We start from the raw sequence: 71,916 nt of genomic DNA, 5'->3' as shown, positions 1-71,916 counted from the left end.
TGATTGTAGAATGATCCAACCAATCATATAATCTTATAAAAATGAAGGGAGAGCATGGATGATCGACCAACTCCCTGTCGCCTGTCGTCGATGATGAGCACCTGCAAAACAACATCCTCACAGATCAAAGTTGTGTCCAGCAGAGACCCTCTAATGCTTAAGTCAGAAAAAAAATTGATGAACAGTAGATTTGAATATCGAGAGTAGCAGAGCTCTGATTCAGAAGTGTCTTACCTATACTGTTCACTTACCCTCTTTTTATAGATGATTCTGATGTAACCGTTGAGTATGTGATCCCACTTTTTACAGCACTAAATTATCGGACCATTATTGTGGAGTTAGTGGATCGTTGATTCTCACTAATTATCATGACACGTAATTGATAACCATTTACAATGATTAGGATGTATTGGATAGATAGGTCGACTATGTCGGTCAGTAGTGGTAAGTCGGTAAAAAATCCGAATGACCATCAGCTGGTAATTCTGATATGCTGACAGTCTTCAATCAGAAGTTGATGTCATTTGTTGCTGGTCGATAGTAGTTGATTGATCGATTGTGGATCGGCACAATGTACTCAGTCGATCGATGTAGAGTTAGTTAACTTGAGTTGGGGGTCGATTGACTTACCCCAACAGTTGCCCTCCACTTCTAAGTCCAAGGTGATCCGACGTGTGTATTACCACGTGATTTGTCACGTTGGACAAAGGCAGTCATCTCATGTCATATCGAACCCCGATTTGACTGCTAGTTTCTTCGAGATATGAGCGTAGGCTATTTTGTCATTTCGGTGGGTACAGAACCATCATTAGACTGTCATATTGATAGGATGATTCGATATCGAATGTCAGTATCAGACGTCGTTTCGAGAAGATAATTCGACGTTGGATGATTGATTCTGACTAGTAGATCTTTACCACGTGTCTGAATGTTATTAGATCAGAGCTGTTCACGCAGATAATGATGACGTGGCTCGATCAGGAGCAGGTGCGTTGAACCGTCCGATCAATGGTCGGTTAGGATGCTGCCATGTGTTGTCATCTGATGAGACTCCGATTTGATCGCTTTCATCCTGACCGTTGAAGGATCCTATATATATAGAGTCGCTTTCAGCCAGCCTTTACTTTTTATTTTGTCTTCTCTATAGAACCTTTGTCGGAGGATTGTCCCAGCATCTGAAAACTTTTCTTCTTCTTCTTTGAATTTTAGATTAAGTCCTTTTGTCTTTCTTATGTCATCCTTTCTGATTTTCTTCATTTTCTTTAGTTCTTCTCTCTAATGGCTAGGGGTTCTTTCTCTCGGGATGATCAGTCGGAGAATTTGGTTGATGATTCTCCGTCAGGTCCGAAAGTGGAGGCTTTTTCACTTTTTGAACCGAATGTTGAGCGGCTCCAAGAGCAATATCGCATCCCAGAGTAATATCAACTTTTCACACCTGATGCCGACGGTCGGGTGAACGCCCCTCCTTCGGGCCAGGTGGCCTTTTATGTTGAAGACCTTAAGGCGGATCTTCAGTTTTCTATTTCGAAGTTCGTCCAAAATATTTTGGACTACTATGGTCTTTGTCTTGCCCAGCTGGCATCGAATTCGGTCTGACTAATGATCAGCTTTGCTTTGTTATGTCGGTTACTACCGATCGAACCTCGTCTTTCCCTCTTTCGTATCTTTTTTGTCCTCCGACCTCATCCAAAAGTCAAGGGTTGGTGGTTCTTCAACTCCCAAAAGGGCCTCTCTTTCATTATTGATCTTCCATCATCCATCCATGGATGGAAGAATCAATTCTTTTTCGCCTCTTCTTCACTTCCTTGGGGCTTTCCTTCTTGTTGTGGCGATCCAAGAACTGGCTCCAATGATAACAGTCGGGTGAAGATCGACGATTGGGAAGACTTCCATCGGTTGAAGGATATGACGGTCCTGCCGCAGAGGGAGCTTATGACTGAACAGGCTCTCTACGATGTCGACCTCAGTTCGATCACCAACTTAGGTATAGTCGGTCACTTTCATTTTTATTTTTTTTGTTTGTTTTTGAATTGTACTGACTTCATCATTTTGATTGCAGCCATGTAGCCAAGGGCGCGAGTGTCGAGCATCGACATCCATCAACACACTGTCAGAAAGAGAGCAGCATCCGAGGCTGGACCTTTCCGACCATCGAAGAAGGGTCGGGCTTCTACTTCCACACCGGCTGAGGAACCCGATTGATGTGTCTTAAATTTACCGCAAGCACACGGTGTGCAATGTAGCACATCCGACGAGTACGAGTCGATCCCATGAGGAATTAGATTTTAAATTATATTTAAATACTTGCTTAGACGAGCTTTAGAGAAATAGAGAAGAGATTGTTTGTTGAATTACGAACTACCAAAGCAGTAAACTAATTAATTATAAAGATAAATTATCTAAAAGATCTAGGGCTCTTGAATCTACTAGATCAATAAATTAGAGAGCCTTCCTATGATTTCTCTTATAATATCCCTTGATCAAGATGTAAAACATGAACAAGTATAGATCATGAAAAGATTTAACTCAACTATGATCCATCAAGTATTTTATTTTTATCTTAATTAAGAGACTCTTCTTTTTTTCTCTTCTCTTATGTTGTCTAAGCATAGGCTATGAAGGGATTCTGACCCGACTATAATCCATCAAGATTTTCATAAGAAAAGAGAAGAAATGATTTAGAAAATTTTAAGCCTTCTACCAATCATCCACTCTTGCACCGAATTAAGTATGGACTATAAAGGGATTCTGACCCAACGATAGCCCATCAAGTCTCTTGGCGAGAGAGATGAAGGAAAAAGGATTCTAAAAATTAAAAGCTCAAAAAGAAAGATTCAATAAAGCAGGCTTCTATTCATGATCTAGCTTCATCGCAAATCCTAGAGGGATTACTTAGCTAGACATAGTTAATTTGAAGTCAAAAAATAATAATAAAATAAAAATTAATTCTACTTGCTGGAATTAAACTTGCAGAAATTAAAAATTACAGAATTAAAAGATGCAAAAATTTAAACTATCCTATTATAGAAATTAAAGTTATAAAAATTAAATAGAAAGAAAATAACTAATTTATTGCTGAATAAAAATTCTGATACAAAAATTTTTAACTCCTAAGCCATTAACAAGACTTGGAGTTTGAACAGAAAATAAAATAAAATTTCTTACAGAATCAGATTTCTCTCTTTCTCTTGGCTTGGGATCAACCTCCCCCTGGCTGACTCTCCTTCTCGTGTGTTGGAAGGGCTTGGGATCAACCTCCTCTGGCTGACTCTTCTTCTCGTGTGTTGGAAGGATGGAAGAAAGTGGAAACAATGTGGCTAAAAAATTTTAAAGATGGGTATGTCTGCCTGTCACACAGACCCCCTACAAGAATTATAGAGTGGAGAGAGATACTATGAATAGAGGCATTAGGCTTTATTTATAGATGTAGGCAGGGAGGAGGATTTTATATTTTTTTGATATGGGACTAAAAAGAGAGGATAGATGAATGGTTATGATTTAATTTAAAAAGTACAGATGGATGGATGGATGGATAGGCAGTTAGTTAAATAGGAAAGATAGATGTGATTGCTTTATTTTAAAATTTTAAAAATATCTCTCTCTTCATTGCGGTTAGCGAACCAAACGAGATCCAGTCTAAGGTCCGTGTACGCTGCCTCCTCACGTTGCTCGCATCCCATCAAACTCCTGTTGCTAAATTTGAATCGCTCCTGTTTCTCGCGCCACTAAGGTTAGCTTCCGTGTACACGCCAAGTCCAAGTCCTATCTCCATGCTCACGTGCCAAAGTTCGCCCAAAGTCTCCTCTTAAGCCCATTTGAATCCAAGCTTTGTTTGTTTCACAAACCCCTCAGGCGTCCTATCTTTGATTTGAATCACATACATCCCGCCAGAACCCTCCGTGAGCCATATGAAAATTACTATAGCATTTCATGGCTCATCAACTTTCTTATGGATCAAGTGGTCCATGGTGGACCACCAACTTACGTATTAGATCGAATTATTTTTCGGCTTTGAATTTAAATCCATTTTAACTCCATTTTTAATCTCGTTTGATCCCTCTAAGCCTGCAGATCGAGCTCTTCATGTTGGTGCGGCTCTTTTCTATAAAATATATGAAGAAGTATCAATTTTAAAAGAATAAAGATAATTTGATCTATAAATTAATACTTCTACGAATAAATTTATACACTTATCACCGATGCACCACTTGCATCGATTCTTGAGCTGATTTTGGCACTGTCGGCTCTGACAATGCTCCCTAACGTGCCGTCAGCTGAAGGGGTAGCAAGTGAAGACAGAGCAGCCACGACACCATCGACAGCTCCATCGAATGAGGTTTGGGCTGAGCTGGAGGCCGCAGTCGAATCCGAACAGTCGACGGCTGCACCAGTTGATCCTCGAGCAGGGCCTTCTCAAGTGCAGTCAAGCTCCAGTTTTTTTGCATTCTCCAATGTGGGACTACCGACAGAGGATCGGGGGAAGGCACTGACGGCTTCAGCAGAGGATGCAGCATCGGAGGGTCACATGGTCCACTTCGACATCAGAGTGCCCAGAGATGAATCAGCTTTGGCCAATCCAGCATTGGCCAGGCGGCTTATCCAAAGCCACTCTTCTCCCGATTGATCGGGAGAATCGAAGAAACCAGACAGTGGCTGAGATGTTCTTATCCTTTTATTCGATGGTACTTAGGATAAGTTTCTTTTACTCTCTCTCTCTCTCTTTTTTGTCTGACCCGACTCATCCTCTGTTTGTAGTTGGTCTATGACATGTTCGACTTGGAGGCCGGTTATGCAAAGTTCGGCGGCTTTCGTCGGACATGGATGAATAAGGTGGCGGCCGCTCTCGAGCAGCTTAGGTCGATAGTCGAGCAAGAGGCAAAGCTTCAAGAGAAAGTCTCCCGCTTGTCTGACGACCTTCAATCTTCTGGAGCCAAGCTTGAGTCAGCTCATCAAAATACCTTGACTTTTGAAGCAAAGATTAAGAGTAAGAAATATTCCATCCACCAGCTTCGACGGAAAAGAGACGGATGCATTGTTGAACTCGAAGCCGAACATGGACGACATTGGGCCAGTCTGAAAAGGTTGGTACTAGCCGAAGAGGAGTTGTCTTTCGCACAAGTCGATGTAGAATTGGCGAAGACGGAAGCAGAGTCGGCGAGGGAGGCCTTGAGCTGGACAATCGAGGACTTCAAGAATTTAGAAGAATTCAAAGAGGAGATCCTTGATGGTGGGTTCGCCTCCTATTATGTCGGGTATGAAGATGGTCGAGATGTGGTCGGAAAGTTATATTCGGACCTCGACTTGAGCAGCATCATCTCTCCAGTATCGAAAGATGGAGCTGTTGAAGAAGAAACCACACCAATCGAAGCTAGAACACCGACCATGCCAGAAGTTGTCCAAATCTCCAACACTACACCGGGGCAAAGAGATAAGGACGATCATGAATCATGATCGGTGTAATCTTTTATTTTTTTTTTTGTAATCAAACACTTGTAATCAGACTTTGATCCAATTTTGTGATCTCTTTTTGGCAATGAATAGAAATTTTTTTTTCTAAATACAAAGCTCTCTTTTGTATATCTGCAATATAGAGTAATTATTTAGCTACCAAACATCAATCGATGAACCGAACGTTCGATAGTACTTGTAAGATCATCTGTTAGTCGCATATTCTTTTGACATACTTATAAGAATTAGGATAAATGATAATAAGTCGAAGACCCTGCATCCGACATTTAGTTGGATTTGTACGTCAAGTCATCTGATAATCGATGGCAAGCTGAATATCCTTCGACTGACTATAATCATGTCAGTATGATTTCAATCTGACTTTGATCGTATTAATATAACATTCCACTTAGTTAGGACTAAGTCAGCATAATAGTCTTTCGACTATGATCAGCTTTTGTAGTAGAAAACCGAAGTATGTTTGGTACCGAGACATAGTCGGTATTACGATTTTTACAGTGAAAGCCAGTATGATTGACGTCGATTTTTATAGTGAAAAATCGAGGTAGATTTTGTGTCGAAATACAGTCGGTAGTTTGGCTTTTACAATGAAAGCCAACATATGATCAATGGTTGATAGAAATCGATCGGTTCAAAATCATCTCGTAGTCGATCGAGACTCGTGATTCTGAAATTCAGTATTTCATTCCGAATAATGTATACATGAGTAATTTTATTGATGATACATCTTTAAATTATCAGTATTTCATGTTCGGAGAATAATCGACCCTTCAAGAGTTTCTAGCCGATATACGTCTGGTCTGAGTGTTTCAGCTATTCTGTAAGGTCCTTCCCAATTCAGAGATAATTTTTTTTGATCTAAAGATTTTGAGATTTCCGCTTTCTTTAGGATCAAGTCTCCTGATTGAAAGATCTTCGGCTTGACTTTTGCATTATTGAATTATCTTTTGCCAATATGCAGCCATCCAAACTTGAGCTTGCTGTTTGATTTTTGAAAGTAGATCTAAATTGGCTCTCCGACATTCAAAATTGCTCAGTTCACTATATTGCTTAACCGTCGTTGATGGTAATTCGATCTCGAGTAGGATCATTGCTTCTGTTCTATAAGCCAAATTAAATGGCGATTCTCCCATCGGTATGTGAGGAGTCATTCAGTACGCCCATAAGATCGGATATAATTCTTCCACCCAGAGATTTTTAGCTTCATTCAGTCAGATTTTGAGTCCATACAAAATCGTTCGGTTGGTTACCCCCACCTCTCTGTTTGATTATAGATGGCCGACTGATGTGAGTTTGTGCGTAATATAAAATTTCGTACAGAATTCTTTAAAGTTCTGATTATCGAATTATCGACCATTGTCTGTGATGATAATGTGTGACAATCCGAATCTGCATATGATTGATTTCTGAATGAAGTCTTCCATCTTACTTTTAATAATTTATGCCCGAGGTTCAGCTTCCACCCACTTGGTGAAGTAATCGATAGCAACCACTATGAACTTCCTCTGGTCAGATGTCTGAGAAAAAGGATCGAGTATATCGATTTCCTATTATGCGAAGGGCCATGGTGCAATAATTGACCTTAATTGACTTGTCGGTTAGTGTTGTAGATTTGTATATCTCTGACATGGTTCACACCTTCAAACAAGTTCTGCTGCATCTTTCTTCATGGTGGGCCAATAGTATCCTTGTCATAGGATCTTATAGGCTAGAGATTTGTCCTCCAAATGATTTTCACAAATTCCTTCGTGGACTTCTCTGAATGCATAATTGGCATTTGTTGGTCCCAAACACTTTAGCAAGGAAAGGGAGAATAACTTTTTGTACAGATGGCCATTCATCATGATATTTTGAGAGACCGTTCATTGAAGTTGTTTGGCTTCTGAGGGATCCGTAAGAAGAGTTCTATTAGGCAAGTACTGGACGATCGGATCCTTCCAGCTTAGTTCAACAGTGAGTTGTAACACTTCATCAACTTTGTCAATACTCGACTGTTCGAGGCATTCGATGAATGTCCGACCCAGTGAGTTGAAAGATCTCAAAGTACTTTAGGGTTGATATAAGATCCTTCACCTTCTGAAAATACTTCATCATGATAGGATCTCAGACTTCAAATTCATCCTTGACCTGTTCAGCAATCAATTGCGAGTCGGTGAAGACCTTCAGACTGTCGATGTCAAGTTCTTTAGTAAATTTTAAGCCAACTAAGAGTACTTCATATTCGGCTTGATTATTTGATGCTTTGAAGTTGAACCGAAGAGCATATTCAGTAATCACCCCTTCAAAATTTGTAAGAATGAGATCAACTCCACTACCCTGTGCATTAGATGCTCTGTCGATATGTAGCACCCAAGTCAACCTCAGATCGAGTTCGGAGGGAGTCATGGCCTGTTTTATTATGTCACTAGTTTCATCCTCAGGTTTATTGTCGGGTATTGTATATTCAATGATGAAGTCAGCCATAACTTATACCTTCATTGACGGTCATGAACGGTATTGTATATCAAATTCATCAAGCTTTACTGCTCACTTTGCCATTCGACCCGATGTATCAGGTCGATGTAAGATCGCCTTCAACAGCTGATTTGTCAAGACTACAATTTGGTGTGCCTGAAAGTACGGACAAAGCCATTGTAATGATATGATTAGAGCATAGATTATTTTCTCTACTCTTGAATATCTCACTTCGGTATTGTGAAACATCTTGCTGCTATAGTAGATCGGCTGTTGAATTCAATTTTCATTCTCTTGAACAAGCACTCGATGCTTCCATTGATGTCACCAAGTAGAGATACAAAATTTCTCTGACCTTTAATTTGTAAGCCGAGATGGAGATGCTAAGTATTTTTTCAAGTCCTCAAAGGACTGTCGGCACTCGTCTAACCATATGAAGTCATTTGATTATCTTAAGATCTTGAAGAAAGGTGAAGAAAGGCAAGCATCTTTCTGCTAACCTTAATATAAATCGACTGAGTGTGGTGATTCTTCCATTGAGTTGCTGTATCTTTTTTTTCGGGCTGGGGTGCTTCAAGTTGATGATAGCCTTTATCTTCTTGGGGTTGGCCTCGATTCCTCATTGCGACACAAGAAATTCAAAAAATTTCTCGGAAGTCACTCCGAACGCATACTTTATCGGGTTCAACTTCATCTGATGTCGTCGAAGTGTGCTGAAGGCCTCTTCCAGGTCCTGAACATACTCTGAAATTTGGAAACTTTTCACCAGCATATCATCCACATATACTTCCATGTTGTGTCTGATCTATGTCTTGAAGATTTTATTGACAAGTCACTGATAAGTGGCTCTGATATTTTTCAGACCGAAAGGCATCACTTTATAACAATATATGCCTTCATCAGTTACGAAAGCTGTGTGCTCCTCATCTTCAGGCACCATCCGAATTTGATTGTATCTAGTGAAGACATCTATGAAGCTTAAAAGTCGGTGGCCTGAAATCGCATCAATCAATTGGTCAATCTTTGATAATGGAAAGCTGTCCTTCGGACAAGCTTCGTTCAAATCTGTATAGTCGATGTAGATTCTCTATTTTTCATTGATCTTCTTCACCATCACTACGTTGGCGAGCCAATCGGGATAAGTAGCTTCTCTGATAAAGCTTACCGTAAGGAGCTTGTCGACCTCTTCGTCAATGACTTTCGATCTTTTGGGGGTAAAAGATCGTTTCTTCTGTCTCACTGGCTTGATATTTGGATTAATGTTAAGTCGGTGGGTTATTATCTCTGGAGGAATGCCTGGCATGTCGATGGCCGATCAAGCAAAAATATCGATATTTGCTCTTAGTAGGTTTATTAATTACTGTCGCTCCGGATTAGGCAGCTGCGATCTAATTTAGACCATCTTCTCAGGATCTTCTTCTTTTAATAGGATAGAAATCAATTGTTCAGCTGGTTCACCCCTCTCCTGATTCTCTCTTTGGTCCAATTTGTTGACGGATAGAGAGTCTTCAGGTTTATTATTTTGTATGGAGACTAAAAAGCAGTATCGAGCGAGCTGTTGATCTCCACGCATCTCTCTGACTTCATTTCTTGTCGAAAATTGAACTAGTAGATGATATGTTGAGACCACTGCTCTCAAAGTATTAAGATTAGATCGTCCGAGTATAGCATTATAAGCCGAAAAAATCTGGACAATCATGATGTTATAAGTACAGTGTTTTATTATGGTTCAATTTTCATGGTTAAGAGGAGAGAGATTTTTTCTTCCACAGTAACAGCATCCCCAGTGAAACCGACCAATGACATCGAGACTCTTCCGAGTCGATCAATCGATAGTCGTATTCGAAAAAAATCGAGTAAAATAAAATATTAGTCGAACTTTCATTATCTACAAGAATTTTTTTTACATCATAATTGGTAATTATTGTCGAAATAACGACAGCATCATCATGGAGAGTTTGAATTCTTCGAACATATTTTTTCGAAAAAGTTATTACATTATCGAGTCATCGCCTCTTCTCCGACTCTCCTTCAAAAGTTGTCCTCCAGTTTGGTTGTCCGAAGATCATGTTGATCATCCTTGTAGTCGGCTGATTATTGATAGTCTCCTCAATTTGTGACTGAGGTCATCGGTTAGCAGGAGATTGAGTCGGTTGATCCCTTCAAAACTTTTTGAGATAGCCTCATCGGATCAGGGCTTTTATCTCATCCCTGAGCTGGATGCACTATTCAGTATCGTGACTATGATCACGATGGAACCGATAGTACTTCTTCCTGTCTCGGCTCCTCGATGGTACTATTATCGATGGAGGGTATCGTAGATATTTTGCTTCTTCGATCTCCATCAGGATCTATGCACGAGGAGCAGAAAGAGGAGTGTAGGAGTCATACCTGCCATAACTCGGCTTCGGACTCCGTCGTCAGGGTGAAGCTCGCTTATTAAGAGGTGGCCGACTTGATTCGACTAGAGCTTCATTTTTTTTTATTTTTTTTTTTGATCTTTTTCACTTATTTGGCGTCGGTCAGAAGCAGCTTCATCCGCATGAATGTACTGTACATACGCTCTAGAAGTTTAGCATAAGTCCGAGAGAGAGTTTTGTCAAGAGACTAAGTAAATTTGGATTCTCTCAGACCCCTTTTCATGACTGATATAGCTATATCTTCATTGAGGTCTCTGACCTCAAGTGTGACCATGTTGAAGCGGACCATGAAGTCTCTCAGTGTCTTTGTCTCATCTTGCTTGATCGAGAAAAGACTGTTGGATATTTGTGGTGGCCTTTGGCTTGTGCTGAAATGGGCCACGAAGGAATATTCGAGCTGCTCGAAAGAATTGATGCTTCCCAACTGGAGTCTGGAGTACTAGGCTCGAGCAGCCTTCCAAAAAATTATCGAAAAGCCAATACATAAGAGGGCATCAGTTGCTCCCTGGATCATCATGAGAGCTTTACAGCTCTCCAAGTGGTCAATGGGGTTGGTGGAGCCGTCGTGTGACTCCACTTGCAGCATCTTGAACCGAGAAAGAATCGATTCATCAAGGATGCACTGAGAGAGAGGCTGAACAGTGTAGAAGTCATAGTCATTGGAAGACTTCCAACCTTCCACCTAAAGTCAGATGAGCTGATGATCAATTTTTTAAAATTTATATTCATAGTCATCCAGTCGTCGTTGCTGAAAAACTCTGGGGGTGGAACCCCCCGACAAGTTCGAAGGAGAGACAGAAGGTGTCTGTGGCCATTTTTCTTTCTTAATACTATATGCACGAGAAGGAGAGGAAGAACGCCACGAATGATGGGTGGCACGGTGAGAGTACCAAGAGCGTGGTTGTTCATCTCGATGGGAATGCCGAGACAATCGCTTCGGGGAGGAGGAAGGTGATCGCCGTGGAGGACGACGGCTGTGCCTGGATGGCACCGATTATGCCACCAGTTGCTCTACTGACGGCTGCTGCTGCTACTGAGTTTGTTGTTGTTAGAGATTTTTGACTGCTTCTATCAAAATATTTATCTGCTACACGAGTGCAGCGATCTAAGCATCTATGGTGATCATAGGACGTGAAGAACTAGGCTCTGCTACTGGAGGTGGGGGAGGAGCATCTTTCTAGTGGGAAGAATACCTCGCCGATCCAGTCGAGTGCTGGGCTCTTATTTTTGATATGATTAATTATGGTATTCTCCTACCTGGTATGCTAATCTGTTATGGCCAACTCCCTATCGCCTGTCGTCGGTGATGAGCACCTGCAAAACAACATCCTCACAGATCGGAGTTGTATCCGACGGAAACTCTCTGATGTTTAAGTCAGAAAGAAAATTGATGACCAGTAGATTTGAATATCGAGAGTAGCATAGCTCTGACTTAAAAGTATCTTACACGTGCTATTCACTTATCCTCCTTTTATGGATGATTCTGATGTAATCGTCGAGTATGTGGTTTCACTTTTTATGATGCTAAATTATCAGACCATTATTATGAAGTTAGTGGATCGTTGATTCTCACTAATTATCGTGACACGTAATTGATAACCATTTACAATGGTTAGGATGTATTGGATAGATAGGCCAACTATATGTCGGTCAGTAGTGGTAAGTCGGTAAAAGATCCGAATGACCATTGGTTGATAACTCTGATATGCTGACGGTCTTCGATCAGAGGTTGATCAAGTCGTTTGTTGTTGGTCGATAGTAGTCGATTATCTATCGATTGACCAATTATGGGTCAGCGCAATGTACTCAGTTGGCTGACGTAGAGTTAGAGTCAGAGTTGGTTAACTTGAGTTGGGGGTCGATTGACTTGCCCCAACAATGAGTTATACGATTCATGTCAAAATTTATGCATGGTGGTCACATCCATTTGCTTGATAACTAAGATGTTGGATTTAATTCTTTGGTGATACATCTCCAAAAACAAGATATTGGATCCTTAATATGCAGGTAGAACTTAAAAATGGGTCCAAATTGATCATAAGTTATGCATAAAATAATAATAAAAAAGACATGTCACATCATAAAGTATGATTAGAAAAATTTTTTAAAAAATCCTAGACATTGAAAAATAGAATAAATGCATTATCAAGATAATGAAATTTATCCTCACACAACCATGCATTTATTTGAGAAAAAATTATAAGAATATCCCCTCAACTTTAGTCCAATTTCATTTACATCTATGTACTTTAAAAATTATCAAACTAATCATTCTAGTTATCGATATATTTCAATCATATGGTCCATCATTTATTTCCGTCAACAAAATTTTATAAAATGATGAAAATATCTTTATTTTCATCTCCTCTCTCCTCCCTTCTTCTTTTTGTCCGATTGATCCCCTCCTCCTCTATTGCTAACATCCTCTTTCTTCCTCCTCCATCCTCTCCATTCTTCTCCTCTTGTTCCTCACCCATTTCTCTTTCATGACGGCTTCCTTCACATTCCTCCTCTTTTTTCTCTCCTTCCTTTTTTTCTCTTTGTCCTACTCCTCCAATCCATTCCTTGCGGTCGGCAACTCCTCTCCCTTCCTCTTCCTCCTCATCTACTCCTCCTCATCATTTTCTTTCTCCTCATCATTTTTTTCTTCCTCTAAACCCACCCGACTATGATCTCACCCCTTTATGATGACCCCCTCCACATCTGTCTTTTTTTACCAATAACCTATCCTTCCCCCTCCTCTTTCTCCTCACCCATGTCTCCTTCTTCATGATGCCTCCCTCCACCTCCTTCCATTTATCCATCTTCTTTCCTTTCTCATCATCCTCCTCCTCTAAACCACCCATAAACTACTCCCTTTATGGTAGCCCCTCCACCTCCGTCCATTTTCGCCGGCAACCCATCTTTCCTCTCCCCTTTCTTCCCATTCTCTTCTCCTCCTTATGCTCATTCTCTTTCTCTAACCTATTCGGCCCTTCTTCCCTCCCCTTCCTTCTTATCTACTTCTTATTCTCATCTTCTTTCTCCTCCAAGTCCACCTATAAGTTAGAGATATTTTCATCCATTGAGAGGAAAAGCTAATACTATTTATTAGTAAAATAAATAGCTAAACCACATTGAAATATATTGATAACTAGAAGGGTTAATTTGATATTTTTTAAAGTATAGGGGTATAAATAAAATTAGATTAAAGTTGAGAGGATGTTCCTATAATTTTTTATTTATTTATTTATACAATAAAGTGATAAGGTAGATCACAAGAATAATAGTAATTGTTCTGCACGTAAATTCATAAATTCAATTTAAGTTGGTTATATCATATTATATAATATGATCTATGAGGAGGTTTCCCCATTCTTGAACTTTCTTCAATCCTATATAGTTTTATCTATTGGTTGAATTCTAAAGAGATACATTTCCCTCTTGTATCTATTATGTTTGTATTTCATCCAACTTCTCTATTATATCTCTAGCTACTAAACTTGTTTTAGTGTTCAAAAAGAGATAATGCACAATCATTTGTGTTTCATCTCACATGTGTCATCCATTTCTTTATTTTTTTTAATTAAAAACCCTATTCTTCAATCCTGTATAGTAATAGAAAATGAAAGAAGACTTCCATCAAATATATAGTATATAACCTCTAGCTATGTTCATTGGATCTCAAATTTCTGACAACCTGCATCCGTCCCCTCAAATTTGTCACAGAATCTTGAGGCAAGGTTCTTCTTATTCAAATCTTCACTCTTCTACCCTCAAAAAATAAATAATAATAATTAAAAAAAAAAGAAAACTATTCTCTCTTCAATCACTACAAAGAGATTATCATAAGTGCTGGAAAAAGTTTCCTATCAAAAAGTGGTCTTTCCAAAATCTGTTCTACATAAAAGGAAACCTTTCCTACGGCAGCATAGGGACGGGTTAAAATTAACCGAAAAAACAATTTAAAAAAAGAGACGTTACACAACCCTACGGGCTCCTCCTCACTCGTCACGTGGCACCGTCCATGGTTACTAAAATGACCAAATTACCCTTTATTCCATCTATCGCATGCGATTGCTTTGACGTTGATTAATAGGACACCAACGGTCCATCATTCCAACGGTCAGAACCTAGCCACCGGAAAAGGGCATTTAAGTCTTTTTACAGGAGAAGAACGGCCGTCCATTCGTACATCAAATGAATTTATGACACGTCAGCAGGATACCTGCGGCGTCCCCTTTCTCGAATTCCCGCGGACCAAAAGCTCCCTCCTCTTTCGATCTTTCTCTCTCCTCGGTCCTTTTCTTTCCTATTCGTCGAGCTCAGACAGAAACCTCTTCGATTCCGTACGCCGGCGATCGTAATCGCGGTGGCGCCGCCGCCGGAAAAGCTCCTCGATTGCCGTCCATACCCCCTCCACCCGCCCGCTCGCCAAACATGGCGCCCAAGGGGCCCGAGGCGGAGAGCCCATCCCCAACCAACGGGTCCGTTCGGAAGCGGACGGAGGCGCTGTCCCCGTCGTCGCCACGGAAGTACCGGTCCCTGGCGGAGATTATGCGTACGGCAAAGCCCTCGCCTCCTGTCACCGGTGAGTACTATTCCGACTTCCGGTGCGAGCAGTGCCGCTCCGGCGACCGCGACGAGGAGATGCTCCTCTGCGACAGCTGCGACAAAGGGTACCATATCTTCTGCCTCCGCCCGATCGTCGTCAGGGTTCCCAGCGGTCCCTGGTTGTGCCCTAGTTGCGCTGGAGAACGGACGTTCCAAAGTATCGAAAAAGAAAATTACTTTTTTGTTCTTTTTGCGATTTTTTGATCTATGTTTTGATAAAATTTTGAGTAACGGATGAGTGAGGTGATATGATCGGTGGTTTGGGGACTGTTAGGGTTTCCGTTGATGCAGACGAAGATCGTAGGCTTTTTCCGGATTCAGAGGTGCTCGATTACTGCTGAAGAGGAGAAATGTAGGCCCTCCCAAGGTGAGCTTTGTCAAAAAAGTGTCCATTTTTCTCTGGTTTTCAGCAGATTATTTTATTGGTTTCTTTATTATGAATTTTAGTTGTATCTTAGATTATTTTATTAATTTTTCAAGTAGTTCTCTTGGAGCTGGATAATCAATTGCATGTCATTCGTTTGCTGCCTCCTTTTTTGTTTGATTTTTTTATTTTTTTAATCAAAGATCAGATATTAGACTTTCTTTTTTTTTTTTTCATAATTTGAAAATTTATTCTTCTTTCTTTATTATCCCTGTTCAGCTATTTCACACTAGCTGTACTTGTGAAATTTCTTTTAAAAGTTTGATGACATTGAAGCTTATTCTTTCTGTTTCAAGAATTTTGAGACTTCCAACAAGTTTGCAAAGAGCCTTGTGAAAACGGTGAATTTCTAATTGTGATGGGGCATGCATTGTCACTTGAAGGAGATTTCCAAGTCTTGTAACATATGTTACCATTTGAAGGGAGATGTTAATATATGTGACAAGAATGGAGAACAAGTTCTACACTAAAACGTGACACGAAGGGGATATCTAGGCCCCATAATATCTGTATTTTTAGATGATATGATGTTAGTTTGTGAGAGGAGAACACGGAATAAATGCTATATTGAAATGCCTCTGAACAAAAAAAATTCCTCAATCAGTCATCTAGAGGCTTCATGTAAGACATAGCATGTTGCCGTCTAGATTCATCTGTGGTAATCTATGAGGCAGCACAAACTTTGGGAGCTCAAAATAACCACAAAGGTCTCAATCACTTGGGGTCTTTAAGTGTGGCTCCCTAACAATCGAAAGTTTACCTTGATTCTCTTGTTAAAATAAATTTGAGTGGCAATGCATCTATGATTTACATAAACTAGAAGCATAATTGTTCAGACTATTTTGGATGAATGATGGAGTACTATATATGATTGGTAAAATGTTTGATATTATGGTATATAAAGCATATGATAGAAATTTACCTTAATTCTCTAGTTAAAATAAATTTGAGTGGCAATGCAACTATGATTTACATAAACTAGAAGCATGGTTGTTCAGACTATTTTGGACGAACGATAGATTACTATATATGATTGGTAAAATGTTTGATATTAAGGTAAATAAAGCATACGATGGAAACCTAGGAGAGAAACTTGGTTGGGTCGAAGGTTGTGAATGGTTCACAAAACGAAGTATAGAAAGCAATGTGAGAATAGGAGGCAAATGGACCGATCCATTGGAGAAAAAAAATAGTAGTGTTTTTACTTGAATGTTAAAAATCATACATTAAGAAAGCGAAAAGCACATGAAGTGAAGAGTAGAGTTCCTTCATCGTTTCTTTAGAACAGAGGAAGAAGGAAGCTAGATATAAGTGGCTGCAAAGAAAAAGAAGTATAAATGTGACTCTAAAATCAATGAAAGATCTCTTGAACACAAAGGTAGTCTGTGCAACTAAGGGCTTATTTGGATATTCCTGGCCTTAGCTCACCTAGCCCACATCTTCTAAGAGCCTGCTGAAGTCCCAGCCTAAATCCCAGCTTCTGAGCATGTTCGTTTGCAAGAAGAAAGAAAGACCCCTGGAAGACTTTTTTTCTTTCCACAGGATTCGAGCCAGGGGGTGTTGGGTGGCCATGCTCAAATGAGCATCCTAGTCCATGAGTCCAACAGGAAATTCAGCCCATGTCCCACCAGATTACCCAAGTAGGCCATAAAAAGACATTCTAATATGAATTGGTTTTAGAAGATACACTATGCTTTGCCAAACACATCTTTTTAAATATATTTTGTCTTTTCTCTATCTCTCACTTCTCTTGGAGGCTTTTTGCTAGAAGGAAGAACTCGATGGTGCAAAAATTTGCTACATTTTCTCCGTGAGGTCACTATGTGCCCATCTTTCAAGATTCCTAGCTGCGCGGAGGGACATATGAATGGGAAGATTCTATGAGATTGATGGGGCAATTACGTTCATAGTAGCAGAGAAGATCCTCTTTCAATTTGATGTAGTGTATTTCCAATTATACTCATACTAATAACTATTATCTCAAAGTTTTGACATGTGCATTTATAATTTTCCTTCAAACCCAAACCTCCCAACTCATGCATTCTGATATGGTATGTGTATATCACATTTTGGAATATCACTTGAAGTAAAGACTTTTCATTTACCTTGCAAACATTTGTGCTATTTGATCATTAGCATATCTAAAGGAATGAATGATAGGTTACTTATGTATGCTATTTTTGTCGATAATTTGTACTTTTGGTAACTGAAATTTCCATATTTTTAGTTGATAAGAGATAATGTATAACATGAATTACCAAATTTTACTTCTATAGATTTGATAGATGAATTGTCCACTAGCTTTAGGGTGGTTGACAGCATCACATGGTCGAAGAGAGAGGGGGAGCAAGCGAGCATCCAATGGAGAGAAAGAGAGAGCAAGCGCACCCTTGAATGCCCTTGAAAACTTGAACCATCGAACCAGAGGAGGGGAGGGGTTTTATAAACCTAATCTGACCGCCCTGATTTGGTGTCGGTTCAGTTTGGTATGGGCTGAACTGCCTGGTTTGGTTGGTTTGGCAAATGCTACCACTATCATGAGCAATATAGTTTGGTTTTGTTGATGCAACCCTAACACCGAGATTCCAGCAAGTTGCAGGAATGTTCTCATTTAGTACAAAATGTGTGCATGAATTATCACTAAGACCTCTTTAAAGACTACCTTCTGAGACTTGACTTCTAGTTTTACTTTTGTAAATAATATGATGACCTTTAACTCCTCTAATGCCCTCACTTTCATTTCATTTAACTTCGACATCATTACTCAGCTATGTACATGACTTTCATTCTTGAGTAAACTCTATGGGAGCATAACATATGAGGTGTATGGTTTGTTAGATTTGCTTTTGCTGTGTGATTATGTGAGCAATATAGGTCATGAATATTTTTATGCCAAAGCAGCTAATCATCTTCCACAGCTCTATCATGTTGTCTGTGTGTCAAGAATGCTTTCAAATTCCACTATATGCTTTTGAATTTGGAGGTGAACCCCAAGATCTCTCTGGCTCCTAGTTTAGCTCAAATCACCAACACCATTGATGCAAATACAATTACTCATTATTTCCAGATATACTCAGAAAATGAAAGTTATTTGCCAGCATTTCTGTTGTTTTATATTTTGTCCTAATTCTAGCTGTTTTCTTGCTTATTTACATTTTGGCTTTAGCAAAACATCACCTTTGTCCAAATTACTAAATAGATCTTCTACAATCTTGTCTATCTTGCATAAGATGCTACGGGACTATTTTCTCTAAATCTCTTCTGGTTTAGATACGAGGAAGCAGAGGAGACGTTCCATGCCATTAATTATGCATAAGAGGAGGAGAAGGATATTGCCATTTAATCCAACGGAAGATCCAGTTCGAAGAATTGAACAAATGGGTTCTCTTGCTACTGCCTTAACAACACTGCAGATGGAGTTCAGTAATGAGCTAACTTACATGCCTGGAAAGGCCCCTAGATCTGCTAATCAAGCAATTTTGGAAAAAGGTGGCATGCAGGTTGAGGAATCTTTCTTAACTTTCTGAAAATTTTCTCCTGCTTCCTATACCTTGATTTGTTCTTAGGTTATTCTACACATTATTCAAGGTCCTTCCAAGAGAAGATAAAGAAACGTTAGAGCTCTGCAGGGCCATGTACAAAAGAGGAGAATGTCCTCCACTTTTAGTTGTTTATGATTCACTTGAAGGGTACTTTCTCTTGATTTGGTTCTGATCTAGTTAAGTGGACAATTAACAATTATTTCATGGATGATAATTAGATAACAATTTGGTCAACACAGATTCACTGTACAGGCTGATGGACATCTAAAGGATATGACTTTAATTGCTGAGTACACTGGAGATGTGGATTATTTACTAAACCGGCAACATGATGATTGTGACAGCATTATGACCCTTCTTTCTGCAACAAACCCATCTGATAGTCTAGTTGTCTGTCCTGATAAATGTGGAAATATTGCTCGCTTTATCAATGGCATTAACAACCATAATCAGTAAGTTCATATTTGTCCCCTTGATCTTCATCATTGATTCTAGGTATTTGTTGGTATGGTTAAGTTAACTTCTGTGTAACAATATGCACTTCATTTCTGGCCATGTATTTCTGCCTTGCACTGTTGCTCAGGTGTCACTTCTCCATGTGAATACTTTTAGTTTCAACTGTGAATATAACTGAAAAGGAATCTCAAAGTTTGTCATACTTGAAACACCACATTTGTTGCAGGGAGAGTAAGAAGAAGCAGAATATTAAGTGTGTCAGATATGATGTAGATGGTGAATGCCGGGCCTTATTGGTTGCCTGTCGCGATATATCTTGTGGAGAAAGGCTTTATTATGATTACAATGGTTGTGAACAGGAATACCCAACTCAGCATTTTATCTGAATTTCCCTAAGAAGCTTCAGCAAAATAATCATCTAACCTGTTCTTGGAAACTGGAAAAAAATTGGGCCAGCAAGCATCATTCTTGATGTAGATAGTTATAGATTCTTTCATTAGCAAGCCTTCTTGTTTCATGTCTTGCGACTTCAAATTTTGTATAGTGCAGTTTTGACCCATTTTTTATTTGATGGTTCCAATATTTAATTGGTTATAAAGTGACTATAATTTATAACAGAGAGATCTTGAGTGACAGATTTTTGGACCTTGATGTCAATTTAATATACAATTCTGTTACATTTCTCTATGTTTCTTTGAAATTATAATGAGCTGCAACCCCCTAGTTTTTTATTTTATATCCTTCTTGTGATTATCATGTTGATGGTTTTGTAGCTATAATCTCACATGAAGTGTTCTCATGGAGCTTTAATTGACTAATATGTTAAAAATGCTAGCGGAATTTTTGTGAAATTATTTTGAGAATTGTCTTTGGTACAAGCATCAAAATTTTACTGACAGGCCAGCCGGTATCTTCTTGTGGAACATTAATTTGACCAGGCTAGGTATCTTGGGCAAAAAAATGATTGACTAATAGAACATATTTCATATCTCTTTATTGATTCATACTGCCTGTAGAGTCATATTGTATCCATCAAGTTGGACCTTTCCAAGTTGTTGGAAAAGGCTGTTCAGTGTAATTTGGTAGTTTAGCATAGATGAGCCATGTTCTTATAATCCAGTTGTCAGTTTTTAGTAATGTTCCTCTGATCTGGTGGTCACCTGCAAAGTACAACATGAGCTTAAGTGGTGCTGACATGCAGCATTACTAATTGTCAAATTTAATGTGACAGCACAGGAGGCAGGTCTAAGCCGGACGATAGTGGGATACACAAAAACTGGACAAGAACTTCTGCCATTGCATGGATACATGGGCATCCTATAAATTATGGCATTCTACCGGCTATAAATTTCAGGAGCAATTTAGTTTTGATCTGTCTAATTGGCAAAAGGTTGCCGCATTCTATATCGAGAAGAAAGTTGCATGGATGGGGAAATACATGGTTGGAAACTTGCATTGATGGATATGTGAACCTATTATCCTTCTCAATTGGTTCCTCTGATGTGTCTTCAAAGTTGTATCTTTTTTGGATAAATTAGATGATTGGTTATTCAAAAGAGCTTTTCCAACCTCTGTAAAAGATTTCAAGCTTTTCCTTTTTACAACAACAGATTACCCCGGCTCAAGCTTTGATCAAATGTGGAACATCAACTGATCACCCCAGCATGTGCGTGTGGAAGTGCACATATGTGAATTTGAAATTTCATCTTCTTCTTTCAAAAAGAATGGCCAGTCATGGGTAATTAGTTTCAATAATCAAAGCTTGGATGGTTCCAGGTACAACCAGACTGTGTCCAGCTGAAAAGCCATATTTGTAATTTGGAGGATAATGCTCACCTGATATGGCAGCTGCCACAAATATAATCGGGTAAGTTACATATAATTGAAGCAGACCCAAGAGTTCACGTCAATTATTCTTTATTTCTTAGGGTGCTTGCCCAAACTAAATTTGATGGCTTGTAGGAAATAGTTGTCAGTTTCGGATTTTCAAATTAGACGAAAGTAACCAGCAAACAACAAAATGGTTAATTTCTTGCGTCTTAATTGAACTTGTTTGGGTGCTAGAGGTGGTTTTATGGGAGGGGCAATGTAGATTAAAGTTCAGAAATGCTGATTTCAAGCATTCTTTTAATGACTATTCTTGCATTTGAAAGAGCAATTAGTCGGTTATTTGAGATGGCTTTTACAAAGTTTTATGGCAAGCAGAGTATGCAGAGCCTCACAAGGTAGCGCTATTACCAGTTAGAAGTTCTATGTGCTTAGGGAGGAAAACAAACATCATTTCTTCACCAGAATAAACTTAACAAAGTTGGTTTGGCACGTATCAGTTACTCTCTAGGCTTTCTGCTGTTGTATGAACTATAGAAGCTTTTGAATGGTCTTTTGAAAGGTTTTACTAGAGAAAATGTGTGTGGGTGTATATATTTTGGCAGATGCCTGTGTATCTAAAACAAGTTAGCCACTTATTTCGCATACTTGCCACGGTTCTATTTGATAGTCAGTGATGGTTCTTAGTCTTTTTAGAGAGAGAACTGTTATCCTTTCTAGCTAACCCTTTGTTGATTTTTAATTGTCTGAAGAGAATAACTACTAGAAGAAAAGCTCCAAACCTACTAGTTCCATACAAGGTGCAAGGGTCTCTGTTGAGTGTTTTCTATGAGAAATGGCCACATGGGAAACCTTACTCAATGAGATTGTGATTAGACATGAGATTTTATCTACTTTCAGTAGGTGCTATGAGGTTGGGCCGGTTGGCCGTGAGCTTGTCTACAATCTCAACCATTATTTGGCGATGTAAAGAATTGGTTGTTCACTTGAGTCATCCAGACATCTATGAGGTGAAGTGTGTCTCGCATGGAATTTGTTAGGTGATTTGGAACAAAGGAAAGAGTAACTTCTTTACCTGGAATATTTGTGGTAGCAGTCTGCAAGAAGAGATTGGGCAGCCAATTCATGTGGATGACTTTGAGAAGAAAATCTATTGATTTTTTGAATATTTAACAGAAACTTACAATCCTCATTCCCATTGATGATAACCTAATTAGCCGTTGTTTTCAAAGATAAATTTGAAGGAATTTATTGATGATATCTCAACAATTTTGCCTGCACCATTCATCATATGGAGGAGAATCACATGCTATTTCCAGCATTAGTCATTGTGAGAAGTATGATGCATTAACTTCAGGACTAATCCTCTGTTTAATATGAAGGATGAAATGGAGGAAGGATGGATAAGGGAGGATAGTTGAATCTTCCATCCATCCTCCTGTGCATTTGGTGAAGTATGGATGGAATCTTATAGAAAGTGGACCTTTTGACACTGCATGTTTTTGAATGAAATATGAAGGAACTAAGATGCTTCTCTCATAAATATATATTAAAGTATAAAAGATGAGTACATAAGTAATAAAGAATGGATGTTTACATTAGCAGGGTAGCATGGTGTAGGGAGAATTAAGTGAGGGGCCTGTCCCAAGTAGACTGGGCTAGGGACGTAGCAGAACAAGTATCAAAGCAGTGGAAGAAGATGATTGATCGGACAAGAACAAGATGACTCGGCAGCTACCTTTCAAAGAATCTGATATCTCACCAAAATTTTATCTCTTATTAGCGGAAATAGGTCATTAAAAGAACTTACATATAGATGTCACTTCACAGAGTGGATATAAGCCCTTACGAACAAGTAACCAACAGTATTTGAAACACGTGAACCTTATTTGGCACTGCATATCGGAAGTCCGCATATATTGCTTGCCAAAGGTGAAGAATGAGAAATTTCTTGAAGCTAAGGGTGCGACTAAGTTGTTGTTGCAAAAGTTAGACAAGTGACTGCAGATTTGAGCAACGTTGCATGTAGTCATAGTAGGAGGTGAAAGTAAGTTTGAAGAAACTCCATCTTCATTAGATTATAAGCCAACTTTGTATGCATTTATAGTTATTTCTTAAACAAGTTCCACAATAGTGTAGATATATTCATGGGCTCGATTGAAGGTCCTATCATTTTGCACTTTAAACAATACAGAGAGAAAATCTGGATCTGCAACAGCCTGTACAGCAATATGCTTCGACTTTGAATGCATTTCTGTTGTGTTTTTTTTGGGCTGTAGCATCCATCCATTGCAATCGAAGACATGGGACAAACACATTCATTAACAATGGCAACATCTGGGTGAGATTTGGACCATAGTCCCTGATGGATGGCTCTTTATGTTTGTGATTCACTACAAGGGAATGGTTTGTGGTCCTCTAAAAGCTTCACTGTACTTTGCCATCCATTGTCATCTTGTATCTTTTCCTGTTTCTTCCAAGGAATTGCCATCTTATGTCATAATCCTCTCCTCCTTTGCATGTGTTACTTTTTGGGGTTCAGTGACGCTGTATATGGATAAGTGAACTGGCTAAAGAAAGGATGAAACACGTGTTTATCCAAGTTGTCATTTTGTTCACCTGCGAATGGTTTTTCTCAGAATGAATGTCCTAGAAGCTCATTTGAACCATTTCACATCACTCTTTGCTCAAGATTTAACTCTTCCTTGTTTTTCCGAAACCTAAAGTTTCAATTTCAGTTCCAAAATTTCAAACTCAGCAAGAGATGCCTGTCCAAAATATTGGTAGCACCCTTTTTTCTAGCAGATTTTCTTGTTTTGAGGTATTTGCCATCCATGACCATCCTCTCTTTCCCCATTGCCTCAGGTCCCTCTAACCGTACTGTAACCTTCGCTTTAATCAATGTTTCACAACCTTGTACTCTTTTGAGATCCTAGAGGTACACATACAAATGTTTCTCGCCTGGAATGTTATCAACAGGTGTTGGAATTATCAGAACATCAATTAGCTCTTTTCTTCTTTTTCAGCATAGTTGAAGCGTTTGTTAACTTTGATTAGCAATACTAAATATAAGGTATGATAAGCTAGATCCAAAATGGTCTTGATCAAGATGAGTTATGAGTTAGGTCCATGAATTGTGAAAGCTGGTCCTTAAGTTTCATATCCGCTAGGATTGCACTTGCCCCTCTCAAGATGAGCAAAATAGCCACACACATAAGATGATGAGTGATTAAATTTCAGCCAGCCCCTCCCAGTGAGTTGTTAACATCATTTGCACCTCATTGCTGGTGGCAGGCCCTACCATGTACAAGGTTTGTATGTCCTGTCTTTATCAACCATATGATATGATACATGTGCCGGTCTCCATCGATCATTCAGTGCACATGCCTGGCAATTTGGATATTAGAAATGTGACAGTTGGATTGAGAAGATATCGGTTACCTGTCTTGTCTGGGTGGATACTTGTTCCAAAAATCTGAGGTCACGAACATATGTGAATTCTTCATGATTCATTAATGTTGTCTCCTGAGTTAACAAGAATTAAAGCAGCATACGTCAACTTTCATTCATGGTATTATTGCTATCTTTTTTCCTTTTTGGTAATAATATTACTGCTATGTTTTCATTGCCATCAAGTCCCGTCTTTTTCTTGTTAAATTCTTCTCTAATTTTCTTATCCATTCTTAGCTGCACTGGATTTCGACCATGTCATCGTTGGTCATATTCATACAATTCTGCAATACAACTAAGAAGCTTCATCGCCAAATACTCAACTTATGTTCTCTCGATTCTCATTTTTTCCAGCCTTTCAGCCAATCTTGATTGATGCTTGTTGTGTTGTTTTGCAGTCCTTGCTTTGGCAACTATGGCCGTGAGCCCTAGGCTTATAAATTTCATTACTGTGGTATTACCCGGAGCATCAAGGTATAGAACATTCAGGGCCGGCCCTGGGGCAGGTCAAACTGGGCGACCGCCCCAGGCCCCAGACCTAGACCTTATATTGATGTTCCAATAGGATGCAAGGAAGGCTTTCTATAATATTATAATAAAAAAAATAATTAAATAGGTTAATGATGGGTTTTATACATTGCTTAATGAATATATCTATAGAAAATTATTGCACGTAGATTAATTTTTTAATAATAATTAATATTTAAAGTATGTTAATTTTTAATAAAAAAGATTTTATTTTTTTATTTAGTCCTAGGTCTAAAAAATGTCAGGACCGGCCTTGAGAACGTTACAACTAGTTGGGACTTATGAGGCTATATATGTGGCTAGCACACATCACAAACCACCAAATCATCTTTAGCTGTAACTAGTTTCAGGTAATGTTTTTTACCTCTTTCTATTTTTCCTACTTCCGGCAATGACATAAGAGAATCCGATACTGTGCCTTTTGATGATAATGATATATTTTGGTATATTAAACTTGTGTGCTTTTTATATCCTTTTATGGTCTCCAATCCAATCCAAGTTTCTCAACTTTACACTAATCCCCAACATCGCAGTCTGGACGAGGATATGAATCATCCGAATCAACTCTTCATTGCACTCTACGTACAACGCTAAGAAAATTTGGAGATTAGATTTTATATTATATGCACCATACAATCATGTACATAAACAATCATAGCCGTTTATGGCAGTGCACCGAGATGTGACGGGATGAGCACATTTAATGAATGGGTTTCGTAATAACAAAACATTGTGATTATCTACATGCATGATCACGTGGTATACACGATGAAAGATATAATTTTTTTTAATATAAAAATAAAATATTTTAGTCGTGGTCCATCGGTATTCCAGGTGAGACAGAGATTGACGTGGCGCCGTGATATCCGCAGGCCACACGTGATCTCCCCCATCACCTGCTCGTGCACCACAAAGATCCATGTGACCTCACCCCTCCGGTGGACCCGCTATCCTGTTCCCAGTCTGGGCTCCCCAAAGCCACCCCTGACCTTTCTCAAAATTAAACTTTTACCTCGTTCCCGTCGCGCTCAATCCGTGTGAAACGTGTCATGCAACGTGTTGCCATCTCTTTTGATCGTACAACGTGTTACAGTCATCACGGTCCGTCTGTCTCCCATTGTGCTGGTCATGGACCCCGCACCCAGTGATGCGTACGTAAGCCGTTGGATGATGGGGGTCCACTCGTAGTACCTTGTACCATGTGGCTTAAAGGGTGTTTTGGTCTTTTTACCAAATACAGCTATCTTTCACTTTCGCCTCGTTTCCGGTGTTCCGGAGGAGAGGTCGGGTTTTCGCATTCCCTAGGAGTTTGCCTCCCCTACCGCTCACCGTAGGTCTGATGTTTCTCTTCCAGATAGCCAATCAAATGCTCAACGCGTTCACCACGAGGACACGACTTACCCGCCGACGCCAAGGCGGGGAGCTTAACCGGCTCCCAAATGGGCCACGACGGTTCTTCTCCTGGCGCCCGCATATATCTTCGTATGCAGACGCAAAATCTGCTGTCAGAAATTTGCATTCACCAAGCACGAACGCTAGCTTATGTGCTCGTACAGAAAATTCTCTGCGAGCATTTTCTAAGACCCCCAATAATTTCTCCCTAACATTTTCTCCCCGACCGTAGCCGATGGCTTACGTACTCCCCCCATGCGCGTGCACATGGGGAAGCGTGCAGCGACAGAGAGAACGCACGCGTAAAATCCTTCCCCCCCCCACTCTCTCTCTCTCTCTCTCTCTCTCTCTCTCTATCTGAACTAGCTCTCTCGATCCTCTCTCTGTTCTTTAACTTCACTCTCCCATCTCCTCCTCCACTCCTACCACCTATAGATCTCTTCGTCCCCTCTTAGCTAGGTTTACTCTTGATGTTGTCTCGAGTGCTCCCTTACCCTCCTCAGAGGTCATTAATGGCGTACCATAGCTGGAAGCCCAACATGGAGCTAGCACCTGTTTGCCCCCGATGTGATTCCTCCAACACCAAGTTCTGCTACTACAACAACTACAGCTTAACACAGCCTCGCTACTTTTGCAAAGGCTGCAGAAGGTATTGGACCAAAGGGGGAACCATTCGGAATGTCCCCGTCGGTGGTGGGTGCCGCAAGAACCGGCGTGGGAAATCTGCGAGATCGCAAGCAAATCATCCTACGTCCCTCAGCAATCTAATTTACGACAGTCATGGACTGCTGGATTCTGATCGTTCCGGCCATGCACAGCACGATGGCATGCGAGGGAGTTCCCATCATTCCAACAAGAGCGAGCTTCCCCCTTCTGAGGGATCCGCGATTGACCTTGCGCTACTTTACACCAAGTTTGTTAACCAGTGTCCTGTGTTGAACTCCGATCCTGCTGTTCCCGAATTGCCGGGAGAAATCATGGACGAGTCTTTCAGTGTGATGGGAGGTGCGTCGACTTCGGTGATGAACCAAATGCCTGACCAAGGATTGAATCAGCTTGGAGGCTGGGAGATCACGGAAGCTCGATTTGAGAACCAAATGTATCCAGAGGACAGCAACTTCTCCCTGGATCCGGGCAGCTCTGAGTCGGTGACATTCTCCTCGGAAGGAGTTGTTACCGGTAATGACGTCACTGCGTCAGATTGTTGGACTCCCCAACCAATGTTTCCAGGATTCCAACCACTGCTTGAGGATGATATGTTTCACCATCAAGATCTTGTGATTGGTGATTGGTACTCACTGGATCAGTTCTATAACTTTGATTACTGATTTACACCTCTTTTGTATTTCTCTCTGTTAGATATTTTGGCACATATACCAATCCATAACACGTAGCACTACGCAATATATGTTAAGCAATCTTGTTGCTGCTTCAAATAAAATGATCTGTGGTGTAGAGTAGTCGAAAGAGGCAAATAAAACAGTGATAAAATTATGTGTGCAACTTCTTCTTGATGAAAAAAATAAATTTTTGAGTCACTTTGAGGCTGTATGTTGCATATGGGTTGGGGATGTTGTCAAAGCAACCACCAATGGTGGCGACGTTATAGTCATCAATTTCCCAAGAGAAAAAAAAAAGTACCGATTTTTTTAAAAAATGGTACTGATTTTTTTTTTTCTTTCTCCCCAGAGCTGCCAAACTTCTCGTTTTTTCTTTTTGTTTTCTTTTTTTCCCCCCCATTTAGTTGGAATTCAGATCAATTACTTCGTCTTTATCTGCAAATCCATATGCAGCCACGAGAACGCAGACATGTTTGGTTTCCTGCAATTCACTGAGATGCAGCAACTTGAGTTACAAAGTAGGTTCAAATGGCAGCATTTTGACTCGCAGCCAAAGCGACTGCGGAAAAGATGCAGCATCTCACGAAACGAATCAGTAGTCTCTCGATCTTATTCGAGCTTATGACTTCTATTTCTTCGTTCTTGAACCGAGCTATCTTACCCTGCTTTCCGTTCTCAGGTTTGCCATTCCGACGCTCCGATCGGCTCGTCCAAGACCACTCTCCTCTCAGACCACCTCGGCCTTTAATTTGATACATCGACCACTAGGGCACTCCGTTTGGGCATCCTAGTGCTTGGATCAACCATCCCGGAGCTCGAATCAACTACTTCGTCACTTTGTTCCCCACACCGACAATATGGCCGGTCAGCCGTTCCAGCGGCTCCGATCAACTATTCTGGTACTCCATTCCTTCGCCAAGTATTCCGATTGGCCACTAACGAAGAAGAGAGGGAAGGAAGGAGAAATCCACCCATGTGGTTGACTCGAACATTGTATGCGTGGATCAAGGCTTGCTGACCAAAGGAGAAATAGAAGTTCGGCAAAATGGTTGAGAAGGTCTGCCTTCATGAAGACCTTCAGTTCGTTTCATTTGGGTAGGTAAAAGATGGGCTGCTCTGGTACGTTACAGGTGTTTGATAAAATGGTAGGGAAAAGATAGCAGATCCATTTTTTTTTTTTTTTTCTTTAAAGAAGATTATGTTGAGCCACACTTGCATCACACACACACACACACACACACACACTCGGGGATTTGAACTATTCCAGTTCACATTTGGCCTAGTTCTAAACGTACAAATGAACATTTGACCTAATCTGAGATATAAACATTGGTGCAATTTGGAAAGGTACTGTCAAGTTAGACTTGCATCATACACAACTATCTAGCCACTCTTATTTACACTCAAACTAGTTTAAAATGTAGACACGAGCAGATTTATTAAAGGTTGGATTGATTTGGATTTTATGCAGCTTTGGTCTCAGTCATTTATGTCCTGGCTAAATAATTCTACGCTATGGTTAAACAATTCAAGGACAAGGTTAGTCTGTTTTGTTGTATTCCAAGATTTGTAGATATGTGGAACATGTTTGTGGGGATAGGTTGCCCTAGATGGGTATCATTAGAGCTTTGGGGGCTTGAGATCGCATAGGCACTCCCCTCTTTTACTGTTATGCCATCTCACCTAATTTCGATGCTTCCTTTTTTTTTAAAAAAGTTTCTATATATTATTTTTTGTTTTTTAAATAAAGTGTGTTTCCTGGTATCAATATTTGCACCTTCGATGTAATCCTCGATTAATGGTACGATGGATGAGATAGCTTACCCAGACAAAATTGTGCAGAGACTCTGTGACATATGAGCTCTTTGGAGAATGCCACTAGCATATTTCAAGGAGAGGTATGCAGAGCCTGTTGCTAACTCGACAAGACACATGACGATGTGTCTGCAATGCATGTGATGATGTGAAAGAGGAGTATGGGCAATTCTTAGGTGCATGGCTATTTCACCAATGACTTTACGATTCGCGTTAATGAACGTTCATGCACCACTTATCCGAGCAACATTTTTTCATGCATTTTGTTTTAAGCTCCAACGTTCATGGCTATTTTGTTTTTCATGCAAATGAGTTAAATTGCTCATAAATTATTCGAGCTCGATTCGATTATTATCGAATTCGAACTCAAATAATTTCAATAATTTTTTGAATTGAACTGGAACAGCAAAATGCTCCATTCGAAAACTTACGAATATATTAAAATTTATATATATTTTTTAAAATATTATTTTTATTTATAATATATATTATTATATATATTATTAGTAAATTAAGATTCGATTTTGAATTTGAATTTGAGCTCGCATATAATTCGGTTAATATTTGAATCGAACCAAATCGATTTCAAATTTTATTTATTTTTCATCTAGTCGAATTCGAATTTCAAATATTAAAATTCGATCGAGTTCAAATCAAATTTTTTATTTATATTTTTTGAATTCAATTAAATTTAAGCTTTCAATTATTCGATTCAGCCCGATGATACAACGTTACTTCTAATCTTTTATTAGTAATGTTGTAATCTGGTTGTGCTCCTTTTTTTTCTAAGCCAGTATATTTTTTGATTGGTTCAAAATTAGTCCAAGATTTATCATGTCTGAGAATTTTAGAACAGCAATTGGATGGCGTGATGCCCTCCCACACCTTGATCCGTCCTCTCTAAGTAGAAATCTTCCATGCATCGAGACCCTACGATCTTAAAAGATTTTTTTGGTAAGCACCATCTTAAAAGTTAAGACACCATGAAACAGTATGCATCAACATTCTGTGCCGTCACGTGAAACATATTGGCTACGAGGGGCTTTCATATCCATATTTTAAGTACGATTAAAATTTAAATAAATATAGATAAAAATCACGAGATATCAGCATATTCACATTCATACTTATTTTATTTAATATAAATATAAATATAAATATTATTAAAATATAAAAATTTATATTTATATTTATTTTAAATGTTCATAAATATAATTTAGATATTAAAAATTAAAAATATTGATATAATTATAAATATAAATTAAATAATTAAATTTTATAACTACATAATTATAATAGATAATAAATTAAATTAACAGAATATTTATGGAATTATATATTTTTTAAAAAATTAAATAAATATTTTATAAAATTATAAATAAATTTAAATATTTAAATATCAATCAGATAATTAGGTATACATCTGGGTACGACGACAAATCCGGACGGCTATTAGCATGAAGGCCGACGGGCTCTCCCCCAGCCCACCTCCCTCTCATACGGGGTGCATCTTTCGCGCGAAAGCACGATTGTTTTTCTTTCGCAGCGATCGCGTTTTGCACAACTTTCAAAGCATGATCTCTGTCTCTTGATGTGTGCTGAGCCTTGAAAAGCTGTGCAAAGAGCGATCCAACGGCTGGCGTCGCGAAAAAAGATCGATCATTCTTTCGCGCGAAATATACCACCCCCTCTGTCTCTGTGTCAGTCTCTCGCCGTCGCGCCCCCCACCCCCCAACCCTTTTCTTTCCCTTGTCGACGAAGAGAATATTAGTCTCCCCGGCGTGAACGGAACTGCCGGTAACTCGAATCCTATTCTTCTCTCGGTAGGGTTTCAAGAAAGATTGCTAGCGTTTGCCCGATCTTTGGAAATTTTTTCTTCGTTTGTCTTCGCTCAATCGATCGCTCTGATCTCGGTGGAGAGGGATTCGCCTCGGAGAACGCTAATCTTGGAGGGTCTTTCACTTCTTTAGGGTCGGGAGAAAGGGTGGAGGAGCGAGAGAGGGATCGACACGATGAGGACGATGGAGACATTGCAAGATCTGATCGAGGAGGCCAAGGTTCGAACCGTCTGCTGGGCCATCTGCGTCTTTGCGATCACCTACTTCTTGTCGCGTAAGTGGTTCTCTTTGTCTTCTTCATCCCATGAAGCTTTTGTTCTTTATACGTTTTGGAACAAGGAATTCTTGGGTTGGCCGGGACTGGACCTTGATTGTCTCTAGGTTTTGCATGCTTTATAGAGCTAGCTCTGGAATTTGAAGTGAAAAAGATTGAGCTTTTGGTTCGTTTCTTTTCTTTTGTTTTTGCCCCGTCTACCTTTTTGCGAATAACACAAAGAAATCAATTTTATGCGAAGGTCCTGTCTTGATCAAAATTCGGAATTAAGTGAGTGCAATGAATTATACTATGAAATAGTGGAAATAGTTCCATGATTTGTCACGATTTGCAAATAGCATATAGCTGCATTGTCACAGGTTGGAAATAGTTCCTAGAACGCTTCTTTAACATTAGAGAATGTGTTTCTCGGGAAGTTGATATGAATGTGCATTATACAATAAAGAAAAGAAAAAGAAAAAAAAAAAAAGAAAAAAGAAAAAAGGAAAACAAAAAAAAACCTGATCTTGGGGTAATGTATGCATCAATATTTTGTTGGAGAGAGGGTAGTATCTCAAAAGGAATGGGAAAATGTAGCAAGGTAGTAGTCTTTATTTTTTGTAGCTCTTTTCTGCAAAGTAAAGTTGGGAGGCATGCAAGTTGTTTGCCAGCTAAAGGGGAAGGAAGGAGGGAGGGAAGGATGGGAAGAGAGAGAATGACCTTCAACAATAAATTAAAATGGTTTATGCCAAACTTCCTTTAGTATGTTTTATTCGAAATTCACTGCTCATGTCAGTCACTCCATCATTTTCCTGAGCAGATATTTGGTGTTATGGCTAAAAAATTTACTTCATCTTGTAGAATGAAGAATAATCTAACCTAGGTTTGGTTAGTGATGACCAATGAGGCTTGACCCCATTATGTTATGTAAAATCAAGTTTTGGGACATCCTGGTGGCTCCTTGTCCCAGATATAATGGACTTTGTCTTGCCACAGAAAGGTAGAAATTAAATCATAACATACAGAAACCATAAAAACTTTCCTAACTCCATAGTGGGGTGCCTCTCTCTCCCCCACCCCCTGTGCCCAAAAAGAAAATTGCGTGTACATGTGCACCTGCGTGTGTTCAATTCAAATCATCTCAAATTAAATAGTACTTGAAATGGATTAATAGAAGTATGGAAACTTTTGGAAAAAAGCATGCATACATTACTGATCAAATGGAAACAACCTAATACACTTTGCATATATGTTCCTTGGTAATTCAATAAATTTTGTAATCATGGAACCCACCCAAAGGGATGCACAGGTGTTTCTATTGACACAGCTGACTTGAAACACAAGTTCTAAGTACTTACTAAGGTATGCGAAGCCTAAATTCTTTCTTTCCTCATTCGAATAGTTCATCATTTGAGCAGACTGTGTGATCAGATGGGCTTGGTTGTTTCATATATTTTCTTAAATTGTGTGGCATTGTAATTACATTTAGGTTTTATCCAATGGAAATCTAACTTTACGAGGTGAGCTTTGGCTACATTTGTATGTATTCTGGCAAGCTTGCTTTATATTTTTGATCTGATTAGTTCTTATGTGGGATAAAAGTATTATATGAATGTACTAAATTAAAGCGCCATATATATAACACATTAACATGCATAGAAGTACCATATATAATATGTATACACAAGTACAAGTAGTATATGTATATGCCATGAGTTTATGTATGTTTTATAAACTTCTTTACTAAATACTTAAAACCTTTGGCATGTGAAGTTTTTGTATATTGCTGCAATGCTCCAGTTGTGTTTAAGGTCCCTAAGCCTGGTTTTCTCTAATGGTGGCAAATTTACTAGTCTGCAAACCAGATGTTGGTGCTAGGAATCAAGCTTGCAGACTCTACAGGAGACATTATCAACTTCACTAGAGGTGAGTGCATGCAGCAGGCAGGTGCGTGCATGTGCGTGGGTGTGTATGCATGCACATCTGTGCATGTGTCTGTATCTTGCAAGTGTGCTCAAATGTATATATTTTCTGCCCATAAATGCATAATGATGTGTGGCCTTGTTTATTCTATTTTATCATGACATGTGGGTGGGCACGCGCGTGGGCATGCATGCATGTGAGTGCATGTGTGCATGCACTTCTATGCATGTGTTTGTGTGTACAAATGTTTATTTTTTGTCCATAAAACAACAAAATAATAATGTGCATCCTTGTTTGTTCTATTTTATCATGGGCAGTTGCTATTAGCTAGGATAATTAAATATTCCTCTTTTCTCTTTTCACAAGTCTTTCTTTATGGAATATGCCACCGAAAAGCTGTTGGTATCAGTTTCATCATTGGCCATCATCTCTTGTATTTCACAGATACAAGTAAATCAATGTGGACAAATATCCCAATATCAATTCTTATACTTTCAGTCTTCCGCTTTCTATCTTATGAGGTGGTGATCCACTGGAGGGTGCATCCTGTCCGTAAGCAGACATATCTATCTCATTTGGAAAAGAAGCAGTTACCTCTAGATGATTTTCATCTTTCTACTGTGCCACCTTCTACAAAATGGAGGAGGAAAATTGATTCGCCCATTGTGGAGGCTGCCATTGAGGAATTCATTAACAAGATCTTGCAGGATTTTGTTGTAGATCTTTGGTATTCATCTCTTACTCCTGACAAGGAGGCGCCGGAACTAATACGCACTATCATACTAGATGCACTTGTTGAAATATCTGGAAGAGTTAAACAGATCAACCTTGTTGACTTGTTAACAAGGTGCTTTTGAATTACTTTCGTAGTCACCAATAAGCTTTCTATGTCTTATTGATATAGTTGAAATCTTTTGTTGGAAACAAATTCCTTTTATGTTTCAGGGACATGGTTGACTTGATTGGAAACCACATAGACCTATACAGAAAATATCAATCAGAGATTGGCATAGATGTTATCGGAACTCTTTCTTTTGAGGAAAGGGATGAAAGGTTAAAACAGCATCTAATAGCTTCCCAGAAACTTCATCCTGCTCTGCTTTCTCTGGAGTGTGAACATAAGGTGCAAAATTGATTATGGCAATCTCTTATATTATTGTGTTGATGTCTTTATTAGCATTGTAGGTTTATGTGTTGTTAAATCCAGGTTCTTCAACGTATTGTTGGAGGAGTTCTGGCAATAGTCTTGAGGCCACAGGAAGCTCAATGCCCATTTGTTCGCTGTTTCAGTAGAGAGCTGTTGGCCTGCTTGGTTTTGCAACCTGTCATGAACTTTGCCAGCCCTGCGTAAGCTTTTTTACTAACTAAACAACTCATCCATAGTTTAGTAATCTTGTTCCAAGTCATGCCCTCAAAAAAATGTTGTAATATCTTAAGAGAACTTATTGGTGATGTACTTAGTATCATCAAAATTGCAAAAACTTGTTTTACTTTTTAGTCAGAAAAAGTGGAAATTGAAGCAGTAAAGGTAGTATAATGTAATTCCATACTAAAGGAGTAGAAATTTAGGAAGAAAGAAGTTAAAAAGACAAGCTAACCCAACACCTACTACAAACTCATAGCATGTTATCTATGCCTTTAAATTCTTAGTGATTGCCAAAGAAGTTAAAAACACAAGCTAACCCAACACCTACTATAAACTCATAGTATGTTATCAATGCCTTTAAATTCTTAGTGATTGCCAAAGGTTTAGTTGTTGAATTTTTTGTAAATATGATGCTACCTCCGAATGATAGTAAAACTAGTAGTGAAAATGAAAAAAAGCTATTGCAATTTGAATGATCGAACCTTAATTGCTAGAATTGGGTGTGGGCATGGGTGTTGGGAAGTGGATATTTTAGAAACGGTTGAAGTAAAGAAGCATTTAGGAAGAGTGGTCAAGATTTGAGTGTCCAATAATTTTTTGAAGTAGGTAAATTACCCTAGGTAGAAGTTTCTTTCTACTAATGGTCCAACCAGTCCTAAGACTTTAATTGTATCATTTGAGGTCAAAATGATGGCACAGACATGTTAAATGAAGATTTGAGGAGGCTCCAGTAAGGCAAGGTGCTCTAATCCATATTAAATGGTTCAGATAGAGGTGGGGAAGACCTTAGCTAGTATGTATGGCATATGTGGAGGAGTTGAAAATGCTTACACTATAGCTGTAGCTAGCCCTCAATAGAAAACGATTAGCCAATGATGATTCATGAAGCTAAATCAACTAGCTGTGCTTGGCTTGATTGAAGGTTGTGGTTTTCAGGAATGCTTTTATCATTGAGAGAGAGAGTGAATGAAACAATCCTTTCGGGCACTATTTAACATAGAGCATGTTGATGCAGTCATCCTGAAAATGGATGAAAGATTTGATGGCACCAAAAACCTTCCAGAAAAGATATCAAAGCATTAAGGTGCAGGCTGATTCCCATGTCAGGAAGTGGTAAATCATGTGAACATCTAGTAAGCTATGCCCCTTCCATGAAAAAAATCTAATAAGCCAGCTCTGACTAAGGCACAGCCAAAGCAAAATAGCATAATTATGCTTGCCAATTGGAGATGCCAGAAACATTGGTATATTTCACATGGCGAGTCATTTAAATTGGTACCTGCCACTTAGAAAAATGATATCCAGCATCAATACAATGTATGCTGTTGGTAAGGTTGCAATTTAGGACGGTCTAGATATTGGACCTATTTAGGTTGAAGATAGTAGTGTGTTACAGTAATTTAAGATGTGGACATGAATTTTCAACAAAACTAACCAAGAAGGTTAATGTTTTTGGAGGAAAAAAAGTAATGGCTGACTAATTTCTGGACCAAAATTTTGGATTCTAGGGTCTAAACTGTTTTCTAAAAGGGTTTGTGTGATTAAACAATCAAAATCAACTTTGCTGGCATTTTCTTGGGAAAATCTGGACATAGGAAAAGAATAAGAGCAGGAGAATAAAATGATACCTAATGGCCTAATAACCTACACCTCATACTCAGGGCTTGAAGGTCTCACTCCTTTGCAGATTACGTTGCTAGAGAACAAGAAATTCTTAAAATCATCAGTTCTTTTTGGTCAACCATCCAACTAAAAACAAATCCAAGACCAACCCTATTTATAAACTTCTAGAGCTGTTGGTTATGTAAGAGAATAAACTAAAAAAGGAAATAAAAATTATCTCTAACCTAGGCCTCTCATCAATTAAGGTGATTGGTGACCAGTATTCATTAAAGGACTGTCTTCTTGTGGGCCTGGTAAAGGGCTAGTTGACTTTGTTTTCTTGTATATTTTTCTCACAAAAATGAAAAAGCTTTAGAATGCACACATGGACTGAAGAGATATATTTTCTTTTTATTTTTAGAACTCCTAAAGAAGGAATCCTGAGTTCTGATCACAACCCTCTTTGATACAATATCAATGTTGGATTTTTTTCAAATATTAGAGTTCTCCTTTGATTTTCAAACCATATAGTCCTAAGTTCTGTAGTGTCACCTGTTGATGCTGCAATGCTATGAACAATATAGGCCCTTTTATATTTATTTTTCTCCCTTTCCATTTGATCTTCCTTTATTTTTCTTTCTTGTATTATTTATCTTGGTCGGTATGCACATTTTAATTGAGAGAAATTGCTCTTACATGAGGGTACCTTTACAAACTATCTAAGCTAATCATTATTTGTTTTCTTCAGGTATATCAATGAGTTGATTGAGTATATATTCCTCTCCAATCAAGATAACAGAAATGGAGAGGTGGACTCTGATAGGTCAACAAATGAAGCTATTCTTGTGCATGATCATAAAGTTTCTGGAGGAAATACTCCGACTGCTCAGCCTGAGTTGAGAACTACAGCTTCTAATCATCCTGGTGATTTGATAATGGTTAAAAGCGGTGGGGAAAAATTGCTTGCTTGTTCTGAGCATGTTCCTCTGAAAACATTACAGGAAAATACTGGGCATCATATACCACCTAGGGCAGCAGAATGGGCAGGGATACTGGATGCTGCTACAAAAAGAAGATCTGAGGTCCTTGCCCCTGACAATCTTGAAAACTTGTGGACAAAAGGAAGAAACTACAAAAAGAAGATGGTCAATCTTATGAAGGCAGGAACTTTGTTGGGTTCCATGAACAGTGCACCAAGAAATATACGTAGTATATCTCATGCAGAAAACATGAGGAAGGGATTGTTGGCCAATATGAATGAAAGTATTATAAATATAGATGATAAATATATGGTTCACCTAATGCAGGGGCCCATTAATAATAGCCAATCAAGTGTAGCAACAAAGGATGAGCGACATGTTTCCCAAGAGCTGGTTAGTGTGCAATCTAAAGAAAGGGGTCATTTTGGTGATGGAAGTGATGAAAATGCCAGGAAAACTGTTAAAATTGACAAAGGTCAGCTAAAGCGATCTAGTAGCATGCCTGTTATTGAAACAGCATTCATGGGCAGAATTGGTGAAACTACTGGTTTCAAGGAGAACTATATTCTAAACTTTAGCAAGCATAAGGAAGAGCTAAGCTCTGCAGTGGTCTCCAAGAATGACGGATCCTTCTATGTTCCAAAGATCAGCTGCCGGGTGAGAATTCATTGCCTTGATCTGTGTAAATTGTGCAGCTTTTATGGCTTCTTGCAGACTTGATGCTTCCATTAATCGGCAGTTGATCCTATATAGAAAGGTTTGAGTTATTTATTTTGTAATGTTTTGTTGTGCTTATCATATGACACATATAATCCTTCATGTTCATAAACTGTGATGGGTCTGCCATCTGTGCGCTTTTATCTTTTGGTCTCTCACATACTAGGTATCTAGCGGTCCTTAACTAACCTCCAATGTTTTGATGCTGATTTATGCTTCAAATCTCATTAAATATGTTGCTTCTGGGGAGCTGGAAAGTGTTCTAGAGTCTTGTGCTCTCCTATGTTCTCTGGCAAGTATATGCTTACCAACTTTGACAGCATCCAAGGTAGTAATTGTGCCTCCTGGTTTTAACTGTTGTTCAGTTTCGTATACATGGGATATTATGGTTTACATGTATATGATTTTGTATGTATGCATGCATGTATGTACATACATATGTATGTATCATATATGTGTGTATATATTTGCTTGCATGAGATTTTGCATGAGATTAATGATGCTCTATTTGTTTGGTGTCATATTTGATCTGTTGAATTTTTATTTTATTCACATATATAGTATGTCAGAGCATCCTTCTTTCAGATGCGGATATGCTTATCTGGTTACATATTTTTCACAAATAAAGCCATCCTCCTGTTTAGTGGTTGAATAATTTAGTATCTGAATCCCTCATGATTAAAAATGCAGCAAGCAAATAGGTGCAATGACATCTCGCTGTGGAGAACTTACACCTCTGTTTTCTGCAAAATAGTTGCTTAACTATGACAATGTTTTCTACAGTATTTCTTGCTAAGTTATTTCTGAAATGATGGTCAAACTAGCAGATGTTTTTATAATCTTTCTATTTTTTTTCCTTTGCCAAACTTTAAATTACTTGTTTACAGTGCTATATTTTTTGTTAAAATGTTTGTGCAGGTTGTTGGAGCATATTTTGAAAAGCTTGGATCTAAATCTTTTGCAGTTTATTTAATTGCTGTAACAGATGCAGAGAACAGGACCTGGTTTGTGAAAAGAAGGCATGCTTTTACCTAGACATCCCAGTAGGCTCTAGATATTCATGCATCCATCACTATAAAAAAGCGGCATGCATCATATGGATGTTAATTTTTGTATTACTATTGTCTGTGACAGCTGAAATCTCTGAATTTTATAGGTATTTTGAGACTTTGCTTGCATTAAATTTCTTGTTTTATCTGAGGTCTACCTGATGCCAACTCTTCACCCTTTTCATTGATTGTGTTGAATAGATTCTATAAAGTAAAATAGAAGGTTATTTATTGTTTATTTTGTTAGCATATTGTTCCAAAACCTTACTTCATACCAACCATGTACTTGAAAAGAAAAAAGAGAAAGCAAGGGCTTGTTATTAGGAAGTTGTTCCATTCATTTATGTACACTCCTCAATATTGTTCACAACGTTTTTCTGGAATGATCACAAATGAATTGTATGGATTGTTAATTTGAAGGAAATTCTTACATGAGATCCATTAAAAGCAGAAACATTACTTGTCATGTATAGATATGGATTCGTTGATTTTTCTATATTGATATTATTGTTTACTGGATTGCAGATACCGAAATTTTGAGCGGTTGCACCGGCATCTAAAAGATATACCTAATTATACATTACATTTGCCCCCAAAGAGGTTTCTTTCATCCAGTATTGATGATAATTTTGTGCACCAGCGGTGCATTCTTCTTGACAAATATTTGCAAGTATGGTTTTATGCTCTAGTTTGCGACTCTTTTACTTGGCATTTGATCTGCCAGCTTGACATGTTTCTAGTTCATCCGGCCAGGATCTTCTATCAATTGCCAATGTTGCAGAGCAACATGAAGTTTGGGACTTTTTAAGTGCTTCTTCAAAGGTATAAATTTTCTCAATACATTTCTGAGGAAAGTTCTTTACTGTTAGTGGAAGATAGGAGTCATCTTTAGACACTTTAATTCTCTGAGAAGTTGATTCTTTTTCTTTTGGTTTGAAGAATTATTCTTTTGGAAAGTCAACCTCAGTGATGAAAACATTAGCAGGTACATGAATCTTGAATTCTGTTAGTTCTAGCATCTTATGAAAGAAAAGTTTGATTTTGCCTTCACCAAAGTCTCAAACTAAGATCAACTTTATTAATTTCTTCATTTCCAGTTTTTCATATGTTGTGATGGTAGAGATTGAACTTTAGCCGCAGAATATGATTGCCAGTTTTTTCAATATCTTGCATTTGCCCAGCTGTTTCTTTTCCTATCATTATGTACTAAACATTTTTCCATGCTATAGCTCTTTGATGCTCATTTCAATACTAACTGCACCATTTGAGAGTGTTTTATTAACCATTCGGAACATCATGACGGGTGATGGTTTGTCATTTTCGCAGGTCATAACTAGAAAAAATAGCTTTATCCTGATAAATTGGGATCAATTTATTTCATAATTTGCTGTTAAGCTTAGCCAAACTTTCGTCGGGTACAACTTCTCCTATGACTGGAAGTTGGCATCCATTCTTCAAAATTTTAAGCAGGCAAAATTGATAAATAGGAAATTGACTATGTTGAAAAGTGAGATACATCATTGGCTTGATCAATTCAATGACTGCTGGCACTGAACTGTGAAAATATTAGGATAGTTGAGCGGGTTTAGCTCACTTGAATGTCATTATAATATGTTGATCTGCTACTAGGTTCCTTTATGATGAATCAGTAAAGTCGCTTTAGCTCTGTTGGATTTTGGAGTCCACCTATGCTATTGAATGTTTGTAAAGGGACTCTTTTCAAGTATTTATTGATTTCAGCTAACCTTTATAGAAACATTGAACATGGATATGGCAAATGATCATTGTCAGCTTAAAGTGATCTGTACAGAAGGTCCTTCCTTGTAAAAGAGTTTGTTAAGGACACAAATCTCCCATCCATTGGCTCTGTTGGGGAATACCCATCGACCGACCGACTTACGGCCGGAGGGACCGACCGACCGACTTACGGCCGGAGGGGCCGACCGACCGACTTACGGCCGGAGGGACCGACCGACCGATTGACAGTCGGACCGACCGACTGACGCCATCACCGGCCAATCATCGGCTCACGACCGACTGAGGATGTGTCGGGCGCGCCTTTCCCGACCGACTGAACCCGGAGGTCTGATGGCCGACTCACGCAAAACTCGCCGACCAACGGAGGAGCCCGGCGCCACTCAGCTGGCCACCGACCTAGGGTCGGTCGACTCCTCTGATCGCCGTACAGCCGCCAGACCTTGTCAGTTCTGACAGCGACATGCGGCACGGCCATCTAGGGGCATTGTCCCGCCGAGGGCATTGTCAACCCTGGTGATTTGACAGCCCCACGGCGACATGACACTTTCACGGCGACTCTGACAATCTACAGTGAGTTGACAATTCCTCACTTGTCTGCGCCATTAATGACGGCGCCATACCGTGCTCCACTATATAAATCGAGGAAGGCAACAGTGAAAGGGATCCGCTTCCCCCACTTCTCGACTCCAAAATCATAGGCTCGCTCCTCTCTCCCTCTCTCCCTCGATCGAGCTCTCTGTCTTCATTTCACTGTTGCCCAGTCACCTCTCTGACTTGACCGTCGGAGGGTTCCCGCCGGAGCCGCCTCCGGTCAGTGTGGACTTCTCGTTTTTGCAGGTGCACGTTCCCCGGCGATCGGACGACGAGGCGATTGGCCGCAACAGATTGGCGCGCCAGGAAGGGGGACAGAATGACAAAGACAAGAGCCCAGCGATCAAGGATTACCGGATCGGCAAGGCGCTCTTTCCGTCGGGAAGAGGCCTCCCCGCCACCGCCGGCGGCGGAGCCCAGCTCTCCACACCCCGCGGTGACCACGGAGGCGCAGATCGCGGCCATCGTACGGCAGATGACTGTGCTGACGGACGCAGTCAAGAGCCTCCAGCAACAACCGGCGGCCCGTCCGATGCCCTCCAGGAGCAGCCGCCGACGACCGCGCCGATCCCTGTCGCCTCCGCGCGAGCGCCCTCAACAGCGCTCCCACGGAGAAGAGGAGCGGCCCTGGCGTGATGACCGACGGTCCCAGCAGCCCTCTCCTTCCCCGCTGGAACGGGCAAGGAAGGAGAAACGACCGCGCACACCGTCGGCCTCCCTCTCGGAATCTTCCGGAGACTCCACTCCCGGGGTCTCCCAGCATCGACAAGCGGACGACTACGAGCGCCGGTTCGAGGAAATCGACCGCCGACTCGTGCAGTTGCAGATGGACGGCCAGAAGTCTTCGAATGACGTCGACTTCCAGACCGCCCAACCTCTCTCCCGACTGGTCCTCGACGAACCGATTCCCAGTCGGTTCAAGATGCCGCACGTGGAGCCATACGACGGCTCCACCGACCCAGTCGACCACCTCGAGAGCTATAAAGCTCTCATGACGATTCAAGGGGCAACCGACGCTCTTTTTTGCATCGGCTTCCCCGCCACACTCCGCAAGGCTGCCAGGGCCTGGTACTCCGGTCTTCGATCGGGAAGTATCCACTCCTTCGCCCAGCTCGAGCACTCGTTCGTGGCCCACTTCAGCACCAGCCGAAAGCCGCCGCGAACGTCGGACAGCCTTTTCTCCCTCAAACAGAGGAAAAATGAGACGCTCCGGCACTTCGTGGCGCGATTCAACACGGCCGCGCTTGAGGTCCGGGACCTCAACGAAGATATGGCTATTTCAGCCATGAAACGGGGCCTGAGGGCGTCCCGATTCACCTACTCTCTGGACAAGACCCTCCCCCGGACGTATGCCGAGCTACTGGAGCGCGCATACAAGTACATACGCGCGGACGAAGGAGCGTCCGACCGACGCTTGGCCGAGCCCAGAGGCCCGAAAGAGAAGCGGAGGAAAGGTCGGGAGCCCGCCGAACCCAGCAGGCCCCCGACCGATAGTCGGGTCTCGCCACCCCGACGAATCCAAAAATCGCCCCGGCAACAAACTCCGAGGCCGGCACGCCCCAGGTATGACTCCTACACTCTCTCCGCTCCTCGTGCACAGATTCTAATGGAGATCGAGGGGGAAGAATACCTGCGACGGCCTCCGCCTCTGAAGGCAAAAGGCCTCGACCGTCGGAAGTACTGCCGATTTCACCGAGGCCACGGCCACAACACCGAGCAGTGCATCCAGCTGAAGGATGAGATCGAAGCTCTCATCCGCCGGGGGTATTTCGGCAAATTTCGGAAGGACCCACCGACCCAACCGGTCGCCGATCGACGACTCCAGCCGACTGAAGAAGCGGCGAACAATCAGCCGACGGTCGGAGTCATCAACATGATCTCCAAGCGGCTGGGCCCGGGGACATCAGCGGGAGGGGAGCCAACGAAAAAGCCGCGCCCGGACGACGTGATCACCTTCACGGAGGACGACGTTCGGGGCATCCAGACTCCCCACGACGATGCTGTTGTTGTGTCGGCGACAATAGCAAATTATGATGTAAAACGAATTTTTGTTGATAATGGAAGTTCGACAAATGTTTTGTTTTACTCGACCTTCTCCCGGATGCAGCTGTCAACTGACCGACTTAAGAGGTTCTCCATTCCCTTGATCGGCTTTGCCGGAGACGCCATCACGACAGAGGGTGAAATCACCCTGCCCGTGACGGTCGGCACCGAACCACGGCAAAGCACGGTCCACCTAACTTTCGCGGTCGTCCAAGTTCCTTCGGCCTACAACGCCATCCTTGGACGACCCGGACTGAACGCCCTCAAAGCGATCGTCTCGACGTACCATCTCCTCGTTCGGTTCCCGACCAAAAATGGAATCGGGGAGATGCGCGGGGATCAATAGCTCGCCCGACGGTGCTTCCAGATCTCCGCTCAAAACGACGAGTCGGAGGGCTCCCTGACAATCGACAAGGTGGACCAACGAGAGGAGGAAGAGCGAGGTTCGCCAGCCGAGCAGCTCGAGGCGATCCCGATAGGAGAAAATCCTGACAGGAAAGTTTGGGTCGGGTCCCAACTGCCCGACCCAGAACGACGCCGACTAACGGAGCTGCTGACGGCTAATGCCGACATATTTGCTTGGTCGGCAGCAGATATGTCGGGCATCCCCCAGAAACCATAACCCACCGACTCAACATCGACCCAACGATGAGGCAGAAGAAAAGGTCCTTCGCTCCAGAGAGGCAGAGGGCCATCGACGAAGAAGTGGACAAGCTACTCGAAGCGGGCTTCATCCGGGAATCCACGTATCCCGATTGGCTTGCCAATGTTGTCATGGTCAAAAAAGCCAACGGAAAGTGGAGGATCTGCATCGACTACACCGACCTCAACCGAGCCTGCCCAAAAGATAGCTTCCCACTTCCCAAGATCGACCAGCTGGTAGACGCGACGTCCGGATTCCGACTGCTCAGCTTCATGGACGCCTTTGCCGGATACAACCAGATCCGGATGGCGCCTGAAGACGAGGAGCATACCGCGTTCGTGACTCCCAAGGGCCTCTACTGTTATCGGGTGATGCCCTTCGGACTGAAGAACGCCGGCGCCACCTACCAGCGACTTGTCAATAAGGTCTTCAAAGATCAGATCGGGCGCAACATGGAGGTATACGTGGACGACATGCTGGTGAAGAGCGCGCAGATCCCGGACCACGTTCAGGATCTCGAGGAGACCTTCCGCACCCTTCGACGACACCGGATGAAGCTCAACCCGACCAAGTGCGCTTTTGGGGTGACCTCAGGGAAGTTCTTCGGATTCCTCGTTTCTCAGAGAGGGATTGAGGCCAACCCTGAGAAAATAAAGGCAATCCTCGACATGCGTCATCCGAACACCAAGAAGGAGGTCCAACAGCTGAACGGAAAGATCGTCGCTCTCAGCCGATTCATTTCTCGATCAGCTGAAAGGTGCCTCCCGTTTTTCAAAACTCTGCGCCACGCAAATGGTTTTTCTTGGTCGGATGAGTGCCAACAGGCCTTCGAAGACCTGAAGAGGTACTTGGCTTCCCCGCCGCTGCTCGTAAAGCCGCAGGTCGGGGAACCCTTGTATCTCTACTTGGCCACATCCTCTGAGGCGATCAGTTCGGTGCTCGTCCGAGAAAATGAGTGCCGAACCCATCAGCCTATCTACTACACCAGCAAGGTGCTCCACGGCGCTGAGGCCAGATACTCGGAGACGGAAAAGATGATTTTCGCCCTGACCGTCTCCGCGCAACGACTCCGTCCATACTTCCAGGCCCACGCCATAGTGGTGCTCACCAACCAGCCCCTGAGGGCCATATTGCGCCGACCGGACACATCGGGACGACTCGCGAAGTGGGCGATGAAGCTCAGTGAGTTCGACATTCAGTACCGACCAAGGCCTGCCCTGAAAGCTCAGGTCTTGGCCGACTTCATCGCCGAATGCCCGACAACCGACCAAGGGTCGGGGGCTGAAGACCCGGGACGAGATGCGGTCTCTGAGCCAGACCCGATCTCCACCTGGGTACTCCACATCGACGGAGCCTCGAACGCTCAGGGAAGCGGGGCTGGGCTCCTGCTCACGAATTCGGATGGGGTGGTCACCGAGTACGCCCTCCGGTTCGACTTCAGGGCCTCCAATAACCAAGCCGAATACGAGGCACTCCTCGCTGGCTTGAGGATGGCGAAAGAACTGGGCGTCGACAGCCTCCGAGCATTCTCCGACTCTCAGCTGATCGTGGGGCAGGTCAAGGACGAATTCGAGGCGCGAGACCCGACCATGGTCAAATACCTTCAGAAAGTGAAGGACCTCGTGGCACGCCTTAGGTATTTTGAAATTTCCCACATCCCTAGGTCGGAGAACGTCCGTGCCGACGCACTTTCCAGACTGGCGACTTCGGCTTACGACTCCTTGGGTCGGACGTTCGTGGAGAACCTCGAGCAGCCGAGCGTCGATCGGGTCGAAGAAGTACAACAGCTAACGGCCGAACCAAGCTGGATGGACCCGATCGTTCGGTATCTGACCGACGGGATCGGTCCCGAGGATCCCGCGGAGGCCAAGCGACTCCGATGGTCGGCCTCTCAATATGTCATCATGGATGGCCGACTCTACAAGAGGTCGTTCTCCCTTCCCCTGCTTAGGTGCTTGGGACCGACCGACGCCGACTACGCTCTCCGAGAGGTTCACGAAGGAATTTGCGGAAACCACTTAGGGGGCAAGTTCCTGGCCTACAAAGTCTTGCGACAGGGCTACTACTGGCCTACCATGAAGAAGGACGCGGCCGAGTTGGTCCGGAGGTGCGAACCATGTCAAAAGTACGTCAACATTCAACACCAACCGGCCAGCCAAATTGCTCCTATTGTCGCTCCATGGCCCTTTGCCCAGTGGGGGGTCGATATTCTCGGTCCTTTTCCACCAGCGTCGGGTCAGAGGAAGTTCATAGTCGTGGCCATCGACTACTTCACCAAGTGGGCCGAGGCTGAGCCCCTGGCGCAGATTACCGAGCGGAAGATGGAGGACTTTATCCAGAAGTCCATCATCTTCAGGTTCAGGTTGCCGCATACGATCATCACCGACAATGGACGGTAATTCGACAACCAGGACTTCAGGGACTTCTGCGCCAGGTTCCACATCAAGCACCGACTGACTTCAGTCGGGCACCCACAGTCCAACGGCGAGGTCGAGGTGACCAACCGGACCTTGCTCCACGGATTCAAGACCCGACTAAACGAAGCCAAAGGCCTCTGGGTCGACGAGCTAGGCTCCGTTCTGTGGGCTTACCGAACGACCCCCCGCGTTCCGACCGGGGAGTCGCCTTTCAGTCTGGCCTATGGAACGGAGGCCATGATCCCGCTCGAGATTGGACTGCCATCTTCAAGAGTCGAGCGGTATCAAGAGCCGGGCAACTCCGAGAGTCGGAGGGCCGACCTAGACCTCCTTCCCGAGCTGCGAGACGAGGCTCAAATTCGCATGGCTTCGTACCGACAGAGGGTCGCTCGGTATTACAACGCCAAGGTCAGACCGAAGCTCTTCAGGCCTGGCGACTTGATCTTGAGGAAGGCGGAAGTCTCGAAGCCCCTGGACCAAGGGAAGTTGGCTCCAAATTGGGAAGGGCCCTACAAGGTAGCAGACACTTATGGTCCGAGAGCTTACCGACTGGAGACCCTTGAAGGGAAACTCATTCTCCGAACTTGGAACGCCGACAACTTGAAGTTGTACTACCCGTGAACTTTATAATTGTTCAGTCGGAATACAAATTCAGTTTGAAAACTTGGAGTTTTAACTCTTCGACTAATGATCGGTGCTCACCAAGGCCAAGCCCCGACGTATCAACGTGGACTTAGTGTCCACCTGGAACCGACGACCTTATCGTCGGTGACCCATCGGACCCTTACAAGGACCGATGCACCCTTATGGACGGGAGTTGACACTCCTTCGACGATCGACGATACATCGGACCCTTACAAGGACCGATGCACCCTTATGGACGGGAGTTGACACTCCTTCGACGATCGATGATACATCGGACCCTTACAAGGACCGATGCACCCTTATGGATGGGAGTTGACACTCCTTCGACGATCGACGATACATCGGACCCTTACAAGGACCGATGTACCCCTATGGACGGGAGTTACACTCCTTCGACCTTCGACGACACATCGGACTCTTGCGAGGACCGATGCATCTACGTTGACGGGGGTTAACACTCCTTCTACGGTCGGACTTTCGGGCCAAACCATCGGCTAACAAGCCGATCGGGCCCCGACCAAAGAGAGGCAAAATGCCTACGCGACTGACGCCGCGACTCCCGACCAGGCTACGGCCGGTCGAAGGATATTCGGCTTACCACCGTCTATCGCACGACGCGACCTTAGTCGCATCTACGACCTGCCGACCGAGCCACGGCCGGCCGGACGATATTCGGCTTACCACCGTATATCGAAAGACACAGCATGAATACCCGACGCGAGAGCATCGGGATCCGACTTGTTGTCGTTCCCCCGACAATGCGCCGGACGACATTCGACTAAACGCGTCAGTGGAGGCCCGACTACCGAACCTTTATCACGATCGGTCGGCTCCCGACTCAACAGACGCGCCCGACTGACGACCTTGACTATCAGAGTCCGATCCAAAGTTGGGACCCATTCTACCTTCGTATTGGCACGAGATGCCGAATATCCTAACCGACCTATGGGGGTTAGCGACTTACATAAGTTAGCGACTCATGAGGACATTCAACAACACATGAAAGAAACAGACGAAGGAAGATGTGAAAAAAGCTTTCATTCAAAGTTAAAAGAAAGTTTACAAAGTCGGGTCGAAGCCCGATTACAAATATGCCAAAATAGAAAAGACAAAGGCAAAGGCAACGCCCGATCAACCTTCAGAGTCGATCTCCTCGATCGAAGGTAAATCGGGAATGACCGGTGTGTCGGCCACGAGTGGCGCTGGGTCGACGGCTGAAGCGGGACCATTGGTCGGCGTCACTTCCTCCAGGACGGCTTCATCCACTACGTCGACGCCTCCCGATGGATGGTCGGCCATCTCCTCGGTGGCTTGCTCCTCGGCAAACGGTGGGACGACCCTGCTGAGGTCCAGCTCTGGGTACAAGGCCTGGACCGCATCCCGACCGTCCTCGTACCCCACCCGGTACGAGGCGAAACCCGACTCGAGCATCTCCTCCCGATACTGGTCGGAGGCCCGGAAGTCTTCCACCGCCCGGTCGGCCGACTCCTTCGCCGACCTTGCCTCTTCTTCCGCCCGGCCGAGCGACTCCTTCGCCGACTCTGCCTCCGCCTTTGCTATGTCGGCGTCGGCTTGGGCGATCGAAAGCTCCTCCTCCGCCTTGGCGAGCTTCTCCAGGTTGACCCGAAGCTGCTCGCGCTCGCCTTGGAGTTCGGCGGCAACGCCGTCCCGTTCGTGCCGAAGACGACGCACGGCCCGGCCCTTGTGTCTGGCCTCCTTGGCCGACCTTAGCTCGGACCAGAGCCGGGAGACCTCGTCTACCAACTTGGCCTCCCGGTCGGCCGACTGTTGTAAGTGGTCGACCAACATTGCCTTCTCGGCTTCGGCCGCCGCCGACCTCTCCTTATAGGCGGTCCGGACGTTACCGAACCTCCGGTACCCGGCCTCGAGCTCCGACATTGTGTAGATCAGCTGCCGTTGCAAATGCTTCGTCAGGATCACATAATGAGAAAAATTTCTAAGGAAAAAGAAGGTGATACAAAACTTACCTCGACCATGGTCGAGTAGAACTTGGACAACATCTCGGTCACTTGCCGAGACCTCAGCGACTCCACGTCGGCCGGGAGTAGGATCCCCTGGCACAACCTTCTCGCCAGGTTGTGGTCGGCCAACGCCGACGCCCTTTCGGGGAACTGTGCGCTGGGAGGCACAGAGCGGCTCCCCGACCTTGTCTCGTCCGCGGGGTCCATCGGGGCTTTCCCTCGATCGGCCGCCCCGACCGACGGAACCGGCAGCGAGGGGATGCTCGAAGTAGAACCAGCCCCCCCCGTTGCGGCCACAAACGCCGCCGGATGATGTTCGGTTTCCCGAACGACATCCGGCTCCACCGCCTCCGGTGATGCCGCCGACGTTCCTTCGGCCGCTTCTTCCACCGGCCTCTCCTCCGTACGCGCCGCCGGAGCCGCGAGCGCGATGACGGGCTCCGATTGGTCGGTCACCGACGCCTCCACGATCGGCGCCGCTGGAGCAGGCCTCTTCGGAGGGCGCGAAGGACCAGCCCCCGATGCTGGCCTCTTCCTTGTCGCGAATTGCCGAATCTCCGCGTCTGTCGGCCGCATTCTTGGAGGTGTCCCTGTGATACCGACAAAGGTGTTAATTAAAGAACTGGACTAAGGGCCAGATGAAAAGGAGATCGGGAGATCGGGCGATACCTAGTCGGGGGACCAAGCTTAAGCCGGCGTCATAGAGAGCTTGTTCGGTAACAAGCTCCCTCTGCTTCGGGACCGACATATCTTTTAGTCGGTGGAAGTCCTCCCGGTCGTCCGCCTCCACCCGGCTGTTGTCATTGGCTTCAGTTCGGGGCACGCCCCAGTGGGAAGGAAAGCCCCAAGAAGATGAACGAACAAGCTCCCTCTGCTTCGGGACCGACATATCTTTTAGTCGGTGGAAGTCCTCCCGGTCGTCCGCCTCCACCCGGCTGTTGTCATTGGCTTCAGTTCGGGGCACGCCCCAGTGGGAAGGAAAGCCCCAAGAAGATGAAGAAGAAACAAAGAAAAACTGGTTCTTCCACCCATGGATGGACGATGGAAGACCAGTGATGAAGGAAAGGCCCTTCCGGGGGTTGAAGAGCCACCACCCTCGGGCTTTAGGGTGGGGTCGGAGCACAAAGAAGGCCCGGAAGAGAGAAATGTGAGGGTTGGTCGGCAAGAGCTGACACAACAACGCAAAACTGATTATGAGACGGACGGAGTTCGGCGCTAGTTGCGCCGGACAGAGTCCGTAATAGTTCAGAAGATTCCGGACGAACTCCGGAATCGGGAGCCGAAGACCCGCGCGAAGGTCCTCGACGTACAGCGCCAGCTAGCCGGGCGGAGGGCTGTTAACCCGATCGCCGGCCCCTGGGGCGGATAGTTGAAACTGCTTCGGGATGCAATATTGCTCCCGAAGCCGATCAACATTCGGTCCCGAAAGCGAGGAAACCTCAACTTCCGGAGTCGATCGGGAGTCGTCAGTCGGATTTCCCGACCGAGCTCCCTGAGTCGGATTCCTGGCCATTGTACCGGAACCGAATAAGAAAGAGGAGAAGCGAAGAGAAAGAAGCAGAGGCGAAGAAGAAGAAGAAGAAAAGGAGGACGAAGGGGAGACCACGAACCGGAAGAACTCCTCTGAAAGCAGGAAAGCTCTGCCCGCGACGACTGAGAAATCGCCCGGACAGAGTTTCGACAGCAAAATGGCAATAGTAAGGTCTTGGGTCCGGATGGCCCTATATATATAGGGCCGCCCGACGGTCGAGATGACTCCGCGCCGACCGAAGCTCCATGGATGTGCGACACGTGGCGGCTTCCGGGTGGCCTGAGGGTTTGGCGCGCCCCATCCCAGGACGGCCGCACCGCCCATATTAAATGCTGGGGGCGCCGGCCAACCACCTTCGACACGCGGCACGCGGGGACGCGGTTCCGCATTTATGCGCCCGCGTCGATTCGCGTTCCCGATGGGACGCCTGACAGCGCCCCGCGCTCCCACGATCGGCGTCGGATATCCGGTCGTCTGACACCGTATTGTCCGGCACCCGATCTCCTGACACCGACGTAACGTCTGACGACGACAAGACGCGACGTCTGACACCTGACGCCGACGTGACATCTGACACCGACTAGACGTCCAAATCGCTTGGCATTTATTAGACGCCTGACATCGGATCAACCCGCGGTACGGTCGGAATCTGGCATACGACGAATCCACTCCTGTTCGCCCAGGGTTGCTGTCCGAATAAAAGCATCGGCCATCTCACCGTCCGACTCAGGAGTGGAGGGGGGCAACTGTTGGGGAATACCCACCGACCGACCGACCGATGGCCGGAGGGACCGACCGATCGACTTACGGTCGGAGGGACCGACCAACCGACTTACGGCCGGAGAGACCGACCGACCGATTGACAGTCGGACCGACCGACCGATTGACAGTCGGACCGACCGACTGACGCCATCACCGGCCAATCATCGGCTCATGACCGACTGAGGATGTGTCGGGCGCGCCTTTCCCGACTGACTGAACCCGGAGGTCTGATGGCCGACTCACGCAAAACTCGCCGACCAACGGAGGAGCCCGACGCCACTCAGCTGGCCACCGACCTAGGGTCGGTCGACTCCTCTGATCGCCGTACAACCGTCAGACCTTGTCAGTTCTGACAGCGACATGCGGCACGGCCATCTAGGGGCATTGTCCCGCCGAGGGCATTGTCAACCCTGGTGATTTGACAGCCCCACGGCGACATGACACTTTCACGGCGACTCTGACAATCTACAGTGAGTTGACAATTCCTCACTTGTCTGCGCCATTAATGACGGCGCCATACCGTGCTCCACTATATAAATCGGGGAAGGCAACAGTGGAAGGGATCCGCTTCCCCCACTTCTCGACTCCAAAATCACAGGCTCGCTCCTCTCTCCCTCTCTCCCTCGATCGAGCTCTATGTCTTCATTTCACTGTTGCCCAGTCACCTCTCTGACTTGACCGTCGGAGGGTCCCCGCCGGAGCCGCCTCCGGTCAGTGTGGACTTCTCGTTTTTGCAGGTGCACGTTCTCCGGCGATCGGACGACGAGGCGATTGGCCGCAACAGGCTCTTAAATCGAACCTATCAATTTCCTCCCTCCCACATGTATCAGATTGAGTCCGCATTATCTACGAGTGCTCTAGTGAATGATTCTTCTGGCATCCTGTTAAAGTGCTAATGCAAATGCAATCAAATGATTCTTCCTTGTAAAAGAGTTTGTAAAATATGGAGTGGATGCTTCATAATCATGTGGGCGTTATGATGGCACAATGTCCTTAGGATTTATAAACTACTTTTGCTAGCTGATTTTTCATTAATGCAATCAAATGATGTAATTCAAGTGCTGTGATTATGGTTTTAAGTAGCTTGTTGCATTGTACCGTATCAAATAGGACTTTCCTACAATGTCTCACTGGTAAGATACCTAGCTTAATCTTGTGGGGCACTGTATAAGTCAATATTATTGATGACCACTTTGTTTGAGACTTCTATCCTGCAACTTTATCACTCAAACCCAATCTACCAAACATCTTGCTGATTTCTTTGTAAAGATTCATGTTACAATTAACTTTTTGTATTTGGCAGCATGCTGTCCATCCTTGATCCATTGTCAGCTTAAGTGGGCATGCTATGTCAGTATGTTGTCATATTACAGAATACTTTTTTTTTCCAGAATGATCTGCAGATAGATTACTAGGTCATGCACTATATTCACATGTTCCAGGTGAAAACCACAGCATCAATATATGCATTTATTAGGCTCACATCCTGAAAAGTAGATTACTTCGTTGCTACCTTCCTAAGATTTGCTCCTTAAGTTTTATTAGCAATCAGATGGATAATTTTGACATCTTTGCATTGTCCCAAACCTGGAAGTTAAGCAAATGGACATCTGTCTCAAAAATCACACATCTCAATCAATACTAAATTTCTGAATTGCTTTATTGCTACCTTCCTATGTTTTACTCCTTAAGCTTCATTTACAATCAGATGGATAATTTTGAAATCTTTGCATTGTCCCAAACCTGGGAGTTAAGCAAACGGATATCTGCCTCAAAAATCATTCATCTCAAACATTGCTCATGTGATGGCCCGGCCCGAGTAAGAATCCCAGCCCATCAAAGCCCAAACAGAAAAAAAAAAGAAAACAGAGGAGAACTCCCGAAGGGAGTCTTCTTCCTCCTCTCGCCGGCTTCCAATCGGAGTCGGAAAAGAGCCCCCCTCTGGCTCTATTTAAGGAGGAGAATCCTCCTCTTTTCCTTCCACCGAAGATCCTAAGCCCAGTCGACGGCAATCGCCGAAAAACCACCGCGGAAGACTGACCTGTGCCCGTCCAATTTGCTCGCCGGAAAAGCCTCGCTGGCGTCGGAGGTAAGTCTCCTTCCCTTCCTCTCTTCTCCCCTTTCCTTTCCATGCCGGTGTGCATGCTCGCCGGCGACCGGAGTCGCCGGATTTCTTTGAGAAAAAGGAGGGTTTCCGGTTCTGTTGGATGTTTGGGCACCGGTGGTCACCGCCGACCATCGGTTTGGCCCTCCTCTTGTCGTTAGGCTGCCCCCTACTGACGGCCGCCCCACGTCGGCTGCGCCGCCGGTCGGAACTCAAAAGGAGGGGACTTGCCGGTCCCTTGTTTCGGCCAAGTTAAAACCGAGAAGAAGAAAAGAAGAAGAAGAAGAAGGAAAAGAAAAGAAAAAGAAAAAGAAAAAGAAAAAGAAAAGAAGGAAAAGAAAAGAAAAAAAAAAGAGAAAAAAGAAGAAAAATAATATAATAATAATATAATAATAATAAATAAGATTTTCTCTCCTCTCTCTTCCGTGAAGAAAAAGAAAAAAAAAAGAAAGAAAGAAAGAAAAGAAGAAAGAAAAAAATTATTAAATTAATTAATAAATAATGATATAAATAATAAAATATGAGAAAGAGAGTTTCTCTCTCTTCCCTCTTTTTTTCAGCCTGAACTAGTATTTTCTCTCTAGAATTGGACTTTCTCTCTCTACTTTCTCTCTCTAAGTTATTTCTCTCTCCTAAAATTTTTAGAATTTTGAGAAGAATGATGATGAATTTAAATAATCCTCGTGATGGATTTTTGATCTGTGATCGTCGGACGGTACACCGACATCCACTTTGATCAGATCAGGTATTTTTAGATTTTATTTTTTATGATTTTATTGAATTATCCACATGATAATTTCAGCATGATTTGATCTGATCGATCGGATTTGTTGAATCATATTGTCTGAAGAATTCAAGATGAGTTTTCTCTCTAGAATATTCTCTCTTGATTGATTCTTTCTCTAAAAAGGTTAGTGAATGAAGAAATTTTTTTTAATAGTCTTGATTTGATTCTAATGAAGAACCCTGATCCATGGTTGTCAGACAGCGTACTGGCACCCACCTTAATCAGACCATGAATCTTTAGATTTGATCATCCATGATTTCGATCTAGCCATGACTTGATTTGATCATGTTGATTTCACCAATCGAGATATTGGACCAATCGTAATGTTGGATTGTGTCATCTGATCAATTCGAATTGTACCTCATGAATTCTCTCCTCTGATTTTCTCTCTCCACTTGATTTTATGAAATCGATGAAGAAACCTCGGTCCTATCACTTCTTATCCGATTTGATCTGATAGTAAAACTTTGGATCGTTTAGGTCCTAATTAGATTTTGATTAGATGAAATTAGATGATCGGACCCAATCTAAACCGTTGAAATATGGTATTCGTATTCTTTCTAATTATTGAAATTAATTCTGTATAGGATTGTGGATGTTTGATTATGGGATATCGCAATATGATCTACGAACAGAATTTTTGGAAGAAAATTTATAAAATTATGTGGATTTATTGGAATGCGTTCGAGATAAGTAATGTTTCACTTTTTCTAGATTTATCAACAAATTATAATGTTTTTTTCTGACATGATTTGTGAAACGATGCATGAATTGGATAAATGATATTTTGTTATGAAAATATCTTATTTGAAATGTTATGATGAAGCATGATTGAACATATTGATTTCATGATGCATTATATTGATTTATTTCGATACTACATGATTATATATTTTATTATCGAAATTAGAATATGAAATATGATTTATGAAGAATTATGATATAAGAAACATTATGAATTGACAACCTGACTATGTAAAGGACCCTGCTAATGGGGGCATATACGTTGGGAATTGATTTGTCCTGAGGATTTACGTCGTCAGAGAGACCAGCGACAAACTGCCAGAGAGACCAGCGGTTCCAAAGGACTTTGCTGCCAGATGATTCGCAGCTCACCGCAAGAAGATACGCGGTGTTATGATCCTGGAACAGAAAAAATGTGGTCATAGCTCATGGTTGACGAAAAGAATTTAAGAATGAAAGAAATTGAAATCTGGAAAGAAATTTGAATTTTCGAAAAAGAAATGAATTTGGCATGAATTATGTTGCATAATTGAAATTGATTTCGAATTAATGAACTCTATATGTTTATTTTCTATAAATGATTATTTACTTAAATGCTTGATGAAATCTATTGAAAGTGATTATTGCTTACTGGGCTGTCTAGCTCATTACCTCACATTTTACTGTTTTTATAGATGTTGAGGAATTAAGATGATACAAGATATGAATGGAAGAGTGATCAGAAGCAGAATCTCTATACTTTTATTTTCGATTGAAAGTCTTATTGAATTTGATGTAAAGACTATGAATCATTGTTGAATTTATTGAGACATTAAAGAAAAAAATCTAGGTCGTTATATTTTGGATTTAAATTATTGACTAATTATTCTGCAGTTGTTTTAGGATAGTATGATAAGATGCCTTGCATGCTTATGTGAAGAGTTTTCTATGAGCATGCGGCGGTTGCTATGACCCTCAATTCACAATCTCGGGTTGGGGGCATGATAATTAATATGGTATCAGAGCATAAGTGGATGAATTATGAAATATAGAATCAGATATAGAATGGGTATAAGTGGATAGACACTAGGGACATTATAGTGTAGATCTTTGATGATTGTAGTGGGAGAAATATTTAAAAATTTTGATTAAATATTGAGATTATGTATAAAAAGATCGCAAGAGATTATGACATATGGAGTTTGAAATATGATGGATAATCTATAGATAATGATATGATTAGTTAGATCTTGATCGAAAGTAATCACAAAAGGATTGACATAAAATTTTATTGTACATTGTGGTTATTAATTTGATCATTGGTTATTCAAGTGAATCGTAAGTTCAAATTCGATGTGAGAATAATACTACGATATTACTTCTAGTTGAGAAGTTGACTATTATTGGCAAGATAAAGATTTGATAATAAAATGTTGTTCCAGAATGGGGTAAGAAAAATCTTTTATGACGCTTGATTGGAATATTTATCGAAATTAAATTTGGTATGTGGATTATATATAAAGTGGCATATTAGGATGAATGCATATTTGAGGATATTGTAAAGAAATCTATTTTTTATTGATGAAATCGATTATGAGGTTGTAGAATATTCATCATACTGGAATCTTTCATCATCATCCCTAGATCTAGATAATAGATCTTATTATGTCTCTTGGAGACTACATGATGTGTATGAAATTTCAATTTAAAGATTTCGTATCTAAGTTGATCAAGAGATTTTCTGATATTATTGTTGAGGTTGTTAATGAAAAATTGATATCTTTAGATTAAGATAAAAGATCTGATTTATATTCATTTCAGATTAAGGGATTCATGTGAATTTACAATTTAGAAATTTTGGATTTAGGAATTGATATGGAGTTCCTTTGCTTTTGTTGACGAGGTCCCTAATTGAATCTACTATTAAATGGAGATTTGATTTTTTGAAGCTCGTATGATTGTTATGAAAGGATATTTGATAGATATTGAAGATCCTAATGATAGAAATTTTAGAAAAAAAAATAATGATTTGAAATTCTTATATATTCTGATTATGTCCAAATTTGGTGGAGCATCGAAGAATTTTTTTTCCATTGATTTGACTTATAAGGATTTTTGGTTTGAAAATTATCGAATTGAATTGATATGAGAATTAAGATTTGATTCATATTGATTATAGTAAATCTATATGATGGTTTAAATATGATATTGGACTCAAGAGTTAATCAAGATTATTGTACACCAGTAAAAGTATGAATGAGAATTGAAAGTTAATCTTTGACTTCAATTGAAATTTAAAATTTTAGATCTTTTCTATTGATAAGATAAAGAAATAATTTGATCAAACTTTTTTTGGTGAACTTAAGAAATTTTGATTGTTAGATCAGAGTGCGCAGCGGAAGCATGGTAATCTGGTTTACTTTGAGTAAGTCAGAAATGTTGACCCTTTGAGTTAAAGAATTATGATAGATGATATGGTTTGATACAAGAAATTTATTGATATTAGAAAGAATAATATTTTAAAATTTTGAATTATTTTAGATATCCTAATGTGATTTTTTAAAGTAGTGCTTACACCTACTATGCTAAAAATATATATATATATATATATTTAGCATCCTAATTCTAGGATCAGTGGATCCTTGATTTTTGATTTTAGATTTAGAATATTTAGAGATAAATTTTCTTTATCCTAAAATTGAATTTTATAATTCTCGATTTATTAAGAAGAATTTGAGATTGTTTATTGAATAATAATTTTGATCTTAAATTATTATACTCAAATATTTATCTTCAGAGTATAATAAAATTTGAAGTTAGAACTCTTTTGATCATTATTATTTCTCTGACTGAATGGAAAAGATTGAGGTTATCTATTGATATTGACGATTGTTCTACAAAAGATAATTTGAAGTTATTTATAATTTAATTTGATAATGAATTGATTAATTAAGAGTAGTTAATATTTAGATAAAGCAAATTGATATGCTTACTTAGAATAAAGACTTTGATTTTGATTATAAGAAAAATATAATTTTGATTTAGATCAATTTTTGAGTTATTGATTTTTATTATGAAATGACTTAATGATAAAATTTACTTCAAGAATTAGAATATTTAAGAGTTTGAGTAAGAAAATTTTGATGACTAGAAATAGTGGTTTTGATTCTAATCGACACCGATGATATTGATCTTTTCTTTATGAAATGATTAAATGATGAAGTTACATTGAGAATTAAAATATCAAAAGTTCGAGAATGAGATTGAAATGATAAATCTTCAACCTTTGAAAGTACGAATAAGAGAAAATATTTTTGAATTTTGATTGATTGGGATGTCATCATATGATTCACATAAGTATGTTTTCCTATCTTATGATGGGTTGAAATTAAGAGTGGTTAATATTTTAAAAAATAAATAAATAAATAAATAAATGATGATGAATGAAGTTCTTATGCAAGAATAGAGACATTGACCTTTTTCTATTCACAAGAGATAGATTTAATTTTAATTTGAGTCGTGAGATATTGAACATGATTTTTATAAGAAATGAGATCATAATTTTGAAATCTTGAAATATTAAAAATTTTTGAGATGTTGGTCTTGATAAATAAAAAAAATTGAATGGTTCCGTTTTAGATAGATATTGATGTACCGACTTTTTCTTATGAAATGATTTAAGAATGAATTTATATCAAGAATTAGAATATTGAAATATTTATGGATGAGATTCAAGTAAGAAACTATGAAGACTCAAGCAAGAAAAATTTCGAGGATGAAATTTCTTTTAGAGAGGAAGAATGTGATGGCCTGGCTCGAGTAAGAATCCCAGCCCACCAAAGCCCAAAAAAAAAAAAAAAAAAACAGAGGAGAACTCCCGAAGGGAGTCTTCTTCCTCCTCTCGTCGGCTCCCAATCGGAGTCGGAAAAGAGCCCCCCTCTGGCTTTATTTAAGGAGGAGAACCCTCCTCTCTCCCTTCCACCGAAGATCCTAAGCCCAGTCGGCGGCAATCGTCGGAAAACCACCGCGGAAGACCGACCTGTGCCCGTCCAATTTGCTCGTCGGAAAAGCCTCGCCGACGTCGGAGGTAAGCCTCCTTCCCTTCCTCTCTTCTCCCCTTTCCTTTTCATGCCGGTGTGCATGCTCGCCGGCGATCGGAGTCGCCGGATTTCTTTGAGAAAAAGGAGGGTTTCCGGTTCCGTTGGATGTTTGGGTGCCGGTGGTCACCGCCGACCACCGGTTTGGCCCTCTTGTCGTTGGGCCGCCCCCTCCTGCCGACGGCCGCCCCACGCCGGCTGCGCCGTCGGTCGGAACTCAAAAGGAGGGGACTTGCCAGTCCCCTATTTCGGCCAAGTTAAAACTGAGAAGAAGAAGGAAAAGAAAAGAAAAGAAAAGAAAAGAAAAGAAAAGAAAAGAAAAGAAAAGAAAAAGAAAAAGAAAAGAAGATGGAAAAGAAAAGAAAAAAAAGAGAAAAAAGAAGAAAAATAATATAATAATAATAAATAGAATTTTTTCTCCTCTCTTTCGTGAAGAAAAAGAAAAAAAGAAAGAAAGAAAGAAAAGAAGAAAGAAAAAAATTATTAAATTAATTAATAAATAATGATATAAATAATAAAATATGAGAAAGAGAGTTTCTCTCTCTTTCCTCTTTTTTTCGGTCTGAACTAGTATTTTCTCTCTCTAGAATTGATCTTTCTCTCTCTACTTTCTCTCTCTAAATTATTTCTCTCTCCTAAGATTTCTAAAATTTTGAGAAGAATGATGATGAATTTAAATAATCCTCGTGATGGATTTTTGATCTGTGATCGTCGGATGGTACACCGACATCCACTTTGATCAGATCAGGTATTTTTTGATTTTATTTCTTATGATTTTATTGAATTATCCACATGATAATTTCAGCATGATTTGATCTGATCGATCGGATTTGTTGAATCATATTGTCTGAAGAATTCAAGATGAGTTTTCTCTTTCTAGAATTTTCTCTCTCTAAAATTTTCTCTTTCTAAAATATTCTCTCTTGATTGATTCTCTCTCTAAAAAGGTTAGTGAATGAAGAAATTTCTTTTAATAGTCCTGATCTGATTCTAATGAAGAACTCTGATCCATGGTTGTCAGACAGCGTACTGGCACCCACCTTAATTAGACCATTAATCTTTAGATTTGATCATCCATGATTTCGATCTAGCCATGACTTGATTTGATCATGTTGATTTCACCAATCGAGATATTGGACCAATCGTAATGTTGGATTGTGTCATCTGATCAATTCGAATTGTACCTCATGAATTCTCTCTCCTCTGATTTTCTCTCTCCACTTGATTTTATGAAATCGATGAAGAAACCTCGGTCCTATCACTTCTTATCCGATTTGATCTGATAGTAAAATTTTGGATCGTTTAGGTCCTAATTAGATTTTGATTAGGTGAAATTAGATGATCGGACCCAATCTAAACCGTTGAAATATGGTATTCGTATTCTTTCTAATTATTGAAATTAATTCTGTATAGGATTGTGGATGTTTGATTATGGGATATCGCAATATGATCTACGAACAGAATTTTTGGAAGAAAATTTATAAAATTATGTGGATTTATTGGAATGCGTTTGAGGCAAGTAATGTTTCACTTTTTCTAGATTTATCGGCAAATTATAATATTTTTTTCTAACATGATTTGTGAAACGATGCATGAATTGGATGAATGGTATTTTGTTATGAAAATATCTTATTTGAAATGTTATGATGAAGCATGATTGAACATATTGATTTCATGATGCATTATATTGATTTATTTTGATACTACATGATTATATATTTTATTATCGAAATTAGAATATGAAATATGATTTATGAAGAATTATGATATAAGAAGCATTATGAATTGACAACCTGAGTATGTAAAGGACCCTGCCAATGGAGGCATATACGTTGGCAATTGATTTGTCCTGAGGGTTTACGTCGTCAGAGAGACCAGCGACAAACCGCCAGAGAGACCAGTGGTTCCAAAGGACTTTGCTGCCAGATGATTCGCAGCTCACCGCAAGAAGATACGCGGTGTTATGATCCTGGGACAGGAAAAATGTGGTCATAGCTCATGGTTGACGAAAAGAATTTAAGAACGAAAGAAATTGAAATCCGCAAAGAAACTTGAATTTTCGAGAAAGAAATGAATTTGGCATGAATTATGTTGCATAATTGAAATTGATTTCGAATTAATGAACTCTATATACTTATTTTCTATAAATGATTATTTACTTAAATGCCTGATGAAATCTGTTGAAAGTGATCATTGCTTACTGGGCTGTCTAGCTCATTACCTCCTATTTTACTGTTTTTACAGATGTTGAGGAATTAAGATGATACAAGATATGAATGAAAAAGTGATCAGAAGCAGAATCTCTATACTTTTATTTTCGGTTGAAAGTTTTATTGAATTTGATGTAAAGACTATGAATCATTGTTGAATTTATTGAGACATTAAAGAAAAAAATCTAGGTCGTTATATTTTGGATTTAAATTATTGACTAATTATTCCGCTGTTGTTTTAGGATAGTATGATAAGATGTCTTGCATGCTTATGGGAAGAATTTTCTATGAGTATGCGGCGGTTGCCATGACCATCGATTCACAATCTCGGATCGGGGGCGTGATAGCTCAATTGCTGCTTAGGATTTTATTACTTACATCCAGAAGCATTACGATATTCTTATCTTGTTTAGCAACTCAACTGAGTAGCCATCTTGACAGCTTAAGTTGGGACATGCTTCGGATAAAATTCTTCCATCACATCACTCTGATTGATCCTTTTAGAGACAATTGTGTTCCTACGGTGCTACATTCTCTCGGTCAGTGCCCAGATACTTGAGTAGATCAATGGAATAATGGATTATTTTATGGGTATCCATTCATGCACATTTATTACGAAAAATATCATCAAAAACTATCCACAACTGCTTTAGTCCACTAGGAATCCAAGTGAGATTACAATGATAGTTATATCTTTTGGCTTTATTTGTTAGATGTAATCTCTTAATTATGTTTGCCTAGTTTTTCTCTTGAGTGACAATCTCCTGCTGTTTTTGACATGTATAGAGTTGTACATGAGCATGCTTGCTCGTATTCACTTTAGTGGTCAGCAGATGCTACCACAGGGTGGTGTTATAGTTATCTTATTTGCAGGTTTAAAATAGATAAGTTTGATGAACATCTTTCTATACGGTAGCCCAGAAAGCCAGATATGATTGTCTCTGGTCATATCTTATGTTTACTGCCATGCATCAGAGCCATAATTATTTCTAATTTAATCTTCTTGTGTTTGTTCCAGGCATATTACAAGATTGTCTCCTGTCATGTTCCTCCTAATTTGACAAAATTTGGCAGTGTGTCTTTAATTTGATGGCAAGTTCTGTCTAGGTGTCATGTTCTCAGTTCACCTTAACTGATTGATATCATTTTGACAGTGAATGTGGATGATGCTGTGGATGATATAGTTCGTCAATTTAGAGGGGTTTCAGATGGTCTACGGCGTGTTGTTGGCTCATCATCATCTCATGCAATTTCTCCCTTAAGAGCTGAAAAGAGCATGGCATTAACATGGAATGAAGAAGAGATAAATAAGCTCAGTCCAAGCTATAGTAATATGGACACTTCCCATAGTTTGTCTGATGATGAAGCCCATGATGAAGAGCAATCTTCTGCAGTAAATAATGGATGGCACTCAGATAATGAATTAAACTCCAAAGGTTTTCCACCTCGTGTTGTCAAGTGCACTGAAGAATCTTCAAATTTGGATTCTCAAAGAAGCCAACAGTCAAATAAATTTGACAGACTTGCTTTAAATGACTCAAAAACTTCAGTAGCATCTGATATTTTGGAGGATCCGCTTGCAATGCCACCCGAGGTACGATTTGCTTGCAGTCTATTTTGACATATTATTTCTTTGTTCTTACACTCCTGATTTATGTCATTTGGCTTCTTACATAGACACTTAATAGTAATCATCCTTAAAATTACTCATGTAAACCGGTTAATACGATAATTAATTATATGCTACTTGACTGTTCAAGTGAAGGATTTGCTTAATGTTATTATTCCTTTTTTTTGCAAGGCATTGATTGAAAACCAATTCATCATATAGATTGTTTTTGTTTCAATTCAAATGGTTGGGAAATTTATGACAAATTTAACCATGCTTCACATCCTGAAACTTGGATTTGTTGACAGCAGTTTGTCATTCTCTTCAGATGTGTTATGCATTTGGGAAGTTAGATTGATGTTTCTGCTTGCTACTCAAAAATACTCAAGTCTTTTTCATTCCATCTCCCTAATGATATATTCAGTAGTTCACCACCACTTCTCACTTCCTTGGGGAAAAAAGGAAACTTAAATCATGAATTCATATGCTGTCCTGTTTAGGGTACCGTCCCATGTTTCTTTTCTTGGCTTTTGATCACTTTGAACTCTTCCATACTTGAAATATGGAAAAAGATCATATTTCTATAGTCTTAAATGATTTCCAAGTATTACATGGACCAGTTGCATAAAATGGGATTCGGCAACTTTTCTTGGTGATGGAGTGACTTTCTATAGGACAATGATGTCCATGGAGTTTGGATGGCTGATCTTTCAATCAGAATTTCGGGAAGATGGATTTCGTATACTTCCTGGTATCTCCGATTTGAAGATTGTTTGATAACCGACTGACCAAACAGTAGAAATTTTGTAAAACTATATCCACTTGGTGTCAACAGCAAATTTCAATCTCTCAATATTTTTATGGATTTACTTATTCTTTTTACTTTTATACCATGAAATTTAGTTGTTTTAACATTTTTCTTTATGTCTTCCTGTGGTTATTTTGCAGTGGAGACCACCAAATGTTAGTGTGCCTCTGTTGAATCTAGTTGATAAGATATTCCAACTGAAACAGAGAGGTTGGCTGAGGTTTGTTATACATTGTGTTTTTATCATTTGTTTCTTTTAGTGAGCATCCGTAAATTAACTTTTTGCAATTTGTTCCTGCATTTTATGCCTTGCCCATTGCTGTTTGTGTTCAATAGAGCTCTCAACTATTATGTTATCTAAAGTAATAGTGTTGTGTTTTGCAACAATTCAATTCTAAAATGTTTTCAGCATCATTCTTGCACAGATAGGATAAAATTTTAAGTTTAATCATTTAGAACTACTACAACATGATATTCACTTGGAGTTTCATTTCCTATTTTATGCAGAAGACAGGTCTTTTGGTTTTCAAAACTGATTTTGCAGTTAATGATGGAAGATGCAATTGATGATTGGATCATAAGGCAAATTTCTTGGCTTCGGAGGGATGATGTTGTTGCAAAAGGAATTCATTGGCTCCAGGATGTAAGTAGAGAATTGTATGTTTCTTCGCCAAGTTTGCCAATAGAGTTCATTTATTTCAAATAGCAACTTTATCTTTAACAATGCTTCGCCCAAGGCATATCTAAGCCCTTTGTTCCAGTCTCATAAATTAAAGTTCATGGAAATAGCATGATGCTTTTAATGTTTTTGACAATGGATTGGTAGCTCTTGAAAACATGTTTCTGTTAAAAGATACATGTTTTTAGATCATATGAAACTTGTTTTCAATGAAGTAGATCATGCTTATGTGACATGAATTTCTGATGTGCTTGATTCCTCTTTGTATCTGATCCTTTTTATGTTTAAATGCAATTGTATTTATGCATTAAGGGTGTCTTGCTGCAATATATGCAATGCAGCGCTGAATAAGTTGCACGACTTTTTAATGTGATTTGTGTTCATGAAGGAATTGGCATGCATCCAATCATCCACTAACAGGGTGATATTACCTGAAACAATATCATTATAGCGTTCAACACAGTACAACATTATATGCAGTACATTATAGATGTGACGTCGAACTGCTTACTAGTGTCATATCATTTAGAACATGACGTAACATTTGCTTTCATGGATTACAAGATGGATCCTGTATCCACATTTCATACCAAACAATGGTTTCACTTATGTAAACCTATCAGCAGACTATTGCTATTGCCCCATTAACTTGTTAGTGTCAAGGATTGACTTGTGAACCAAGTGACTAAAGGCTTATATGTTTTTGCTCATTATATTTCCCACTTTTCTAATTCTTGTAACTAATGCACTTGATTCTTAGGTTTAGTTAATATAGATTTTATTGATCTTATTAACACATGATTCTGAGTTAGTGCATGTTATCTATTTTGCATGATTTTATAATACAAAGTTCAACAAAATCTATCTTATGTCTTAGTAGGTACAATAGTTGGGCCACGTAACCAATTCTATAATTATTTATGATTTGGTTTGCATAATAATGAAGAAATAAAGTCATTTTTGCCAACATCGTTGCTACTGATTTCCATTTTGTATGTGTCACAATTGCATGTACAGTATTTAGGGCTGCAAATTGAGCTTGGGCCAGCTTGAAACCCATCGACTGGGAGACTTTGGTAAAGCTACAGGCTAGGCCCGAAAGATTTTAGGTTGGGTTTGGGCTTAAATATAGAGTTTGTTTTTTTTCTGGGTCAAGCTTAGGTATATCATCAACTCTGTCGGCACCCAACTTGAGCCCAGACCCGACATGGAGCCTTAATCCTAGTTTTAGCCTTTTCTGGCCTCAGCTCCCAAAACCCACCAAACCAACCCTCCCCTCTCCTTGGCCTGTTAGAAATAGAATGCATGTTCACCATGTCGATGTAGTGCCAACTTGCTCGTCTCCAAGCTCAAGCCTTTGATCCTCCCCCAAAACCCCATCCCCCGATCCCTCTCCCTCGCCGTTCTCCCCCTCTTCGGAACCCTATTGCCACTGACACTGGTTGTGCATGCTCATGGAGCCTTTAGGACTTTGTATGGCCAAGTGGCAAGAATGGGGTCCTTGCCGATGATGGTTAGTCTCCTGAGGTTGAACAATTTGAGGGGCAAGGTGGGGGGGGGGTGTGGATCGGGTCCAGCAAGGGGAAGAAGCCCGATAGGGTTTGGGTTGGGCTCCTACCTGCAATTTCCAAAAATTTTTATGCCTAGGGCTGGCCTGAAGGCCGTGCCCCCCGGCCCCCCCCCCCCCCCGCCCAACAAAAAAAAAAAAAAAAGGGCTGGACTTGGGTAGGAGTATGGCCCGACCTAGCCTAGCCCATTTTTAGCCCTAACAGTATTATGCTATAGTCTTCATGAAATCCCTTTCAGATTTGCCTTTTCCATACATTTAGTCCATTTATACATTTCTCCATTTTTCTTCAATGTGTTTTATCATATCCTTTCGAGTAACTCATTATGCAATTTCTCTAGTGTGCCTTCTTGCGGAATTTAAAAAAATAATAATAACTTGCCTAAATAATTAGTGGTGAAAGTTCCATAATGAATCGTTGGAAGAAACATGCAAGTTTGTTATATGCATATATCATCTAAATATCTGCGGAGTTTCATTGTATCCTTTGTAAATAATGAATCATTCTGATTTTTAAATTTAATTGCTTCTACTCTAAGCAGGTTCTCTGGCCTAATGGTACATTTTTTATAAAGTTGGAGAGCAGTCAAGGGAATATGGAAGACAGTCGTTTTAGTCAGAAACCAACTCAAAGTACCAGTCGGATATATGGTGATGAGGTGACCAGATCGAGCTCTTTCGAGCTGCAGCTTGAAGCAGCTCGTAGAGCAAGTGATGTTAAGAAAATGATACTTGGTGAGACAGTGTTCTTTTACAGATTCTGAATGTGGGTAAATGACATTTGTCTATGAGTTTGTGTTTCTTTGTAAGCATATAATAAGCATCACATATTTTCTGATCTGACCTATCTGCTTGGCCCTAATAGCTTTTAGGCACTGATTTTCTTTCTGTATCTGCATTCATTCTCTAAGCATATGGTACCTGTTATGCTGCTCCTGCATTTATTTCACAATATGGATGCTTGGAGCCTTCGACATATAATGTGTAGGTTGCCATATCAAACGTATAATATTTTAGGTCTTGGGAACATAATTTACCTCATGATGTTTCATTGCTCAGTTTCTGTTCTGGTTTTCGATGGACCAAATGTGTTTCAGCTTCTGCAGTTTCAACTTTTGATAATTTTGGTGGCTCTGAGGTTGTTTCCATTCAAACTTATAAAAAAGGCCAAAACTAAGGAAAGAATGAAATAAGACAAGAAAGTAAATTAGATGTTGTTTATTAGGAGTATAAATGTTTAATTTATCGTTTGTTAGTTTTACACTGAGACAATAAAAAACACTTGAAAAATATATGGCTTTTTTCTTGAAAAGATATATGTTAAATTTTTAATTGACCTAATGGAATGCTTGTCAGGTGGAGCTCCATCTGCATTAGTCAGCTTAATCGGGCATAGTCAATACAGGCGTTGTGCGGAGGATATTTATTACTTTATCCAGGTCAGCTCATCTAAATATGGCATATTTGAGTCTATGTGATCAAAGTAAAACTGTTTTCTAATCGCTGGAAATTTATTGTATCTGCAGTCTACCATCTGTGTTAAGCAGCTTGCATATAGTGTGTTGGAACTGGTGCTTGTTTCAGTATTCCCGGAATTACGTGATCTAATACTAGATGTACATCAGGAGGCCTGAAATCAGCCAGTGTGAGGAAAATATCAAAGTGAGTCGGGTTTGTATATTCTTTCAGCATATGACATCTTCTGCACTTTTTTCCAGCTGTCACGAGCTTCAACCATTTAAGACCTTCAAAGTCAATCAGTAGCATTTTCGAGCTTTCCCTTCTGGTAGACATTTTTGACTGGTCAGCATTCTGTTGGAGTTGAACTAAGAAATCTTGGATTTGGAAGTAGTTTTGTATATTCCATTCAAAATGTACTGTTGTACACATTGAAAGCATGTATATATATTAGCTGAGTTTAACCAAATGAATGAAAGTAGTTATACGAGATATTTACCAAATGAATGAAAATAGTTACACGAGATATCTACATAAGTCAAGATATTAGCTACTCTAGCGAAGTGGTTTGCTGTTATGGTTATTGGGTTTCATGTAATTCCTTTCATTGCATTTGTCTCTCAGTGTTCCAGCCATGAGTAGAGAGTAGAAGTCTATGCCTGCACATGTTATTCTTTTTTCTTTTTCTTTTTGGTCAAAGGGAGGCAACCAATGGCATTAACCTGTACATCGTGTGAAAGTTCATGGGGGATATTGTGTGCATCATAGGAAGCCATTATACAAGAAACCCGTCCAGCCAGCCGATCTGCTGGTTGGTTCCCTTCCTTGAATATATGATGTACCTGGTAACCAGGTGGGAAATGGAGAGTATTCGAGACATCTTTGGGTTGTGGCACTGCATCTCTATAGTATTGATGTTCTTGCTTTGCCCAGATAACTACAGTAATTGAGCCATTTTCAACATGTACATCAGTTGGATCACACCACTGAATAACAGCATTCAGAATTTCAGACCTTCCCATAGAGCATGAAATATTGCCTGAGGTACAGTGCAGAGAGGAATGCTCTTTGAAGCAGCATGGAGAACATGTCCATAATGATCTCGGATGATAAAACCTATCCCTGCCCTATGATTAGTAACAGCTCCATCAAAATTAACTCTAACTGATGTAGGCAGTGAGTACCCATTTAACTGGAACAATTGAAGTACTGGTTAAGCCAGAGGTACGCGATTGTTCTATTGAAACAGTCAAGTCTGATTCTGTGGTGGCTCTTTCGAATTCAAAAGCCATTCGGAAAGCTTTATCAGAAACATGAGCAACGAACGTATTTTTCCCAGCAAAGATCCTCTCATTTCTTGAACACTACAGCAGCCCACCTGTATAACAAAAGGCTATCTTAATATCTTCATCAAGGGGGCAAAACACGAGGTGCAACAAATCATCCAGTGATCTACCTAATCTTGATGGGTAGCAGCAGTAAGGAAGTCCCATGTAGTTGTTGCAAATGGACATCCAAAGATTACATGCTGCGCATTTTCTTCATGATCCAAACACAGATCACACTATATATATCATTCTGGTGCAGTAACCACGAGTTAAAAGCAATGATTTGCAAGGGAGACATTGCGATGCAAGTTTCCACCAAAAGAATCTTAGCCTGGGAGCCACTCTGCACGTCCTCTGTTTTTTATGATCGACCAGCAGAACATCCTCTGGAGGTCAGTTTGATTGCATATCATTTCCTCATAGTTCTTGTTGGGATATACTGGCTGACCTCTATACGCCGACTTATCCTCAAAACGGTTCGACCGACGTTCGATTCTACCAACCGGACGGATAGACGACTCCGACAATATCCGGCCAAAGGTATGCCGGCCAAACAGGCCAATACTGTTTCCAACCAGCCGAACGGCCGAACCCATATCACCGACTCACTGTTGGAGGTGGCAGCCGACATCCGACTTCCACAAGGCACCAGATTAGCCGACGGTGTTTTCGAGTCATCACCCGACGTCCCAGCAATCAAATACCGACATATAGTCGGCCAGTCCGTCCAAACACCGTACAACCATCATGGGCTGTTGTTCTGTCAAGGACATGCTGTACGACCGCCATGGGACGTTGTCCTGCGAAGGACATGGGTTAATTCTAATGACCTGACAACCCACGATGATTTGATTGCCCCCGACGATTTGACAACTCTCTAGTTGTCTACACCATTAATGGCGGGACCATACCGCATTCTACTATAAAACGGGATAAGGCAATGGTTTTGGTAAGCGCTCTCTCTCTCTCGTTGAGCCCCTGGTTTTTTCCACTGTTGCCTAGTCTCTTCTCTGACTTAAGCATCGGAGGGTCCCTGCCGGAGACATCTCCGGTCAGTGAGGATTTTTCTTGCAGGTGCGCGTCCCCGACGATCAGGCGACGAGGAGATTGGCTGCAACAGATTTGGTGTGCCAAGTAGGGGCAATGGCCGCGGGGCGGTAAGACAGCGAGCTCCATAAAGCTTGAAAAATCTCTCAAGATGACAAAAATCAGAGCTCAGCGATCGAGAGCTACCGGATCGGCGAGGCACTCTTCCCATCGGGAAGAGGCCCCTCTTTTATCCTCTATGGCGGAACCCAGCTCTCCGCATCCTGTGGTAACCACGGAGGCACAGATTGCGGCGATCGTGCGGCAAATGACTGTTCTGACGGACGCGATCAAAAACCTCCAACAACAACCGATCCAGTTGCTGCAACTGCCGGCGGAACAACCAGCGGCGCATCCGATGCCGTCTAGAAGCAGCCGCCGACGCCCACGTCAACTTCTGTCTCCTCCTCAAGAGCAGCCGTCTCAGCACTCCCACCGAGAAGGGGGGAGGCGGTCATGGTGCGACACCCACCGGTCTCGACGTTCCTCTCCTTCCCAGCTGGAGCGAGCGAGTAAGGAGAAGCGGCCGTGGACACCGTCCGCCTCCCTCTCAAATTCGTCGGGAGGTTCGACCCCTGGGGTTTCTCAATACCGACGGTTGGACGACTACGAACGTAAGTTTGAAGAAATCGATCGTCGGCTTGCCCAGCTCCAAGCGGATAGTCAGAAGTCTTCAAACAACGTCGACTTTCGGACCATCCAACCTCTCTCCCGATTTATTCTCGACGAATCAATCCCTAGTCGGTTCAAGATGCCTCATGTGGAGCCTTACGACGGCTCCACCGACCCAGTTGATCATCTGGAGAGCTATAAGGCTCTCATGACCATTCAAGGGGCAACCGATGCCCTCCTCTACATTGGCTTCCCCGCCATACTTCGTAAAGCTGCCAGGGCCTGGTACTCCGGCCTCCGCTCAGGAGATATCCACTCCTTCGGACAGCTCGAGCATTCTTTCGTGGCCCATTTCAGCACCAGCCAGAAACCGCCACGAACCTCGGACAGTCTTTTCTCCCTCAAGTAGGGAGAAAATGAGACACTCCGATACTTTGTGGCTCGATTCAACGCGGCCACACTTGAGGTTTGGGATCTCAACGAAGACATAGCTATCTCGGCCATGAAGAGGGGGCTAAGGGGGTCCCGATTCACATATTTCTTGGACAAGACCCTCCCCCGGATATATGCTGAATTGCTGGAGCGCGCGTACAAATACATGCGTCTGGACGAAGGAGCTTCCGACCGGCGCCTAACCGAGAGCAAAGGCCAGAAGGAGAAGCGGAAGAAAAATTGGACTCCTGCTGAACCCAGCAGACCCCCGACCAATAAACGGGCTCGCCCCGATGACGGAGCTCGAGATCGCCCGGACGGCAGAGTTCGAGACCGATGTATCACAGGTATAACTCCTATACCCCTCTCTCTGCTCCTCGTGCGCAGATCCTGATGGAGATCGAAAGAGCGGAATATCTGCGACGGCCTCCGCCTCTAAAGGCAAAGGGCCGCGATCGGAGAAAATATTGCTGATTCCATCGGAGCCACGGTCACAATACCGAGCAATGCATCCAACTCAAGGATGAAATAGAGGTCCTCATACGACGAAGGTATCTCGAAAAGTATCGAAAGGACCCACCGACTCGACCCCTTCCCGACCGACAA

The 71,916-nt window shown here is 41.5% G+C and overlaps 3 protein-coding genes across 12 annotated transcripts; all 3 read left to right on the top strand.

Annotated features, from left to right (window-relative positions):
- The first annotated feature begins 14,582 nt into the window (after positions 1–14,582).
- On the top strand, positions 14,583–21,124 carry LOC105052055 (probable Histone-lysine N-methyltransferase ATXR5). Of its 3 annotated transcripts, none has more exons than XM_010932749.4 (6): positions 14,583–15,093; positions 15,211–15,303; positions 18,631–18,860; positions 18,949–19,049; positions 19,142–19,354; positions 20,590–21,124. In XM_010932749.4, the coding sequence occupies exons 1-6, from the start codon at positions 14,763–14,765 to the stop codon at positions 20,894–20,896; spliced, it is 1,275 nt and encodes a 424-aa protein (XP_010931051.1). In that variant the 5' UTR covers positions 14,583–14,762; the 3' UTR covers positions 20,897–21,124. The 3 variants fall into 3 exon arrangements, with proteins under 3 accessions (XP_010931051.1, XP_010931053.1, XP_010931052.1); XM_010932751.4 differs by having other exon boundaries at positions 20,595–20,745; XM_010932750.4 differs by lacking the exon at positions 20,590–21,124 and adding an exon at positions 19,585–20,045.
- A 5,759-nt stretch (positions 21,125–26,883) lies between these two features.
- LOC105052057 (uncharacterized) lies at positions 26,884–28,824 on the top strand. Its single transcript, XM_019852879.3, has 3 exons — positions 26,884–27,846; positions 28,349–28,490; positions 28,575–28,824. The coding sequence occupies exons 1-3, from the start codon at positions 27,026–27,028 to the stop codon at positions 28,641–28,643; spliced, it is 1,032 nt and encodes a 343-aa protein (XP_019708438.1). The 5' UTR covers positions 26,884–27,025; the 3' UTR covers positions 28,644–28,824.
- Positions 28,800–68,106, top strand: LOC105052056 (uncharacterized). 8 transcript variants are annotated; one of them, XM_073243059.1, is made up of 16 exons: positions 28,800–28,990; positions 31,681–31,822; positions 34,169–34,571; positions 34,670–34,847; positions 34,932–35,071; positions 37,441–38,329; positions 39,308–39,408; positions 39,964–40,108; positions 40,192–40,260; positions 40,378–40,423; positions 62,886–63,325; positions 64,289–64,368; positions 64,656–64,791; positions 66,937–67,129; positions 67,751–67,833; positions 67,921–68,106. In XM_073243059.1, the coding sequence occupies exons 2-16, from the start codon at positions 31,723–31,725 to the stop codon at positions 68,026–68,028; spliced, it is 3,111 nt and encodes a 1,036-aa protein (XP_073099160.1). In that variant the 5' UTR covers positions 28,800–28,990; positions 31,681–31,722; the 3' UTR covers positions 68,029–68,106. The 8 variants fall into 8 exon arrangements, 7 of the variants coding, with proteins under 7 accessions (XP_073099160.1, XP_073099162.1, XP_029122564.1 ...); XM_029266731.2 differs by lacking the exon at positions 28,800–28,990 and adding an exon at positions 29,862–29,886; XM_019852876.3 differs by lacking the exon at positions 28,800–28,990 and adding an exon at positions 31,162–31,507.
- Positions 68,107–71,916: the final 3,810 nt, after the last annotated feature.

The sequence above is a fragment of the Elaeis guineensis genome, chromosome 9 (genome assembly GCF_000442705.2).
Source record: "Elaeis guineensis isolate ETL-2024a chromosome 9, EG11, whole genome shotgun sequence".
Taxonomy (NCBI): domain Eukaryota; kingdom Viridiplantae; phylum Streptophyta; class Magnoliopsida; order Arecales; family Arecaceae; genus Elaeis; species Elaeis guineensis.
Note: the sequence above shows the minus strand (reverse complement) of the source record. Positions and strands in the feature narration are given on the sequence as shown.

Bases quoted from the DNA above. Each gene is read 5' to 3' on its own strand.
- LOC105052055 (XM_010932749.4), top strand. From the start codon at position 14,763: ATGGCGCCCAAGGGGCCCGAGGCGGAGAGCCCATCCCCAACCAACGGG. The intron at 19,050-19,141 runs GTACTTTCTCTT...TGGTCAACACAG, and splicing joins GTTTATGATTCACTTGAAGG to ATTCACTGTACAGGCTGATG. The intron at 19,355-20,589 runs GTAAGTTCATAT...TTAATGTGACAG, and splicing joins GGCATTAACAACCATAATCA to CACAGGAGGCAGGTCTAAGC.
- LOC105052056 (XM_073243059.1), top strand. From the start codon at position 31,723: ATGAGGACGATGGAGACATTGCAAGATCTGATCGAGGAGGCCAAGGTT. The intron at 63,326-64,288 runs GTACGATTTGCT...GTTATTTTGCAG, and splicing joins CGCTTGCAATGCCACCCGAG to TGGAGACCACCAAATGTTAG. The intron at 67,834-67,920 runs GTCAGCTCATCT...TTGTATCTGCAG, and splicing joins ATATTTATTACTTTATCCAG to TCTACCATCTGTGTTAAGCA.
- LOC105052057 (XM_019852879.3), top strand. From the start codon at position 27,026: ATGTTGTCTCGAGTGCTCCCTTACCCTCCTCAGAGGTCATTAATGGCG. The intron at 27,847-28,348 runs GTACTCACTGGA...ATCCATATGCAG, and splicing joins GATCTTGTGATTGGTGATTG to CCACGAGAACGCAGACATGT. The intron at 28,491-28,574 runs GTAGTCTCTCGA...TTCCGTTCTCAG, and splicing joins GCATCTCACGAAACGAATCA to GTTTGCCATTCCGACGCTCC.